Below are 71812 nucleotides of genomic sequence, written 5' to 3' on the forward strand. Positions count from 1 at the left end.
GAACAGGAAAGAATGTCGTATTTTTCATTTGTGGTAGCATTTATTGGGTGAAACTAAATGATCGTTAAGAAGCTACACCGTTCTAAATGTTGACAACCAACATGTTTTTATTATTGCTGTCATAACCATAAATACTACAAAGATTATACTATCCCCCAAAAAAATCTATCCCGATGGCATATGTTGCCTGTATCGTGATTTCTACTACTGGAATCAGAACCACAAATACTATATCTTTGATGATGCTGACCCCAGTGGTGTATATATATCAACTTATGACATGTGTTCAACATAGTTTGTTTGCTAAAGGGGTGTTTGATGTGTTATCCTAGTGTGTCCGCAGGATACACAGCGTGCATACCTCTATGAACCCTCAAAATTTCAAAACTAAAAATATAGGGTATTTCAAAAAAATCCAAAAATAATATGAGAGAGAGGTGAGCCCCAGTGATCAGCTATTCTATAAACTTCAAAATCATTGTTGGATGGGCTTTAGCTTGCAAGTGATCCTACCTCATACGCAAGTCTTAAAAAAATGTGAGTTTGATGGTGTGAAACTACTACCAAAGCTCAAAAATAATACAAAAGCACAAGTTAATGATAGAAAAAATTAAATTTTTAATAATAAATAAATACAAAAAAAACTTAATCTCACAAGCATGATGAGAATCCGACAGTAGCTTTGCAGGACTTGAGCTCATGGAGATTAAGGTCCAATAAGGTGAAACCCAAGTTCACCCAAGACTGAACCTAAAATTAGGATAGTTGTCTAGTAGGCTTAGCAACATAGGGTTGACACAGGCTAGGTCCCTACTCTTGTTCTAGATGATTATAATGGAAGGGATAACATTTATTTATAGTTTTCTAAGTAAGTTTAGATATGGATCTTAAGATATTTTGATATGAATATTTAAATTTGTCTTCTGTTGATGTGGCACGATCATATAAGACACTGAAATTAAAGGATTGATAGGATATGTATTATGTGATTTCAAAATAAGGGTTAGGTTTAATGAGCACAGTTTTTTAGAGTTTAATGTGATTTCAAAAGAAGGTTCATCCTTACTATAAGTGTAAATCTAGATCAAATGCATCAAATGAAGTGCTAAAGACACATAATGCTAACTATATATTGGGTTTCTTAACGATAATTCATGATTTTTGAACCCTCTTAACATGGCATGAGATAACTACTGACAACAATTCAAGACATACTAACGATAATCTAATTGTCATTAACACTTTTTATCAATAATTTAGAATTGTCGTTAGTGACAAACTTAGACAAACCTAGTAAGCCACCTTGTGTTTGGTCATAACTTATTATTCAAATGTCAAATTGATGTTTGGTTTATTGCTTTGAAAATCTGAAATTCTATGCTTTAATTTATCTTTTAAATAAAAATTAAATTTTTATTTTTGTTTTGTGATAAAAAACGCACTCAATGTGAAACCTACTTAAAAAATAAATTTTTTACTTAAGTCACTTTGTTTTTGTTTTGATCATAACCAGTCTTGTCAGGAACATCTTGCTTCTTGTATCGTCTTCTCGTATCAATTTGGTACAGCTTTTGATTCGCCGTCCCGTCGAAAACGTACCCGACGTCCCAATCCTTTTTTAAACGTGGAGGGTACGTTAGGCATTATAAAAGATAAGCAGGGGTTTTACGTTATTTCGTACCAGACTAGGGCGACTCAACCGCTCGTTCACCTAACCCAAGGCCAAGAACGTGCAAACCGTTGGATCCTTCTTTGTACTGGATAGATTTCTCCGTCGCTTCTCTTTTGATTCTCTCACAGTGGGTGAAGGGAACCCGTCGATGGCGGAAGCGGAGCAGAAGAGTCCCGAGAACCAGGTACACCCTCGCCCCTCTCGATCTAGAAAATTCTAGATGCTTCCTTCTCCCCCCCCCCTTCGATCCCGCTCTTATTCAAGAAAAGAATGAGAATTTAGAGTTCTCTATCTTTTGCCTCATTTGTTGATGCATAAGGCTTTCATAAACAGCGAAGAAACTAGGGTTTTGTCTTTAATCCAACTTTCGTTCGTATATAGGATTTTGCTGCCCCATTGCCTGCGATCGCCTTTTCTCGTGTTCTGAGTATTGATCTTGCGTCTCGGTTTTTTTTTGTTGTTGTTAAGATCGATTGCCCGGAATGCGCTGTTTTTTTGGGGTTGATGTGAAGTTTATTCTTGTTTCTCATTTGATCAGCCGATGAATTTCTGTTTTGGTGATCGTTTTTCTCTTTCTGAGATAGTGAATTCCTGATTGATTCGTTGGAATAGCTTTGTGTAGATTCCGCCCGAAGCTTGGGTCTTTGATGTTTAGGATGATGAGGTTAATCTGTACTTTATAGAAAAAATGTCAGGTGGAGAAGTTTGTGAGGGCGATTTAGTGATATGATAGTGAAAGAGGCGTTCTTCTCGTTTTTTTCGTGTTCATAGCACGCTAGGTGATGTATTTTAAAGCTTGAATTACATAGAGATCTAGAATCAGTTCTTAACTCGGTGCCAACAAATCAAAGATTATGGCTGAGTTTGGTAAAATAACGACATTTTTCACTGACGTCTGTCTGGTACTCGAACTGCGATTGAATGATTAACTCGAACTGCGATTGAGAGTCTGAAAGTCAGTTTGGAATTTAACTTTCTTGCTTAACATTAGTGTTTGGTAGAATGCAGAAAAATATAGAACTTTAAATCATAATAAGATCTGCAAGTATTATAAACGGAAGCGAATTTCTAAAACTTCAACTGGCCTGGGAATTAGGTGGCTCCAACTGAAAGAAAAGATGGCTTGTCTGCTACTTGCTTGACAGAAGGTCGATGGCCATTCTTGTAGCACATTTGGCTTGAGGAAGGTAAGGGTTCACAACTGGTTTCTGCTTGGTGCAATGCAACTCCAGTACATAAGTCCTGAGGGGCCTACGTCATTTCTGTTCTTTTGCCAACATTACATGTTCCAAACTTATTAGGCGTGTGTCTTGGTGACTCCAAACCTGTTGTTTCCCCGCAAAACAGTTTCAACAGGCATTTCAAAAGGCTAGTCTGCTGGAGAATGGAAATAGACAGCTATGAAATCAGAGTCCCTGGCTTAAAAACTCCAAGGAACTGATGTTCTATTTTTCCTTGGATTTCAATTCTCCGCCTAATTGGGCAAGGAAAGGGAACGATGTGGTTCAAAATGCATCTTTGGTGGATGAGTCATGGGGATTCCCGATCATGGTAAATCTTCTTACATCAGCATTTAAGCTATTCATGGGCCATTACATCTAATTATTGAAGCGTTGAGACTCCTTGCTCTGCAGGCATAGAAATTGGCATTGAAAAAGCTAGATTTCTGGAAAATAAAAAAACATAAAATTGAGAACCCTTTCTCCTGCAGTTGTGATTTTTTTTTCTGGATAGAATTTTTTTGTATGTCTTCTCCACAACCAAAATCCCCAGCCCACTTGTTTATTTCAAAAACGAAAAGTTAGTACTCCTGTCCAAGAGTATGTTGGAGATATAGGTGTTCATGAACTATTGGGTTGCTAATGCTGCACCTTTAGTCTCCACCTTTTGGGATTGCTGATGCCCTTTATGGCTTACATCTTAACATATGCTTTGTGGTGCATGCTATCAATTTTAAGGGTGTAATTTAATTGAATAAGAAAAAGTCCTATTTATGCGAGTTTTTTTTCATCATGGAGCATTTCCATTTTCTTGAGTTTTGAATAAATTGTCCTCTTATTTTTTTATATCCATCCATCTATTTATGCAGTAGTAACCTTTCCTTTGTACCTTTGCATTTGATTTAGTCGAATAGTTGTGAATGTCTTCTCCAACATCAGCACCTGAGTACTGGTTGTCTTTTTTGTTTTTGTTTCTTTTCTCCGTCTTTTGCTGTGCAGCAGCCAGTCCTTGAAGCTTATCACATGGTACAAGAGCCACCTAGTGCGGCTGTTGATTCCGGCATTGACACAGTGAAAACATTCCAGGTATTCTTTCTGTTATGATACTTCTGAACCAAAGCTTATATGCAAGGTTTATTCCAGTGGAGATTTTTTTAAGAAAATTTATGACTGTTTGTCTTTCTTTGCCTTAACAACATAGTCCATTCACCTTTTTTGCCTTTTCCTCTTTATCCTTTTTCCATCACATGTTATTGTCACTTCACCTTCAGTTGTTTCTAGAAGAACAGTCTGACATGAAATTTTCACCTCAGGCCTCCTCTCTCTCTCTCTCTCAATACTATGCTGATTTGTGAATCAAATTATGTGTCAGGTGTCACCTCTCTTTTCTTCTAACACTTTTCCCTTAATGCCACTTGTTCTTTCTTTGCCAAATAAGATCTGTTTTCTCCTCCTCATTGACGGCAATACATACTCTCTGCTGATCTTCCTCCTCCTGTCATTCTGTATGTTCCCAGCTGCTCATAAATGTTTCCCAATGAATCTGAGTCATCATTATTCAGTTTTTGCTGTCTATGTTGACTTCACCGTATCAACAGTTAATCAGAAATTTCTTCCTTGGAATAATAAGGCTGAGTCCTTCATTAACGGATTGCAAGTCATGAATCTTGATAGAACTAAACCAGTAGTTAGGAATGCACAATGAGCCAAGCTAGCTCGGGCTTGGCTTGTTTAAGCTCGACTCGAGCTCATTTGTGAAAATAAATAAGCCAAGCTTGAACACAATCCAGCCTCGGTCTAGATAAATTAGCCGAGCTCGAACACAAGTCCAGGATTGGTCTAGATAAACGAGCCAAGCTTGATCCAGTGGCTGAACTCGATTAAGCTCGAAAAGCTTGATTAGGCTCGCTTAAATAATATGTATAAACATATTCTCCAAGATAAAATAAAAGTTAATGTTTCTTTAATGGGTAGGGCATTGGTCTCTTTCCCAAAAGGTGGTGGGGTCGAATCTTGCTCCTTTAAATTTTCACATTTTACGATAATCGAGCTGCTTTATTTAATATGTGCATTATTTTTTGCGCCAATGTATGCAAAAACAATAGCTTGGCCTAACGATGAGGCTTTTGTGCACCTTTTGAAGGGGTGAGGGATCAAATCCTGCCGTTTCAAAATGTAAAAAAATTGGAACTACAATCAAACTCGGCTTGGCTTGGCTCGAGCCGAGTCTGCACAAGGATGTTGAAGCTCGGCTCTGAGCTCGAACCGAGCTTGAACAGAATCATTTTTATGTGAGCCGAGTTCGAACAGCCTAGGCTCGGCTGATGTGCATCCCTACCGGTAGTAGCACTTTAAGTGGTAGTGCCATCAATGTTAAGAGCTAATCAGGTTATTGTTGTAACCACTCCCTCTAACAGTATTGTGTAGGTGATTCGTCTTAAACATGTCAAGGAAACACACTCTCCACGTTTTGTGCACATCTTCAAATGTAAATATCTGCATGCAAAACAAAGTGGTAATAGTAAATGATCTTTAATAAATTCAACATCAAATATGATGAGTTAGCAATCAATTGCAAAGGCATGAAGCCTCATGTTTGCTTTAAAATTTGAGGGGAATATGTTGTTTTGGTAGTTTCTATAATGAAAGCACATAGGAATGCTGATCACTACGTTCTATTGTAAGAAAGTGAGCTTCCACGATCATAACCTATCTCATTTTGCAAAGTTCCATGTTACATTACATTATGATGACCTGGTCAAGAGAGTATTATACATAGCTGTAAAGGATTGAATGAGATCAATGAGGTCAAATGTTCATTCAATAACCACCCAAGACCTGGCTGAGAAAATCTATCCTTTTGTAGGTTCAATCCAGCAAGAGGTTGCCTTTCTGAAACCAGGATAGTAGTTAGGTCATGAATGACACGTGAAGGAAACAAACAAGCCGTGGGGGGATCTCTTCCCCCTATTGATTGCCTTCCTTTTCATTGCCATGCATGCTAAGCTGGAATTCATGAATACTAAACCCGAGAAAATCATGCAAGAGTGGATACCAAAGCACAAGAGTGAATGAAGGCAACTGCTAGAGCAGTAGCAAGACAACCTTCTGTCTTGGCTTCTACTTTAACTGGATCATGAAGGAAAAGCTATGAATTATCAACCACTCTCTCAACTTTGGTAGTAATCTACTACTTCTCCTTCCTATTCCCATTGCAGATTTACCCTCTTATTTTGACTATAAGAGCTTGTCCTCCCCTTGGTACCTTGTTATTTTCATATGTGGTCAATGTTCACCCTTGGCTTGATTAGAAGAAAGCAACTGCTTTTGTTACCTCTCCTCCTATCTTCTGATATGTCACAAGGAAAATGTAAGCATTAGTGGTTTGGGCAACCTAATAAAGGTGTGTTTTTCCTACTGCTCAAACCTTTTTCTGGTTTGACTCAAAGGTCTTGACGAAGTTTGCTGTTGTTAGGCAATGTATACACCATAAATGAGTTTCCATCCACTCACGGGGATCAGCAACTAGAAAGAGCCGCAATGTATCTAGAGAATTCCTGCTCTCAATTATTGAGATAGAATGCTTAGGAAAACATTAAGAAACAAGTAGGGCTTTTAAACCCTTTATATAGGCATTACAAGAACCATTATAGTCGTTGGGATGCTCCCAACCGCTATAAATATAGCGGTTGGGGAGATCCCAATGACAATATTGGACTTTGTCCAATATACTCTCATACTAGAGGGCAAAGACAAAAGATAAAAAAAAACTATGCAAAGACAAAACTGCCCCTAATGGGCAGTACCTATTACAGATGTGAAAAGACTAGAATGCCCCTATAAGGGGCAAAAACCTATTACAATAAAAAACAGTTTAAAATTATATAATATATACATATACACTCACATATATATATATATATATATATATATATATGAATGAATCAGTACATTTTAACACTAATATTTGCTTCATCCTCATATTTGGGAAATCTCTAACAATCAATATTTGAACAAATACCACATAATTTTGTCTGAAAAAGAACAAAGAGTGGTTTAGCAGTTTCCTTCAACTTTCATAAGAACCTTGAGGCCATTGAATTTAAGAGTCAAACAGGAAAATTCAATTCCTTATCGTGCAGATTTTGGATGGTGGCAGTAGCTGGTTTTAGATTTTGCTGTGGTTCCCATTGTCCCATTGCGCTGCTCAGAAGGATTGGTTGCATTTCTTTATCCCCTCTTTTTTGTTGATGGATAATCACCTAATCATCATGCAGTGACCATTCACAAATATGCAGTGAATCTGTACAGAACTTATTTTCTTATATTCTGTTTTTATTTTAGCCTGACTAAATATTTTGGCTTCAACTTTTTGTGTTGTGCTAGAGATTGGTTTTTGCCTCCTGCTTGTACAATTTATTTTAAGCTAGGACTGTTTGTACCAGTCAAGAAGTTTTATACCATGAAATCTTTCTGGACCTTCACCATTGAAGTTTCAGTTTCTCAGCCAAATCACATGACAATTTGGGTTTCTTGGGATGAGACTTATGTCACATGGGTGCAAGTATAGTGATGCAGCGAGGAGGATTGGCTTCCACGTTCTTGACGTCGGCTGAAGGCACGACCCTCACGGTCGTGCGTTGTGCAGAAAAAAAAGAAAAGAATACCCACCGTAAATGATGGGGCTTAAGTTTTATTTTATTATTAACTTCAATGAAACGAATGTAAATGACAAGAAACGAGCAATGAACAGGAATAAAGTAGAAACGGAACACGGCTGGAAGAAAACAATTCAGAAACAATAAAAAAACGGCTGTTGCTACTCTTCTCTTCTTCACGAAACCCTAGGCAGGGTATTAATAATGCCTTGCTGGATCTGGGTCTCGGGTCCAGTCCTTGGACCCGAGACGAACTCTGATTGCTACTGGATCTGGGGCGTCCCGGCTCATGCCCTTTGTGCTTGCCTGGAGTAGGTACGAAAGGACCTCTTCTTCGCGCCTCGGTTCAGTGATTCGGATCAGATCCACCACATGGATCCGATCACAGATCCCATAGTGCAAATCCAGTCCACCGCCTGGGTCAGGCTGTATGGACCTGGGTCCATCCTGCTCTGCATCATTTTCCCCTAGTTGGGAAGAAGTCGGCTGCGATGACTTGTTGTCTCCACAGTAAGTATATAGATCAGACACATTGAAGATAGGCGAAATGTGTCAATCTTCAAGCAGTTCAAGGAGGTAGGCATTCAGACCTAAGCGCTGAAGGATCTGGAAAGATCCATATTCTTTAGGACTCAATTTACTATAAGTACCTACTAGGAAACACCCAGGACGCAGGTAAACCCATACTAGTTGACCGACTTGAAACTAGACATCACGACGACCTTGGTCTACAAAGGCGTCGTAGGCTTCGCGGTTCTCAATGAGTTTGACACAGGCTTTTCTATGTATGTCACACATGTGCTCGACAACATCAAACGAGAAAGACCGGTAAAATAGGCTTGCGAGCGGGGGAAACCCGGTCTCCTTGGTGGGAAGAAGAATTATCTTATGACCCTTAAAGATAAATGTGTACGTGTTCCTACGACCATCATGGATGGTTTTACGGTCAAACTGCCAAGGACGTCCCAAAAGGATGTGACAAACACTCATAGGGGCCACATCACACCACACTTCATCGTGGTAATGCTCCCCCATGGAAAACCGAACTAGACAACGCAGAGTGATAGGTACCTCGTTTCCTTTCTTGAACCATGTCATCTTATAAGGTTGGGACAATTTTTTCGTTTTTAGGTTCAAGGTGGACACGACACTCTCGGACACTATATTTTCGCATGCCCCGGTATCAATGATAACATCATACGCACGCCCCTCACAGTTGCATCAGGTTCTAAAAATATTATTTCGCAACCATTTTGTAGGGGCCGACTCTGGGGATGTGGTCAAAACATGACGGAGGGTTAATAAAATTTTTATGCTGCCATCGAACTCAACGACTTTCAGCTCGTCATCTCCCTCAACAAGTGACTCACCCTCGCTCTCACTATCGGACGCTGACTCAACAATGCCCTCCGCCAGATGGGTGTTCTTACTCATGGTGGGACACTTGGACGCAATATGACCTAGTTCTTGACACCTAAAACAACGAACGGTAGACTCACTGGGCTTAGCTTTGGATCTGGTGTGGTACGCAGGTCCAGACTGATCGGGTTTGCTAGGGTCGACTCTAGGAGTGGACTTTGAGTCTTCTTTCCCAGGGGAGCTCGCTCTCCTGGTTGGGAAACTCGACTTGGGTTGACTGGACTGATCACTACGGGATGTCCTATGTTCGTGCCTCCTTTTCAATTTTTCCTCCACATTCATGGCATAATTGCTTGCCTGATCTAATGATTCGACTGTGATACAACTGAAGTCATCAGAAATAGGAGGACGGAGACCAAAAATATATCTCGTGACCTGCTGACGGGCGGTCTCCTCGATCTGCACTCGCAGGGATAGGCGATGGAACTCAGCAATGTACTCCGCCACAGTATTGGTCCCTTGACGTAAGGTAATGTACTCCTTGTAGGCTCTCTCAGCGTGATCTGACGACACAAACTTAAACTGTATCAACCGCTGCATTTCCTCCCAAGTCTATACGCGCTCTAGTCCCTGCCGCTCCCTTGACCTTTGCAGCTCAAGCCACCATGTCTACGCTAAGCCTCTTAACCTAGTAGAGGCCAGGGAGACATGGCAGTGTTCAACGACAGTGTGGTAGTCGAAGAAGAACTGGACAACATAAGACCAGTCGAAAAACTGCTCTACATCGAACCGACTTACAAACTCTAGAAGATCCAGCTTCACCCCTTATGTGGAGGCGTGCTTTGGTGCTCTCTGCTGACGGGCCTCCACCATGCCTGTGGGGTATTCGTTCCAAAAAACTTCATTGTTGAGAATAGGTGGTTTTAAGTTTAAGTCTTTTTATATTAGAGGTTAATTGAAATTTTGTTTTAATAATGGGCTTAGATGTAATTTATTCTTTTTAGCCTCTCTATTTAACATAGAGAGAAGCCCTAATAATATGAGTTAACGAGTTCCTTTTGTGCAGCCGTCTCTCTCTCTCTCTCTCTCTCTCTACCCAGGTAACTGCGCATCACACCTTCCTCCTACATGGTATCAGAGCACCTTCGATCTGGGGAGCGTAATCAATAGGGATTGATCTTCACCAACGAGAAAACTTCCCTGTTAATCAGGTTTGTTGTTCTTTCTGTCGTGGAAGATCTGATAATAGATCTGGGATGTGACCCAGATCTGTCATCAGATCTAAGGGAGCAGATGTGGAGCCGTAACCCTTGAGCTCCTACCGTGATATTTTTTTTTTGTGATTTCTGCCGTGATTTCCTGCTGATTGGGAGCAACAAAAATTTCAATCTCCTGTGTTGTTGCGTGCTGTCGTGATTCCTTTCCTTTCCTGCTGTGACATTACTGGCTGTGATTTGTTTGGAGTAGCAATGGTGTTGTTGAGCCTTATATGTTTGGAGAGCAGTTGTTGCCGTGATTCCTTCTCTGTGTTTGCATATTATCGGTGGTTGTGATTTGTTTGGGAGTAGCAATGGTCGTGATTCCCTGGATTTTAGTTGGTTGTTTTATTTTAGAATATGGATTTCAGAAGTCGTGATTACCTGTTGTGTCATTTTTTTTTTTCATGCGTGCTGTGAAAGAAGCATGGTAGTTTCAGTTATCCTTCTGTCGTGGAAACAGCAGGCGTGATTCCCTGCTGTGTTGGAAAATTTCCTGTTTGTGGGCTGCTGTTTTTTTTTTGTTGTCATAAACAGCAGGCGTGATTCCATGTTGTGGCTGTGTTGAGGAAAAAAATTCCATGTTTGTGGGCTGCTGTTTTCTGTCGTGGAAACAGCAGGTGTGATTCCCTGTTGTGTTGGAAAACTCTTTCTGTTCGTGGGCTGATGCTCTTTACTGGTTGTCACATTGCCTGACGCGTGATTATAACACTTGTTGTTCAAGTGAGGTAATTTGATTTTTTTTATTTGAATTACATCTTCAGTATGGCTGAAACTTCAAAATGTGATTCCAAAATTGAACATATTGGTGAGTATAAGGCTTTTGCCAATCCCTTCTCGTACGACTCTTCTGTAAGGTTGAATGAAACCAACTATGCCAGATGGTCCAGAACTTTTATGATGTCGGTATCTGGACATCGTCGAAAACACATTTTGTTGGAAGACAAACCCACTGAAAAATTGGGAAAATATGTTACTTGGGATGAAGATAATGACATAGTTATGTCATGGATCATGAATAGTGTCGAACCCCATATTGCAGATGGATTGATCTACTATAATACAACCAAACTGATGTGGGACAATCTTCGTGATACATACTCACAAGAAACTAATGCGAGTCGTATCCTGCAAGTCGAACAAGAGATATAGAATTTGCAGCAGGGAGATCGGACCTTGGCCCAGTACTATGCCTCTGTCAAAGCTGCGTTTGAAAGACTTAATGCTCACAGGCCTCTTTGTTGCTCGAAGCAAAAGGATCATCAAGAACAAACCATGGTTGCTCGCTTTCTTACAGGTCTCTCTTCAGAATTTTCTGTTGCAAAAGTTCAAATGTTGACTGAATCAGATGTTCCTACTCTTGCTGATGCATATAATCGTCTGAGTAGACTTGCGATCTCTCTTCCACAATCTCAGCCTGTGACTTAGTCATCTGCTTTTGTTGTCTCATCTGATTATGGGCGTGGAAATATTCAGAATATCAGAGGACGAGGTCGTGGACGTGGTATGGGAGGCAGAGGAAAGCTTCAATGTACATTCTGTGGAAAATCTGGACATTTAGAAGATCGTTGTTGGGATAAGCATGGTCGGCCAACCTCTTCTTCATCAAAGTCATATGCTCCTAAAACAAATGTTACTACTATCGAGACAACAAATGTACAGGATAATATCTCTGCAAGTGACCGTAGTATCACCCTCAGTCGTGCTGAATATGATGAGTTGATAGCTCTTCGTCCTTTAAGTTCCACTCCTCCTGTAGCTGGTGTTGCCTACTCAACAATAAATCATCTTCATTCGACTGACAGTAAGTGGATTATTGACTCTGGTGCATCCAGACACTTGTGTGGAAATTCACTTGTTTTTTCAGATCTAAAGGATATTACTGTTCATCGAGGAGTCTCATTAGCCGATGGGAGTTCCTCTCCAGTTGTTGGTCAGGGAAATATTTCTATATCCTCCTCCTTACAGTTGAAAAATGGTCTTCATGCTCCAAATTTTCTTCAAAGTTTACTATATGTCAGTTGCCTTACAAAAGAACAAAATTGTAGAGTAATATTTGATTCGATGGGTTGTCATTTTCAGGATTTGCTGACGGGGAAGAAGATTGGTGGAGGCTATGAAGAAAATGGAGTCTAGTACCTACATCATCCAGTGGGTAATGTTCATGCTGCAGTGGAACACTCATTCAGTCCTGTTCAGTGGCATCGTCGTCTTGGTCATCCTTCATTGTCAAAGCTTCGGTCTGTCTTTCCTCAAATTCCTTCCACTACATCCTTTCAGTGTGAAGCATGTCAGCTGGGCAAGCATCATCGAAGTTCATTTCCTTGAGTCTGAGTCAGTCTAGTAATAAAGTTTTTGAACTTCTTCATGCAGATGTATGGGGTCCTAGTAAGATTCCTACTAGGACTCAGTGTCGATATTATCTTGTTATTGTTGATGATTTCTCTAAGTTGTCATGGGTGTTTTTAATAAAAGAACGATATGAAGTTCCAAGTATTATCAAATCCTTAATTCTTGAAATAAAAACTCAATTTGAATCTATTGTCAAGATTGTTCACACTGATAATGCTCTTGAGTTTAAATCAAAAGTTCTGTTACAATTTTACCAAGATTATGGCATCCAACCCCAAACTTCCTGTGCCTATTCATCTCAACAAAATGGGGTGGCTGAGCGAAAACAGCGGTACCTGTTTGATGTTGCCCGGACCATTATGATTCAATCCAATGTTCCTGCGTTATACTGGGGTGATGTGATTACCACTGCTTGCTATCTGATCAACCGCATGCCTTCGTCTTCTGTGGGTGATCAAATTCCATTATATATCCTAAAACCTAATGCCCCACTCTTTTCTTTCTCACCAAAAATATTTGGATGTATTTGTTTTGTACACAAACTCGGCCCTGACCGTGATAAATTAGTTGCTCAAGCTATAAAATGCATGTTTATAGGTTATCCCAAAAATCAAAAGGGATATCGATGTTATGATCTTATTTCTCGTCGAGAGTATGTCAGTGTGGATGTATCTTTCTTGGAATCCACCCCATATTACTCTAGTACCGGTTCCTCGCTGCAGGTTGATCCAGTTGAGTCTTTTCCATTACCTATACCTCCTTTTCCTTTGGAATCTGTGCCCTCATTATCGAACCAAACTTCATCCTCTTCCAGATTCAATAATCCTCCATTGGTATATGTGCGTAGAGCTCCACCTCCACAAGTGCCTTCATCTTCTTCTTCCCCTAAGGTAAGTTCTACTGACAATAGTGATCTTCATGATGATGATAACAGGCCTATTGCTCTACGCAAGGGGACACAACAATGTACCTTATATCCCATATCTCATTTTGTCTCCGATGCCAGAATTGGAAATCAGATGAAAACTTTTATTTCAGCCTTATCTGCTGAAACTATTTCTCTGAACTATCAACAGGCAGAGCGTGATAACCGCTGAAAGCTGGCCATGCAAGAAGAAATGGATGCTTTAGTATCTCAGCATACATGGGATCTAGTTGATTCCCCAGCAGATGCTGACATTGTTGGATGTAAATGGGTATATACAATAAAGTACAAATCTGATGGTTCTATTGAAAGGTACAAGGCCAGATTAGTAGCAAAAGGGTATACTCAGACATATGGTATCGATTTCTTTGAAACCTTTTCTCCTGTTGAGCGGATGGGTACCATTCGCCTTGTTCTCTCAGTAGTTGTTCAGCATAGTTGGAGCTTGTACCAATTAGATGTGAAAAATGCATTTCTATGTGGGGATCTATTTGAGACCGTTTACATGCAACAACCTCCAGGATTCGAGGTTGAGGGGGAGTGTCAGAAGGTGTGTAGATTGAGAAAGGCGATTTATGGCTTGAAACAAAGTCATCGTGCATGGTTTCAAAAGTTGTTTGAAGTGATGTCACACTTTGGCTTTAATAGGTCAGCAGCAGATCATACCCTATTTATCAAGAAAACTATCTCTGGCATAGTTGTTATGGTGGTATATGTGGATGACATCATTCTTACACGAGATGATGTGAAAGCTATTGAAGCCATAAAGGCTCATCTTCAAAAACACTTTGTTACAAAAGACCTTAGTTCACTTAGATATTTTCTGGGTATAGAAGTTGCCAGGAGCCGTGAAAGGATGTTTTTGTCTCAACGGAAGTATGTTCTTGACTTATTAAAGGAAACGTGAATGTTGGGAGCTAAACCAGCTAATATTCTCATGGACCATAAAGTTCAGTTGTTTGAAGAAGGGTCAAAACCTATTGATAGCAAAAGCTATCGCTCCCTAGTAGGGAAGCTACTGTATGTAACTCTGACCAGGCCGGATATTGCTTTAGCAGTAAGCAAAGTTAGTCAGTTTATGGACAAATCAACTGAGATACATTGGAATGTAGCTATAATGATTCTTAGATATCTAAAATCTTCTCCTGAAAAGGGGTTATTGTTCAGGAAAGGTGGAACTCTGGAGATAGTGGCCTATTCTGATGCTGACTATGCAGGATGTGTAGTGGATAGAAAATCTACCACAAGATTTTGTGTATTTCTGGGAGACAACTTGATATCTTGGAGAAGTAAGAAACAAAATATGGTTTCTAGGTCGAGTGCCGAAACAGAATATCGGGCTATGACCCAAACAACTGCTGAATTGATGTGGGTTCGTACCAGAGTTACCGGAAGCGCCTAGGCAAAAGGGGAAGCGCGCTTCCCCGAAGCGCGCTTCCCCGAAGCGCACTTCGGAAGCGCGAAACGTCGCGCTTCCGAAGCGTGAGGGGAAGCGTCCCTTTTTTGGGAAGCGCGCTTCCCTTTTATGGGAAGCGCGTCCCCCTTTTATGGGAAACGCGCTTCCCCCACGTTTCCCCCACGCTTCCCCCTCGCTTCCCCATTTTTTTCATTTTTTTCGCTTCCTCTCGCTTCCGGTTCGCTTCCTAGGTCGTTTCCGAGATGGTTCGGAATTTTCTTCTAAGTGGTCCCACGCTTCCCCGCTTCCTAAATTTTTGAAAGTGCCTCGCTTCCCGCTCCCGCTTCCCCGACTGGTAACTCTGGTTCGTACTGTTCTTCATGATCTTCAGGTGAAGGTTTTCTCTCCTATGACCATGATGTGTGATAACAAGACTGCAACATATATAGCGAACAATCCTGTCTTTCATGAGAGAACAAAGCACATTGAGGTTGATTGCCACTATGTAAGAGATATGGTTCAAGCTGGTCATATCACTACCAAATATCTAAAGTCGGAAGACCAAGTTGCAGATATGTTTACAAAGCCTCTTGCTAGACCAAATTTCTCAAAATGTTGTGACAAGCTGAGCATGATTGATATCTATGCTCCAGCTTGAGGGGGAGTGTTGAGAATAGGTGGTTTTAAGTTTAAGTCTTTTTATATTAGAGGTTAATTGAAATTTTGTTTTAATAATGGGCTTAGATGTAATTTATTCTTTTTAGCCTCTCTCTATTTAACATAAAGAGAAGCCCTAATAATATGAGTTAACGAGTTCCTTTTATGCAGTCGTATCTCTCTCTCTCTCTACCCAGTTAACTGCACATCACACCTTCCTCCTACAATCATCACCCATCACGGTCTCATCTCCTTCGCCACGATATTGTTCTCTTGGTAGCTGATGAATGTCGACGACCTGTGGACGGCGCTCTGGTAGCGCCGATCCCTGTTGAATCTGCATAGGAATCTGTCTCTGTCTGGCTTTCCCGTGAGTGGGAACCATCTGCGGTCGGCGTTGTGGCACCGGTATGACAGGTGGTCCTACTGTAGGTGGAAGGGTCAGTCGGGTCTCGGGCTCTAGGTGGGTAGGGATGGGATAATACGGGTTTGGGTTATGGGTCGGGCTAGGGTAGTGGTATTGGGTCGGGTATGGTATTGGGTTTTGGATCGGGGATGGGTTAATGGGTTGGTTCATGTATGGGTGTTGGTAAGGGTATTGGGTCTGGTTTGGGTAGTATTGAGATGATTCACCCTATTGGATCTGGATCGGGTCAAGTCCTAAACTATTCGTCAGACCCAGAATGGGGTGGGTATGATCATGGATCGAGTTATGGTGTGAGAGGGCCTAGTCTGAACTCGATCCTTGATCCACAACAAAATGAGTCTGGTTTTGGCCCGGTTCAAATTCAAACTGGAGCTTCGTTCGGGTCCGATATGGGTTTGGGTCGGCATTGGATCCATTTTAGGGTTCAAAAGTAATAGGTTGGATCTGGTTTGGGGCGATCCGCGAACCAGATCCAATTGGGTAGGTCGGGTAAGGGGTTTCGAGGCCCGGACCTTCTCGGGTTTGGCCCAATTCAAAGGGGCCCATCTACTCCCCCTCGCGGGTGTGCTGCCACGGGGCCTCCACGCGCGGGGTTAGGGGGGAAAAATGAGTCCTTCCTGGGTCGGGCTGACGAACCTGGGCCTACGGTAGGACCCAGCGTGACACTAGGGCCCTGCCGATCCGGCTCGGCCTGTGGCGCAGCCCTCGTAGACCGATGCCAAGAGCCCTGGCTTGCGGGTGGACCCAGCATAACGTTGGGGTCCTGCTTGTTCGGTTTGGCCTGCGACACAGTCGCAGGGGCTCGCTGCCACGAACCCAGACCTGTGGGTGGACCCAGCGTAACGCTGGGCCCTGCAGGCTCGGTCTGACCTGCGATGCAATCGCAGGGGCTCGCTGCCTGGGATGTGGTACACCCACACGAGGGGGTTTCCTGCCGTGATCCCCTGGTGCAGTTGGAGAGTACCCTGATCGGATGGGAGCTGGGGAACCGAAGGTGAGACAGCGACATGGCCAGACTGTGAAAGCGTCGGCTGACTGATTTCTGCGAAGATGGGATTCACGCGTGACGCTGCACCGTCAACCGGATCTACTCTCAGCGTGGATATTGAAACCGCGCGTTGTTCCATGGGTGACTTAAGGGCGACAAGCCGATCTTCAAATCCATCCATACGCTTCGACATACCGGCCACATCTTTACTTACGTGCAATAGGTTTTCCTGGATTTTTGTCAACACGTCTATCATCCGCAACATCGGATCTTCACTGCCGATTTCCTCCTGCTCTTTTTCGCTTGTAGGATCGTTTCCCGCCTCTTGAGCCATGCCGCTGATGAAGAAGGAAACCCTGCGCTCTGATACCAATTTGATGCAGCGAGGAGGATTGACTTCAAAAAAAAAAAAGAATGCCCACTGTAAATGATGGGGCTTAAGTTTTATTTTATTATAAACTTCAATGAACAATTAAACGAATGTAAATGACAAGAAACGAGCAATGAAGAGGAATAAAGTAGAAAAGGAACACGTCTGGAAGAAAACAATTCAGAAACAATAAAAAACGGCTGCTGCTCTTCTCTGTTCTTCACGAAACCCTAGGCAGGGTATTAATAATGCCTGGCTGGATCTGGGTCTCGGGTTCAGTCCTTGGACCCGAGACGAACTCTGATTGCTACTGGATCTGGGGTGTCCCGGCTCGTGCCCTTTGTGCTCGCCTGGAGTAGGTACGAAAGGCCCTCTTCTCCACGCCTCGGTTCAGTGATCCGGATCGGATCCACCACATGGATCCGGTCACCGATCCCATGGTGCAAATCCAGTCCACCGTATGGACCTGGGTCCATCCTGCTCTGCATCATATAGGTACATGGTAAGACATTGGTACAGCTGATATGGAACATGTTCTTTAAAAGAATCATGAGGGGTTATGTGTGTGCATGCGTGTGTATAGGATTTGGATGACAATGAAGAAAACAACAACAACAACTACGCCGTCATCCCAAAACAATTGGGGTCGGCGATATGAACCAAAAAAAGAAAATCATTCTGGGTCTTTGATAGTGTAAGCGAAAGCATGCAGTGGTGGTCATCTCCTACACCCTGAAGTACCAGGAAATAAGCATGCTAGGCATTTTGAAGTGCACATGTTACATATCATGGAACCTAGCTGTCCAAATTCTGGGTTTAGTATCTGGCGTTGTGAAGTGCCATCCTATGTCTCATTGCTCCTTTTTTCTTCATGTTGGTATGTTATTCACTTGGTGGTAGCAACATGGTTGACCTTCTTATGGTCTTTGATAGTTCTGAACATTTACTGTAGGAGAATGAGCCACAGGAAAACCGAGTAGAAGCTGCCGTGGAATCAACGGAGGGAGAACATAAAACTGAAACCCCACAAGTAGCTACAGATAAACCTGCTCCTGTTGCTGCTGATTTTACTTCAGAAGCAGCTACAGAGGAACCTGCTCCTGTTGCTGCTGATGCTACTCCAGAAGTAGCTACAGAAATATCTGATCCTGTTGCTGCTGATGAAAGTAATGGTGATTCTGAGCCACAAGAACCGGAAGTGCAAGAAATTGCTGATCCAGCACCAGTGATCAAGGTAATATAATCATTAATACTATGATCATGCTGTGTACTTAAGTCAGTAAGTTGCATATAGTGCACCTAGTTATTCCTTTGAATTTCAGGTTGAGACTGCACCAGCAGACTTCCGGTTCCCTACAACAAATCAAACAAGACACTGCTTTACACGCTATGTTGAGTATCATAAGTAAGCTAGTTTTGCAGACAAATTGTTCTTTTCTCTTCATCTGATTTCAATTTTCTGAATCTACATCATTAATTAATCACTAAACTACTGGGATTGTGTTGACTTGCCTGAAAATAAGGCTTTTTACAATTGTATATTGCAGGTGCATAGCTGCAAAAGGAGAGGGTGCTACTGAATGTGATAAGTTCGCAAAGTATTATCGTGCCCTTTGCCCTGGTGAATGGGTATGTTAGCATCTTCAATGCTTTTCTTTTCCCTGGTGGTTTACGCATCTTTATATGTGGTGGCCATACTTCATACTGTACATTATCTTACATAACCTTATTAAATTTTGTGTTAAGTATCTTGGTCTACTGAAATAATTTGGGCAGTTTATGGCCTGAGTTAATGAGTCTGAGACCCAAATTTTGGGTTCAAGCATGGCTCATCCTGTGCCAGGTACATGAAGCCTATAAGGCACATGGCAGTTTGCACAAATACTGAAAGGAAGCGAGAAAATGATAGGAAAAATGTAAATATGAAAAAAAAAATGGCAATTTTTCCTTCCGTTCCAAACACGAGAATATTCTGAAAGGAAATTTTTTCTAAAATCTCAGATTTTTTATAGGAAAAATTCCTCCACCTTAGGGTGGGTGGAAGAATTTTTCAAGTCAAAAGTTTTCTTTTTGCATTAGAGCAACCCTTCACCTTCAAAGTATTTCATTCCATCAGCGGCCACTTTGTTGCCTTCCTCCAGTGCACCTCCAACTTCAGGTCTCTCTCTCTCTCTCAGTGAATCCCTTCTCCCTAATTTTCTTATTACACACAAACAAGTGAATTTTTTTTATTTGGAAAAGTTCTCATATCAAAACTTCTCATAGGCAATTTTTTATGAGATTTTTTCTTGCTTCCGAACGTGGCCCAAAGTAGGTGCTCTTGCACCAAGTTGGAATCAGCTCTTTATCTCCTCTGGTGGCTTTTGCATTTTTCAATGTCAACCATAGGTTACTAGGACAAAATTTCCACATGTCAGTGCCTGGACTCTTGAACATGCTACTACTTGCATTACTCCACCTGAACTTTGGTCTCTGGGTATGGGCTACAACCTTGTTAGTGCTGGATTGCGAACTAATGCATATTTGTGCATCTTCAAATTTATCTTGCCTCTGGGCTAACTGTATCTACAACCTTAGTTGTCAAAGGCAGCGCCTAGACGACCTAGGTGCAGCCCCACCGCTTGGGCAACCAGGTATGGGCGGTGGGGCCCTATATTACTGTCTAGGCTTTTTTTTTGAAGATTTTTTTCTTAAGACATCATTGGTTTTCTTCTTCGAGAAAGAGAAGAAGAAGAAGAAGAAATGTTATTTGTCCATTACTTGTATTATGTCTATTGTTGAGAAGAAGAAGAAGATGACATATTATTTGTGTATTACTTGTATTATGTCTATTGTTGAGAAGAAGACATTATTTGTCTATTGCTTGTATTATGTCTATTGTTGTTAATTTTTTTGTATACATGGTGCCTCTATATAAGAATAAGGGTGATATACAAGATTGCACAAACTGTCATGGTATAAAACTCATGCGTTATACTATGAAACTTTGGGAGAGGGTGATTGAGTCTAGGTTGAGGAAGGTTGTCATGATATCGGAGAATCAATTTGGTTTTATACTTGGAAGATCAACTATGGACGCTATACATCTTCTTAGACAACTTATTGAGAGATATAGAGAGAGGAACACAGATTTGCATATGGTTTTTATTGATTTGGAGAAGGCATACGATAGAATACCTAGGGACGTTCTCTGGTGGACAATGATGAAGAAAGGTGTTTCTCTCAAGTACATTAGTATAATTAAAGATATGTATGGAGTAGTAACCAATGTCCGCACTTGTGGAGGGGTGACAACCAATTTTCCTATAACGGTTGGGTTACATCAAGGATTTGCTTTAAGCCCTTTCCTATTTGCTATAATGATGGATGAGCTTACGAGATCAATTCAAGAAAATGTGTCGTGGTGTATGTTGTTTGCTGATGATATTGTTTTGATTGATGAGTTTAGAGCTGGGGTTAATGCTAAGTTACAATTATGGAGGACATTGGAAGCTAGAGGTTTTAAGTTGAGTAAGAGTAAGACAGAATATATGGAATGTTGGTTTAGTAAGCAACAAAATAGTGATGGGAGTGTAGTGAAGCTTGGTGAGCAAGAAATACCGGTGGATGACTATTTCAAATATTTGGGATCTATTATTCAAAAGTATGGAGAAATTGATGGAGATGTAAATCATAGGATAAAGGTTGGGTGGATGAACTGGAAAAGTGCAACTGGAGTGTTGTGCGATCGTAGAATGCCATTGCGGTTGAAGGGAAAGTTTTATAGGATGACTATTAGGCCCATTTTACTATATGGTACGGAATGTTGGGCTGCCAAGAGACATCATATTCAAAAAATGAGTGTAGCTGAGATGCGTATGCTTAGATGGATGTGTGGAAATACAATAAAAAATAAGATTCAGAACGAGGAGATACGTAAGAAGGTAGGCGTTGCACCCATTAAAAATAAGATGAGAGAGAATCGTTTACGGTGGTTTGGACATATTCGACGAAGGCCTAATGATGCTCCAGTTAGAGGGATGGAGAAATGGGAAAATATATTAGTTAAAAGAGGTCAGGGTAGGCCTAGGAAGACTTGGATGGAGATGATAGGAAAGGATATGAATGCTTTGAACCTCACCAAGGACATGGCATTGGATAGAAATGATTGGAGGAGAAGGATTCATGTGGAAGACCCAAAATGATTTTCTTTTTTGGTTCATATCGCCGACCCCAATTGTTTTGGGATGAAGGCGTAGTTGTTGTTGTATGATTTAATTTTTTGTATATTGTTCTTTAGATTGTTAGTTGTATGGTTTGTTTATTCAATTGTTAATTTAGCCTTAATTTGTTTAAGTTAAGGTTATGTAATATAATTGCTTTAGAGTATTCAACAACATATTATTTGTCTATTGCTTATTGTTGATTGATTTTATGTTGTATACATGTTTCTTATTATGTTTTTTTTTGTTTTCTATAATTTTTTTTTATCTGGGGTACCGCCTAGGCCCTGCTTAGACCTTTTTAGGGGTTCACCACCTAGGCCCTGCCTAGACCTTTTTAGGGGTTCACCACCTAGGCTCCGCCTAGCACCTATGACAACTAAGTCTACAACTCACTCAAATTGTAGTTTGCCACATGGACAGTCCACTTGGCATGTTTGTGCCATGATGCCACACCAGAGTTACTGGAAATGCTTAGGCAAGTGGGGAAGCGCGCTTCCCCGAAGCACATTTCGGAAGCACGAAACGTTGCACTTTCGAAATGCATTGAGAATCGCCAAATTTTTTTGGAAAGCGCACTTTCCCCTCTTTTCATTTTCTTTTGTATTTTTATTTTTTTCTCTTTTTTCGCTTTCCCCTCGCTTCTTAGGTCACTTCTGGTTCGCTTCCGAGACGATTCCTGATTCGCTTCTAAGTCGTCCCACGTTTCTTACTTCCTAAAATTTTGAAAGTGCCTCGCTTCCCGTATCGCTTTTCGCTCCCGCTTCCTCGACTGGCAACCATGTGCCACACACACCATGCACTTCATGGACAGTCAAACGTCATAGACAATGGAGCTCTCTATGAAGAAAACTTCAACAAAGCATAACATCTTCGTTACATTTGAATGGTTACATTAGAGCAAATAAGGACATAGATAAGAAATAAAAGAATAAAAGGCATTCTTACCTTTAAGCAGCCCTAGGCTAAAGGATGTGAAAAAATAAAAAATAACTAGAATGTCTAAGTGCACAGTGTAATGAAACAAGGAACAGTGAAACAAACACAATGCCAACAAAGGGCTTTAATAAACTTACTTAAGGTTGGTCACTAATGGACCAAATACAATCTCAAAAGAGATAAAAATAGCAAACGGCACAAGAGGCATACAAGCCTATAAGATGGGAAAAAACTCTAGAGAAAACCCTCAAATACTTCTAAGAGCATTAAGGAATAACAAGGGAGTGAGACTCTATTTATAGAGCCCCACTCTAGCACATGGGAGGCAGTCTAGCTCTTTGGACTGCCTTCCAACGTCTAGTTGGACTGCCTCCCAACAGTCATAATATAACTCTTGGGCAGGTTATTTATTACAATGCTAAATTACATTTCGGTCACCAGTGGATTGTACTATATAATAAAAGATAGAAATACCCTTATCTAGTATGTGAATACAATTTTATTTTTAACACTCCTCAAACTTATGGGGAAATCACCGAAAGTTTGCTAAGAAACAAAAATTGAAGCAGTAGAAGAGCTTTGGTGAAAAAGTCTGCAATCTGAAATTCGGACTGGACATGCAATGTAATATCTCTTTCAAATATTCTTCGTGAACATAGTGACAATCCATCTTAATGTGTTTTGTTCGTTCTGTGAAATGTGTGATTGTTGGCTATATAGATGGTAGACATCAACACCCATATTGGAAAGTAGTGCTCTTATTTACACAACTTCAGTGGTTCTGGTAGTCATTGCCCTGAACTCAGCTTTCGCAGAGGATAAAGACACTTTCTGTTGTTTTTTCCATCGTCAAGAAATAAGAGAATAACTTAAAAACACACAAAAACCAGTAGTTGAGTGACAATTATTGGGATCTCCTCCCTAGTCAGAATCAGTGTAAGTAATAAGACTTAAGGATGATGAAGAGGATAAAAATAGTCCTTTAGATATAGTTTTCTTGATGTATCGAACTATTCTTAATACTGCACTCATGTGGACGGTCCTGGGCGCATGTTGAAATTGACTTGCAGAATATACAACATGCGCAATATCTGGCCTTGTAATGGACAGGTACATCAACGATCCAATAAGTTGTCGATAACGGGTTGGATCATCTAATAATACTCCATCTTCAGCTCGCATTTTCGCATCTATTACTTCAGGAGTATCAACATATTTTGTGTCAGTGATTCCTGAACGCTCAACAATATCAGTTGCAAACTTGATTTGAGATAAAATGTATCCTCTTGGTGAGTAGGCTACTTCAATTCCTAAAAAGTATCTCGAAAAACCATGATTAGTCATATCAAAAGATTTTCAAAACAAGCAGTGTCAATGTAACAAGATTTAAATCCAAGTTTTAATATTGTACCACTGAACCGATCATACCATGCTTTAGGAGCTTGTTTAAGCCCGTATAGGTTTTTTTTAAGACGATGGACCATGCCTTTTTCAATAGACAGACCAGGGGAAGGATCCATGTATACTTCTTCATTTAAGTTTTCATTCAAGAATGCATTTTTAATATCTAACTGATATATCGACCATTTTTTAATGGATGCTATAGCAACTAGAGTTCTAACTGTAGTCATACGAGCTACTGGGGCAAAGGTTTCTTCATAATCTACACCATATTCTTGAGAATATCCTTTTATCTCTCAAGAGACCCATCACTTTTTGTTTTAATTTTAAACACCCATCAACACCCTATTGTCTTCTTTCCGATAGGAAGAGGCTGAATTGCCGAAGTGTGAGCCTTGTGTAATGCATCTAATTCAATTTTCATGGCTTCAACCCATTCGTTTATATTTTTGGCCTCATTATAGTTGAATGGTTCATGATAGGAATGAATGGCTAGAAGACATTCCCTGTAGTTTGGTAAGAAGGATTCGTATGAGACAGACCTACTTGGAGGCTTATGTGTTCGTTTTGACCTTCTAACACTAGTTTCTTCAGTATTTGTTAATTGATTATATCTGGCAAGGGCACATGGATGCTCTCCAGTATTTCGTCTAGAGTATTGAACAAGATCTTGAGATGGTTCGCTACTTGAGTCATTAATAGACTCGAAGGTTTCAATATCATTACTAATATCTTTATTGGGTAACAAATCAAATAAGAAAGCATACTCGGATTCTTCCTTAGGAACTTCAAAATCAAATCCATTGTCATTTTCTAGAAAGGTAACATTTCTAGAAACATAGAGTTTATCATTTGTTTTATCATAACATCGATACCCTTTTTTATTATCAGCATAACCAAGAAAGACACATTTTATGGCTTTAAGAGAGAATTTGCTATATTTTTCAAGAAGCATGAAGCATTTATAACCAAATACCCTTAACATTTTTAAATCAGGAGAAATTTTAAAGAGTTTTCAATAGGAGACTTGTTTTCCAAAGTTTGAGAAAGCATTTTATTTATTAGATAGACTGCGGTTAGGGCAGCTTCAACCCGAAATTGCTTTAGAATTTCTTTTGAAATAAGTAAGGTTCTACTAGTTTCAATGACGTGATGATGTTTTCTTTCAGAAATCTCATTTTGTTGAGGTATCCTAGGGCATGATTTTTTAGATATAATTGAAATTCATTTGAAAGAAACTTTCCCCTAGAGTCGGAGCGTAAGACTTTAATGTTTGTTTTAAATTGATTTTTAACTAGATTATGAAAGTTTTTAAAACATAAAAAACTTCAGATTTGAGTTTTAGAAAGTAAATCCAAGTATGTCTATAAAATCATCTATAAATGTAATATAGTACGAATAACAACCTTTTGACATAATAGGAGCGGGGCCCCACACATCCGAATGCACTAATTCAAAAAAATTATGTGTCACGGAAGTTCTAGACCCAAAAGGTATCATTTGCATTTTTCCAAGTATACAATCTTCACATACAAAATTTTATACAACAACTACGCCTTCATCCCAAAATAATTCAAAAATTTTATCTTTACAAAAAAAATTCAAAAAATGGGAAAAGAGATAATTTGGATATACTTGAGTGTCCTAATCTTTTATGCCAAAGATGTATATTAATGTCTTTGACATGATTACAAAACAAGCATTTTGGTAAACACAGGAAATCCATGTAGTAAAGGTCTCATCGTCTATGGCATTGCCCAATTAGCTTCTCTGACTGGAGATCCTGCACCCAACATGCCTTAGATGAGAAGAATACTTTACAACCATAGTCAACAATTTAAGAGACCAAAAAAAGATTTAAATCCAGTTTGGGAATGGCTCTCACTTTTGGAACAAAGAATTTTTTTGAAATATCATCAAGATTTCCTAAGCTTTTAACTTTTAAAGAGGTACCATCGGCAGTTGACACACATGAGAAATATAATTTAGTGCAATCGGATAATAGAGACTTATTATGAGTCATGTGGAAAGAAGTACCCGACTCTATAATCCAAGAGGTATTACCTGGAGGAGAAGAGGAAGAGATGGCATCCCTGGATGTAGGTGTAGCCTTGAGAAGTTGTGAGACAACTTCTGCTATTTGAGCAAGATTTAATTCATTGAAGTTGCTCCATTGTCTTGATTCTTGAGATTCTTCACTTAAGGCAACCACCTTTTTAAAGTTGAGACATTCCGGTCTTATATGTCTAAGTTCCTTACAATGATGACAAATAATTTTACCTTTGTATCCTCCTCCATTATGTTATTTCCCATTGAACTTCTTCTCAAAGTGAGGTGGTTTATATGTTTTCACAAAATTTCTGGGTTTTGCCATGGCAAGGACCTCATCATTAGATTTGTGCATTCCAAGTCTTGTCTCTTCTTGACAAATTTGAGCAAGGGCCTCACTTATAGAAGGATAAGTGGTGCTATGAAATAAGGAAGATCTTACTTGCTCAAATTCCGATTGAAGGCCATAAAGAAAGGAGAAAATATTTTCTCTTTCGATTTGGGTCCTTCTCATATCAATAGCCAAACCTTTTTATTTTGGTTTCAACATGGCTAATCTATCCCAAATAAGAGATAAAATACCATAAAAATCTCTTACACTTTTATTTCATTGTTTTGAATTATGTACCTTGTCTTGGAGATAATAAAGTCTAGCCATATTCTTTTGGATAAAGGTACTTCTTAGAAAGCTCCATGCGTCCCATGCCTTCTTGAATTTGATGATATTGGTGGCGATCTTGAACCCCATGGTATTCATAAACCATGAGAGTATTTGTGCATTGCTTGCCTCCCAATTGTAATGAAATGGTAGGCTCCATGAATGCACTTGAATCTACTCAAAAGGAAGTATCTAAAAGATACTTTAGACAAGACCCATAAAAGGGTATAAATGGAAAAGCATAAAAATAAATAACACTTTATTTATGAGAGCAAAATGCTTAAAAAGCATTTAGAGGAATAATTTACACAGGGGATGCACCCCTATTTATACAAGAGTATTAAGGAGAGCTCATAAGGAGCTCTCCCTTTCTAGTTGTTGGAACTTCCAACATCTAGAATTCTAGCCGTTAGACTAGTTCCAACAGCTAGAAAGTTGGTCAAGTTCCAATCGGAACTTAACTAAACTAGATGGATACCAAAAAACAAAAAGAAAAATTACAAAAAAATAAAAAAGTATACAACAACAACAACAACTACGCCTTCATCCCAAAACAATTGGGGTCAGCGATATGAACCAAAAAAGAAATTCATTTCGGGTCTTCCACATGAATCCTTTTCCTCCAATCATTTCTATCCAATGCCATGTCCTCGGTGAGGTTCAAAGCATTCATATCCTTTCCTATCATCTCCATCCAAGTCTTCCTAGGCCTACCCCGACCTCTTTTAACTAATATATTTTCCCATTTCTCCAACCTTCTAACTGGAGCATCATTAGGCCTTCGCCGAATATGTCCAAACCACCGTAAACGATTCTCTCGCATCTTATTTTCAATGGGTGCAACACCTACCTTCTTACGTATCTCCTCAAACTTATATAATAATAAAAAAGTATAAATACAAAAATATATAATAATAATATAATAATAATATTATTATTATATATGTGTTATTTACATTTTAACACTCCCCCTCAAACTTACGGTACAATGAACGAAAGTTTGTCTAAGAGGAAGTGAAATCTGGGAGCCGCGAGAGGCTTGGTGAAGAAGTCTACTAATTGGTATTTTGACGTCACATATGACAGATCAATGGTTCCATGCAAGTACTCATCTCTGACATAATGACAATCCATCTCAATGTGTTTGGTGCGCTCATGGAAAGTCTGGTTGCTTGCGATGTAGATTGCACTCTTGTTGTCACAATACATTCGTGAGGCCTGTGTTGTTTCAGCTCCCATATCAGCTAGCAGTCGTCTGAGCCAAACAACTTCCATTGTGGTGGTTGCCATGACTCTATATTCAGCTTCAGTGGAGGAAAAATAAACCTTTTGCTGCTTCTTACACTTCCAAGATATTAGAGATTCACCTAAAAATACACAGAAACGAGTGGTTGAGTGCATATTATTAGGATCACATCTCTAGTCAGCATCAATATAAGCAATTAAATCTAATGGTGACGATGCAGACAAGAAGAGTCCTCATGAGAGAGAACTCTTTAAATATCTAATAATACGTAAAACCGCTCCCATGTGAACAGAAGTGGGAGCATGTTGAAACTGGCTAAGTGTGTATACAACATGTGCTATGTCTGGCCGAGTGATGGAGCGATATGAAAGTGCTCCAACAAGTTGTCTAAATGGAGTGGGATCATCAAGACGCTCTCCATCATCAATTTTCATTTTTAACATTGACCACTTCTGGAGTGTCCACCTTTTTATTATCTGTAATGCCAGACTTGGAAACAATATCAAAAGCAAATTTAGATTGAGATATCAAATACCCACGAGGGGAATAAGCAACTTCTATTCCTAAAAAGTATCTCAATAATCCTAAACCAGACATTTCAAAATGAGTTTTAAGAAGAGTTTTGATATTGGTAACTCCCTGTTTGTCACCTCCAGTGATGATCATATCATTCACATAAAGAAGAAGGATGATGATACCTGCATCAGATTGCTTAATAAATAAGGCAGTGTCAGTCAAACAAGAATGAAATCCAATACCATTAATAACATGACTAAATCTATCATATCAGGCTTTTGGTGCCTGTTTGAGGCCATAAAGGGCCTTCTCAAGACGAAGTGTTTACCCTTAGGAATACTAATACCAGGCAGAGTTTCCATGCAGATTTTTTCAACAAGACTCTCATTTAAGAAAGCATTTTTGACATCCATTTGAAATATAGGTCATTTTTTGATAGAAGCCAAAGCAATTAAAGTTCTAACAGTGGTCATACGGGCCACAGGGGTAAAGGTTTTTTCGTAGTCAATGCCATACTCTTGAGCGTAACCTTTGGCTATGAGTCGTGCCTTATATCTTTCTAGGGTCCCATCACTTTTGGTTTTGACTTTATAGACCCATCTACAACCTATAGATTTCTTTTTGAGAGGAAGGTCTTGAATGGATCAAGTGTTGGCCTTCTCTAATGCATCCAATTTTGTTTTCATAGGTTCAACCCATTCTTCATGGTTTTTTGCTTCAGAATAGGAGGAAGGTTCAACATAGGATTGGATTAATGCAAAGGCTGCCCTATACGAAGATGAAAAAAATTCGTAAGAGACAAATTTTTTAGGAGGTCGTGAAATTCTAGATGTCCTACGAAGGGGAACTTCAGAAAACCTTTCTAATGCACATGGTGGGTGTTGCTCTCCAACTCTTCGTCTTGAATATTACATACCAACATCCCTACTGGTTTGGTCTTCGCTGTCATTTTCAAAAATAATAGGACTTTGATCATTGTCAAAGTTATATTCAAAATCCTCTTCATTGAATTTTGAAGTTAATTCGATTAAAAAAGAATATTCAGTAATATCTTTGGATTTTTCACTTTCAAAAGAACTTTCTTTTTCTAGAAAAGACACATTTCTTGATACATATAATTTGTCATTTTGAAGATCATAGCACCTGTAGCCTTTTTTATTTTCAGCATATCCTAAAAAGGCACATGGGATTGCACGAGGGAAGAATTTATCATTTTTGTTTGTAAATACAAAACATTTGCAACCAAAAACTCTTAATCTAGAGTAGTCTGGAGTTAAATCATAAAGTTTTTCAATTAGAGATATATTTTTTAATGAAGAAGATGGCATTCTATTGATGAGATAGGTAGCAGTTAGAGCGGCTTGAGCCCAAAAACCTTTTGGAACTTGACTTGCAATTAACAAAGTCTGAGTGGTTTCCATAATGTAGCGATGCTTGCGTTCTGCAAGACCATTTTGTTGAGGGGTTTGTGGGCATGATCGTTGATGAGTAATGCCATATAGATTAAGATAGTTTTTAAATTCTCCAGACATAAATTTTCCCCCTGAATCAGTGCAAAAAATGGAAGTATTACTTTGAAATTTGTTTGTAACAATTTTATGAAATATTTGAAAGTGAGCAAAAACTTTGGATTTATGTTTAAGAAAATAAATCCAAGTGTGTCTAGAAAAGTCATCAACAAAGATGATATAATACGCATAACCACCTTTAGAGACAACTGGTGCGGGTCCCCAAACGTCCGAATGTATTAACTTAAGAGGTTTTGTAGAGACAAAGGTTCTACTAGAAAAAGTTTATCTTTTCATTTTACCAAGAATGCAGTCTTTACAAGCAAAATTTTCAGATTTACAAAATTTTTTCAAACTTGGGAAGTATTGGATTTTTGACATATGAGGATGGCCAAGTCTTTTGTGCCATAATTCTGTTTCTAATTTCTGAACATTTAAACAAAATACATTGTTTGGTAGTTCCAAAAAGTCCATGTAATATAGTCCTCCTCTATGGCCTTCCCCAATCAGCTTTCCTGACTGGCAATCCTGTATCCAACAACCAGCAGAAGAGAAGGATATATTATATCAATAATCATAAATTTGTGAAACAGATAAAAGGTTCAAATTTAATTTTGGAATATTTCTAACTTTTGGAATACAAAAAGTTTTGGATTTTTGAAAACTTTCAAAACATTTTATTCCTTTTATTTTAAGAGATGTTTCATCTGTTGTAAAAACTTTTGATATACTTGAGTTATTTTTAAGACATTCGGATAAACATTTAGCATTTGGGGTCATATGAAATGAAGCACCAGAATCTAAGAGCCAAGGGAAGTTACTTGAACCGGATACAGATGCAACTGCCGCTCCAGTTGAGACTTCAGTCGAAGAGGATACCCCTTTGAGAAGAGGTTGAAGAATCTTCATCAGTTGAGCCATGGAAACAGGTGCATCTTGATCTTTTGGCTCAGTTTCAACATATGCAACCCTATTTTCGTCTCTCCTTTTTAGCTTCGAACATTGAGGCCTATAGTGCCTCGGTTCATGACAGTGGTGACAAATAACTTTTCTTTTGTCAAACTCACCACTCTGTCTCCCAAAATGAGGCGGCCTATAAGTGCGAGTATGATTCCGTGGTCTGGACATAGCTAGAACTGAATCATCAACTTTTGGAGTACTCTTTCTAAGACGATTTTTCTCCATAGTTAGTTCTTCAATAGTATCCACAATAGTAGGGATTTTACAACGATGAAGTAGAGTCGATTTGGTGGATTCAAATTTCAGCCTTAATCCATTCACAAATTGGTAAAAGTGTTCCATATCGAGTTGTTTTTTACGAAACTCGATATCTTCGGTGCAATGCCATTTTGGCTCTAGAATAGCCAACTTTTCCCAAAGTTCGGACAACTCATTATAATATTCATGAATAGTTTTGTCATTTTGAGTTAATGTTCAAACTTTTTCTTGAAGATTGCACACATGGGCAATATCTTTATGGGAATACATATTTTTGAGGTGTTCCCATGCCTTATCAGCATGTTCAAATTTGGCGAAGCTAGAACATTTTTTAATGTCTACGCTGTTAATAACCATGACATTATCTTTGCATGCCCCATCCTCCACTCTTTCCATTTCTTTTCATAAGAGGCTAGAGCCTTAGTCTTCTCCTCTTCCATTAGAGGGACTTCCTTATCACCCTCTCTTTTGGTGAGAGATAGTTTAGGTTCCGAATCAAAACCATCCACTATTCCCCATAAGCCTTTTTCTCATATGTGGCGCTTCATAATTGAAGCCCACATCACATAATTAGTATCATTCAACTTCATAGGTATGATGGTGACCTTATCATGGTCATCCATCGTTTACAAGGGTGTGAAGAAGATAGTAAGGAGAACAAAAAAAAGGAAAATAGAAAAAAAGGGAGAAAGGGATACAATACAATGTTGTTGCTCAAGTCCTTTTCTCCAAATGGATCCTCTTGTAGTCGATAGAAGAGTGATAAAACACTCTTTTGGCAAGTGATGAAACACTCCTTTGCAAGTGACGAAACACTTTTTGTAAGAACAATGTAATAACACATCTTTATACAAGAGGCACGAAAATCGAGGTGAAAGTTTTCCAAGATCTAAGAGTTTTGTAGCTTTGATACCATGTAATGAAATGGTAAGCTCCACGAATGCACTTGAATCTACTCAAAAGGAAGTATCTAAAAGATACTTTAGACAAGACCCATAAAAGAGTATAATTGGAAAAGAATAAAAATAAATAACACTTTATTTATGAGAGCAAATTGCTTAAAAAGCATTTAGAGGAATAATTTACACTGGGGATGCACCCCTATTTATAGAAGAGTATTAAGGAGAGCTCGTAAGGAGCTCTCCCTTTCTAGCTGTTGGAACTTCTGACGGCTAGAATTTTAGCCGTTGGACTAGTTCCAACAGCTAGAAAGTTGGTCAAGTTTCAACCAAAACTTGACCAAACTAGATGTATCTAATTCTAATAGAACTAGATACCAAAAAACAAAAAGAAAAATTACAAAAAAAATAAAAAAGTATAAATATAAAAATATATAATAATATTATTATAATATTATTATTATATATGTGTTGTTTACATTTTAACACCAATCTTCCAATTTATTTTGGTATTCTTTCAAGGCTTTTTCTTTTTCCTTTTGAGACAAGGCTTTGACTTGATCTCTTTCTCTTCTAGTCAATTTGAGTTGTGGTTTACTAGTAGAACCACTAACAAAACCCCACAATTTTTTTTCCTTTGATATGATTCTCCATAGCCGTCGGCCACATTAAGTAGTTGTTTTCATTTAGTTTGTAGGTGATGACGGTGGCAGATTCTCTTTCTCCCATAATGAATACTTGAGTTTAGAATAGAGGAGATAGGTAATGATCAATGATCGAAGAACACTTCCTTCACGAGATTCTCTTTCCTTTAAGAGCCTAGCTTTGATACCATGTAATGAAATAAGGTACAATGAAACAATAGTAAAACAAACACAATGCCAACAAAGGGCTTTAATAAACTCACTTAAGGTTGGACCAAATACAATCTCAAAAGAGATAAAAATAGCAAACAGCACAAGAGGCATACATGACTGTTGGGTGGCAGTCCAAGACCTATCTCTATTGTCAGAAACAGTCAACATTTTGTTCTTGATTTCATCCTTTTACAATCTCGATCCTTTATATTGTAGTAGTAATTTTCTTCATCTTAAATTGTTACCTATTACATGCATTGCTTTTTTTAACTTAGATTTATTGTAATGTCTACTAATCATGGGGCTCAGGTTTTCAATGAAGAATCTGCACTTAAGACAATATTCGTGCTTCATTCTTTTGGATTAACAATTAGAATGCACATAATCATGCGTGCATGTGTGAAACACCCACATGCACACAGAGCCATTTACTGCACATTTCAATAGCTGCCACTGCTATCTATCCAGCAGTAGACACACACACATACCAGAGGAAAAGGAAAAGATGTAACGTATTGTATGTGGATCATCTATGGCCATAGTTATCAGATCCCCATTTAGCACACATCCTTTTCAATAAAACTTTGAAAACCAACTAGAGGAAAGTTAGTAGTTTTCAAAATCTTGAGAGAAACATTTAGAACATGAACAATATTATTTATAAAATTACTTTTACCAAAACTTAAGTGTGGATCCAGTTTTATCAGATCTCAGGCTCGAATTGCATTGAGTTTTGAATTTGAATCTCATAGTTCCTCTGCCCTTAATTTGATTTTCAAAGAAAATTACATATGTATATCCAATTCCTTTTTACCTTGTTTTATAAAACCAAAAGAAAATTGTACAAAAAAACTGCCTAGCTTTTGATCTAATTACACAAAGACCCTCCTAGAAAAACAATTAATGGCCATGGTTATCAAAACCCCATTTAGCACACATCCTTTTCAATAAAACTTTGAAAACCAACTAGAGGAAACTTGGTAGTTTTCAAAATCTTGAGAGAAACATTTATAACATGAACAATATTATTTATAAAATTACTTTTACCAAAAACTTAAGTGTGGATCCAGTTTTATCAGATCTCAGGCTCGAATTGCATTGGGTTTTGAATTTGAATCTCATAGTTCCTCTGCCTCTAATTTGATTTTCAAAGAAAATTACATATGTACATCCAATTCCTTTTTACCTTGCTTTATAAAACCCAAAGAAAAATGTACAAAAAACCCGCCTAGATTTTGATCTAATTACACAGACCCGCCTAGCTTTTGATCTCATTACCCAAGGACTCACCTAATGTTTCAGATTTTGCAAATAAGCGTTGAATTAACAAAATAATTTTCAAACTGACTCCCGGCTTAACCTTAAAATGTTAACCTTAGTCAAACCATGATTGGCCTATGTTAAAAGACCTTTTTGCCCTTATCTTGTCCCTACTAATCTTCTTTACCACAACCGCCCCTGGTAGAATGCTGGAATTTCTCCATTCCGGAGACTAGTTGCTCACTGGAATATGAGATGGAAATGTCTTACCCTCTCTCGTAGAAAGCCCCAAACTCCTTTTTAAGGTTTTTTTTTATCTTTATGGAGACATTGAACACAGGTGAGAGGATTAGGGCTTCGGTGACATTGAAGCCCTTGAGGAGGTTGATGGGCCAGCAAAGGACATGGTCGTAGGAGCAGTAGCAACTTTGGTGGAAGAGCTTCTTGTAGTGTCAAGTATTCTTCAATAGGAAGACCCTGTATAGATCATCTCCGGCACTTGAGTGATTGAGGAATAGAGCACTTATCAGAGTTGAACTATCCATCATCCAACACGGTGATGAAGGGTTGAGCTCTGGTTTAGTGGTGGTCCATTGGAGGCTAGCCACTAATTTGAAGTGGTGAACAGAGGAACCAGGGAGAAATATTAGACATACCAAAATCCTAAGGCTTAACCCTAAGTTGAAGCCCTCTTGATTATTTAGAGATTTTTTTTTTGATAGTGCTTGAAAAGAAGGGGAAAAGAAACCTTAGAGCATGGGAGATCCTATGGTAGAGAGAGGAAGAGCACAAGGAAAAATCCTATGGTGTGGAACTAAGGGAATATGGTGGAGGAAATGAGGGAGAGAGAGAGGAGGCGATATGTGGAATGGAATCATGGTGGTCATGGTGGAGAAAAAAATCAGATATATATAGATAGATTGATAGAGAGCGAGAGGAGGTAAGTACAGGTCGGGCTTTCCAGCTACCGGAATCCGGTGCAGTTCCGGCAGGGAACAAGGTCAACAGCACCGTTTTAGTATCCTATAAGGGTAAAATGTTCTTTTGACATGAATCAATCATTTGACCATGGTCAATCCTCTAAGCACCTGATTGAGAATTATTTTGTTAACTCAGCACTTATTTCACAATTTTTGTCTTTTCACGTTTGACTGACTGGTATTGTTTTCCCTGTTCAATCATATCTAAATGAATGGCCCAAGACATATCTGAATCCTTTCTCATACATGTGACTTATATGTGTTATACATGGAGTTTACCCAACTTTGAACCATTTATATTGATAGTAAAAGTGTTCAACTAATCGAAATGACCATGTCAAGCGGTGACATTTTTTAAGGTATGAAGTTTTTTTTTGGTCAAAGTGTTACTTTTAACTTGAAATATATCAAAATAACAGTTATTACTTTTAAGAACTGTGTTCAGCTTTTTCTTTTCTCTAAAATGATGACAATCTATCTGTAAAAAGTAGACTTTTCATATTTATCATTGTTTTTAAGGGGTTTCAGTCATTTCAATCAGTTGAATGCTGCTAATATTAATTTAAGGGGCTTAAAGTTCGATTAACCCATATATATTGCTGTGTTCGCATGTCTTCAGTTTTAGAACACTTGTTTGTTGCCCGAGCATGCCTTTGTCATGTCCCATCTCCCATACCGCGTCTATGTCTATGTAAAATAACCTGTTGTTCTTTTCTCATGGTCAGGATAACTGCTTATGCATTTGACAAGCACTATTCATTCTCTTATAGATCTGGTCATTCTGTATGCAGATTGAGAGGTGGAATGAGCAAAGAGAAAATGGCACATTCCCTGGCCCCTTGTAATCAGAAGCTGCCAAGGCATGCAGTGATTACTTTGTACCTCCTGCTATCAGGAAAGGTCACTAAAATGAGGGGATTACTATAGAATCTTGTTCTAAATAAATAATTTAATAAGGACTTGCCCATTTTGCTGTTGCACATCTACAGTTTTTCGGGTTAACTACCAGGAACTGTCAAATATAAAGAAGAGCTATAGGCGTGGTGCCTAGACTCATTCTTGTTTCTTCCATGATATTTTTTTATGGATAGAAATCCTTGCTGGGTTCAACGCTTCAGACGCTGTCTTCTGCTCAGCACCAGTTTTTTTTTTCTTTTTTCGTGTGTACGTTCTCCCAAAATATCCTTGTTTTAAATAAAATTTCTGTGACTTTACGTGATATAGTGATCTCAGCTCCTTGAGGCTATTATGGTTTGGCTGATGGAAATTTTTGGGGCTATTGTTTGCAATGACCATTTGCTTATAATTCCTTTGCATAACCAGCAACTAGAGATGAACAGTGGTTGATTTTAAGTTCTAATGTCATTCCAATGATTCGTTTCATGGATTCACTAATTAAGCTTATCCGGGTCAGTTTAATTTCAGAATTTGGCTAATAGATATTCCGGGGGAAAGGGAGGTGAAACTACACAATCGCGACCGGGGCTTGTTCTGGAAGCTTCACAAGTAACTCCTAAGTTTTGTTTTTCCTCTTTGTTCTAGGCCAAGGGAAAACCCCCTCATCACCAACCAAGCATTTGTCTAGCCTTTTAGTTGGTAAAACTATTGAGCTCCCTCCTGCCCATTTGGAAGTACACCCAGCTTAACTTGTGACGGGCTTTGAACTTGGTAAACATTCACAAGTCACCCCTACTAGATAGACTAGGATGGACCCTAAGATAGTTTTTCAAAATACAGATCCTTGAAACATTGCACAAGAAAAAATAAATTGTTTTTCAAAAACAGATCCGTACAACATTGCACAAGAAAAATAATAAATGGTTATCACAGATTAACACCATGCTTTGGACTAGAACTTACTCATGGATGGGTTTAACAATTGAACTAAACGATTGGTTACCAAGTATTTCTGATACAGAGACAGTTGTAGTTCATCAGTTGAATTGGAAGACATTTTTCAAGCACCCATCTTTTTTTTATATTTAAATTTTAAACCGAGAAACCACGTTGACTTTGACTGCCGGGAGCTTACCCCTTGAAACAGTTTAAATTGTAAAAATCACCACCCACTAAATGCACTTAGGATGTTTCTAAGATATAACCATCTTCTACCCGTCCTGAGTCAACTGACAGAGAGCCAACCACTCAAGATCCACAGAGAGAGAGAGAGTATATGCACATCAATACAAGAACCAACGGTTTAATGCACATAGGCACGCGGACAAAAGTGTTTGTCACCATAAAACCATAAGGTGTTTCCCCTACAATAAGACGGTTATGTACAAAACATTCTAATCACCATTATCCTTCTATTTCGACGCACCAAAAGTCCGAATTGAAAAGGCAAACAAACTACAAACTGGTTACGCGCTTGGCATGGATGGCACTACACTAAAAGAGTCATTGATAGAATCAAAAGAGGCCTCCCACCCACTTCAAATCAGCTCAAGCCCTCTCGCCACGGATCCTTCGAGCCAGCTGAATGTCTTTCGGCATGATGGTTACGCGCTTGGCATGGATGGCACACAAGTTGGTGTCCTCAAAGAGACCCACAAGATAGGCTTCTGCAGCCTCTTGCAAGGCCAGAACAGCATGGCTCTGAAAACGCAGATCCGTCTGCACAACATTCATACCATACGTGCAAACGTAAGAACAAACATGCCAACTCGAGAGCACAGCCAAGAGAGAAGAGGAAGACCACTCGGGCAAGCTCACTCACCTTGAAATCCTGGGCAATTTCACGAACAAGCCTCTGGAACGGCAACTTCCTGATCAGGAGCTCCGTGCTCTTCTGGTACTTGCGGATTTCACTTCCCAAGTGACAAAGCACACCAAGAAAAAGTGACAAAGCAAACCAAGAAAAAAATCAATGTCTGCTAATAAATAAATAAACACAGCAATGCAACAACGCAAATAGTGAAACTTCAACGTACCGAAGAGCAACAGTTCCGGGACGATAGCGGTGGGGCTTCTTCACTCCTCCAGTTGTAGGAGCAGACTTCCGAGCAGCCTAAAGAAAATTTTGAAAAGGGTTTTCAGATTTCGCACAAGAGGGATGTAAGGGAGAAAAGATCAACATTCCTTGTAGACTAAAGAGCAACACCTTGGTTGCAAGCTGCTTCCTGGGAGCCTTTCCTCCAGTAGACTTACGAGCTGTTTGCTTGGTACGAGCCATCTACAAGCACAAGCACAAGCACAGATCGATTACCACACAATTTTGTGTTTCTTTCGTCATAAAATTTACCATAGCATCAGACACAACTAATCATACCATCAATCGAGATAAGCTAACCATAACACCACTTGGTCCACTTGATATGAGAGAAAATTAAAACCCTGAAGCCCAAAACCTTAGGGGATGTTTGCTTTAGTCAGGAGTGGGATGAACAATCACAGCTGAGAAAGTTCAAGCTGTGATTGTTGGTCATAAGGACCAACTTTCATATGATTCAATCACAGATGGCAATCAAAATCAGAACTTGTACTTTCTCATGCTCACTAAATTTGAGAAAGGGTTGTGATTGTGATTTACAATGGCGGGACCTTGAGAAAATCCAAGAATCACACGGTATTGCAAGGTGAATCAGAAAAAGGTGGAAAAAGGAACTTGCTATGTATGCTCTCACATCCATGACAGTATTTAATATCAAGTGATCGTACACCATTCTGATTATCTAGACTAATCAACCATCCGTAGGTTACGACTCGAGCAACAGAGCAAAAATGACTATCAGAAACATGAAAAAGCACAAACGAGGAATCGATAGATCAATATAATTGGAAGGGAGAAGTAGAAAGAAAGAAAGAATAAAAAAAATAAAAGAAAAGAACTAGTGACCAGGCTTGGTTGAAGAGAACCTAAAGTTCCATAACACAAACGATGACCATGTCCGTGATAGCAGAGAAAGAGTTATCTCCAATTCTGAATACAGCATGTGTAGGAGCTACAATCATACACAACTTAAAATGAGAAGCAATCTACGATTCTACGAACAATTTACGAACTTGAGGATGGAAAATAAAAACTAACAAGAACATATCAAAGCAGAAACACGACCCACACCGCAAAAAACTAAGAAACCACATCCATATTTTGGTAAGATAACATCATCCACCTATCAATCAGAACCTTAAATTGATACAAAACACCAAACTTCACCACAACACACCCCCTCCCCCAAACCCTCTCAAAAAAATGGAAATCACAATGAATCAAACCCTAAACTCCGAGCTAACCCACACGAACAAAAGGACAGAGAAATACGAAGACGAATAAACCACATGACAAAAGAAGAAAGACTTCAGAAACCTAAGAAAACGAGGTATAAAACCAACAAACGGATAGAATCCCCCACGAGATCCACACCTTAACCTCGCCCACGAAGAAATATCTTGCAAAATTAACATATATCACGCAAATCAAACAAAAAAACACGAAAATAAAACCCTAGAAACCCAAAGCTCCAAAAAAATTTCCTAAAAAACTTGTTAGAAAACAAAAAAACATAAAAGAAAAACCAAGAACCTCACAAACAACGAACCATCCTCTCTCTCACGCGCGCGCGCGCGCACTAGAGATGGGAGGGGGTGGTTCGAAACTCAAGACAAAACCCTGATCAATCCCTCCATCCAAAAGAAGCGACAACAATCAACGAAAGAAATCAAGAAAGAGAGAGAGAGAGTTCAAAACGCAAGGAAAAACCCCGATCGACCCCTCCATCCAAAAGAAGAGAAAAAAATCATTGAAACAATCAGAGACAACGAGAGAGAAGAAGAACCAGAAGCCGTACCTCAAAGACGAGTGTCCTCTCTCTCCAGACGAAGCAAGCAAAGACGAATCCCCTTGCGCAGAGACGGACGAAGAATTTGGGAGAACTCTACTTGACATCATATTTATAGGCGCCGCACGCCCGTTACGGGTCTTCTCCCTGCTCTGGACACTGTGAGGTTCAAACTGACGGTCGAGATCGGAGATTGGGTGTGATCCGAAACTCCCACACCAACGGCCAGGATCCGCTCGGATTGTGCTTTCTCTTCCCCATAATCCACCATCGGATCTCGCTTCCGATGGACAATCAGACACTGCGACGACTATCTCCAGAATCTCCACCGTCCCTTTTGCTGGTTACATGATCATGATTAAACCAGCAAATACACAGAAAACCGCCAAGGTTACTATTTATTCTCATAAAGGCTCCGATTTTTTCGGTTATTACATTTACCGACAACCTTCCCTTTTTTCTTTTAGATTTATGTGTTCCTGTTTCCAAAAGGGGCACTTTACAATATACAGACGTCTAACATATGAAAAATTTACAAAATAACCATCTTAGTTCTCAAATATTTCAGATAAACGATTGAATTTTTTAAGAAATTATTTAAATGGCTGCTTGAGTTACTTTTTATATAAAAATTATGGTTAGCTTTTTTAGCTCACATTTTAAACCTTTCACTTTCTTTAAATGGTTGCATGTCACTTTTCTAGCTCCCGGTATTGGTAGCTACAACTAAGTTCAAATGAGTAATTTCAATTGATAAAAAGACAAAGAGAAGGAGAAATTAATGACAGCAAAAAGGAAAAAAAAAGCATATTTAATGAATATAAAACTCATATAGTTTTAATTTTCTTAAGAAACATATATAGAATTATAGTTAAAGGGAAATTAGTTATCATAAGTATGAACTTGAATAACTGAAGTTAAATCTATGTATGACTTTGATATAAGCTTTCTAGGTATGGAAAGACTTTTGGTATTTTAATTTGTTGATGAAATCATACTCGATGTTAAATGAGCCATGGCTAGGATTCTACTCATACCAATTTTGATGCATGCATTTGCATGTACATAAAAGCAAGATTAAAGTATAAAATAATTGAATGGATCTGGATATTACCTTTTATTGAATAATGAATCTGATTAATCTTTTAAGCTCTAAATTGCCCTCCTCATGTAGTGAGTAGGCAATCTAAGAGTTCGCTTCTCTGCATTTTGGCAGTGCTTCTGCATTGGTATGATGTAATACTTGTGAATTTTTTTAATTATTCAATAAATAAAAAGAAATTTTATATCTCAATTGGAGGTTGAATTTTTATTTGAATTAGAATTTAAATTCCAATGTGAATCTCAAGTTAATTTGGATTTCAATTTAATTTGAATTTTATTTAAAATTTTATTTCAATTTAGAGTGAATTTCATTTGAGATTTAATTCCAATTTGAATTTCAATATAATTTAGGTCCTCTCTCTCTCTCTCTCTCTCTCTCTCTCTCTCTCTCTCTCTCTCTCTATATATATATATATATATATATATATATCACATGTCCTTCCTTTGAAGAAAGTGTTATAGTTGGTGTGACTGCATCTTAGAAGTGCTCATATGTAAGAGAGGATTCAGTCGGCATTTGTGATTAAGAGAAAGCCTTTTTTTGGTTATTTTTTTGAATTGGAGGTAGGTGCACTTTAACTATGGGTGTACGTATAATGTTAAAGAATATTAACATGCTGATATAAGATTCACACACATATATATATGTGTGTGTTTGTGTGTGTGTTGTAGTTGATGTAGGGACTAATGTTAAACTTCGATGAACATTATTGTCAAAATAACTATGCTCCTCAAGTATCAATGACTCGGCGTTCTCAATCATCAATGTTAGGGGGGAAAGGTCTACCAAAAATTATCCTAGATAGTAGATCTAACTACTTATGTAGAAGTATAAGATGCATCCAAACGAGTGGTCACTGGGTAATTTTTATTTGATTATTACATCGTCACGGATTAAGATAGTTATTCAATGTATCAACATACATAAGATAATAAACCCTCGAATGATATCAGTATGTCTCTACGTATTCGTCTTGTGAATACTCGCAAGCAGGGTAATAACAAAATAAAATCCTGATATTCACATTATGAATTGGAATGAAAATAATGATTTGCTTATACAAATTAGTAGGTCATTCAAGTTGCATGTGTTATGATATTATTGATGTGACTAGTATCTATACGCACAACTAGTCATCATACATATATTAGTTCTTTACAGCTACCAAGCTGGATGTAGTATGAACCTTTTTATGTGATCCAGGTGATGAGTAGACAACTGCTACAAGTGATGGCGCGATGATGCAGTGATGTCAAGAATTCACTCTCTTTATCTTGACACATTTTGGGGTTTTGTATATAGACTCTTTGCATAAAACTATTTGGATCTAACTCTTTGGTTTGAACCATTATGAGTCTAAATGATTATGTGGAATTACGGTCCCAAATTTGAGACATTTGGGGACCCAATTCATTTGCTAGATATTTCTCCTGTAATTCACCCAGGGTTCGCTAACTTGATCTTTTCAAACAATTATTTCATTGTACGATCATTTTAACTCTAAAAAAGGATTAACTATAAATTTTTTAAATTTATCTTAATTTTTATAAGTTAAAAATTTTGGGGTGCTCAAGGTCATTATATTACCCTTAGTGAAAACTCACTTCAGTAATTCACTCACAAGAATTAAAATACATTGCATAATAATTGTCATGTGCATGTCCTCATGAGTGCTAAAAAGATAAACAAAAACCTGACACTTGAACACATTTATTTTGTAAAAACTTATGCAAAAATATGACCTAATAATTTAGATGAATATTCATGTATTTGTTCTTATTTTGTGGCATATTGCATAAAAGCATTGGTTATGCATGTTCAATTAAATGTATTGTAATGATTATGTGTCGTATATATGCTAATCATGGTTGGTGTCAGGTATTCTTAATTTTCATATATGCATGCATGGTTATTATGTTTCTACTGAGACTTGATGAGTCTGACCCCTATATTACAATTTTTAGGTAATGAATGAATAGTCAGAGCGATGATGGAATGTTGTAGGTAGTCGCCAAGAACCAACAATTTTGGATTTAGGATTAGTCTTGATTCATAAGTACTTGTTAATTATTCAAACAATTGTTTAAAGATAATTTACTTAATTTGATGAATGATGTTAAATTTATTTATGAATTATATGCATCTTTTATGTTTTAGATTCAGATTCTTGAGTTGGAACTGAATTAGGAGTTGGATTTGGACCTAAGTTCCAATATGGGACTTGGATCCAGTCTCATGCCGTGGTAACATACATGTACTAAAAAATTTTAACCAAAATCAAATGATTCTTTTTTTTTTTGTGTTTTCAGTATTTATTTGATAAAGGGTTCTTATCCTTGGATGTCTTTTTCTCGAACTGAGTTCTAGTGGGTTATTAAATGTTAATGCTTGTGCATAAGCTGACTCCCTAGAGCTTAATCCAAATAGAGGAATGCCATAAATAAGGCCTTATAAACAAAAAAATCACGTATTTTTGAGTTATAAATTTTGGAGCATTATACAAAATGACTTAAGTAAATCCAACAACACCTCTACGTAACGGATCTGAATTGAGGCAAGGAGAGGCAGAGTGAGGACAAGGTTTGGTTATTCTCTAGAGGATTAAGGTTTAGATAGGAATCTCTTAGATGGATCAGGTTTTAGGGAACACTCCCTACTTATTGGCCTCAAGTGTGCATTATAGATAATAGGAGTTTTGGATTTGGATCCACTTCAAATAGATCTAATCTCATTCATATCGATTGCACATATTTTATCTTAAAGCCTTCTACAGAGAAATTTGTACTTAAAATGCACATAGAAGGTTAGGACACAAGATAAGGATAAGACCTAAGGCCTATTCAAATCTTCGAGGTAGAAAATGACAATTTTTTGCCATCCCATGGTAGACATAAAAAATTCAGGCCAAAATTAGGCAAGATTGAAGGGGGTAGCAAAAACTTTTGTTGTTGGCTTGCATACGAGAAAAAGTTTTTCACACCTGGTAGCAAACATTATGAACTTTTGTTTTCCCCACATAAAGGAGGCAAAATGAATAATAAAAGCCTTTTGCCATCCATGGTATACAACAAAAACATTGGTCATTCGCGGATCAGACAAACAACAAAAGGTTTTTGCCGTATGCAAAGAAAGATTGAGAAAAAGTTAAGGAAATTCTATTATTTTGGGTATTGTGGACAATTTTAGGGGTTTTTATAAGCTAGGGTGTGGAATGGTCTAAGTTTTTGTGACTTTCGTCAGATAACCTATGAAAACACTTTAAAAATATTAGTACTTGGGTATCATAAAAAATTGGGTGTTTATAGATGCCTCTTTTTGTCATTAATCAAATATAATTTGATTAATGACAAAGAAATGAACACCCTCAAATGATATGAATATGTTGCAAAATCTTGCCAAGATGGATTGTCTAAGTTTTTGAAAAGGAAAACTAGGTTGTGAAAACTATTTGGGTCTTGCCAAATGAGGTCGGGCTAGCTTTTGAAAAAAAAAATTGGGTTATGGAGACTATTTAGGTCTCGCTGAATGAGGTTTGATCGGTTTTGAAAAGAAAAAACTAGGTTATGGACATTGTTTAGGTATCGTCAAACGACATTTGACCCATTTTGAAAAGAAAAAACTGGGTTATAGAGATTGTCTGGGTCTCGATGAATGAAGTCAGGCAAGCTTTTGAAAAAGATGAAGGTCGTGAAGATCGTTTGGGACATTGAACGAGGTCGAGCTAGCTTTTGAAAAATGAACAACTAGGTTATGGAGACCATTTGGGTTTTATCGAATGAGGTCTTGTTAGGTTTTGAAAAATGAAAACTAGGTTATGTAAATTATTTAGGTCTTGTTGAACGATGTTAGGCCAATTTTGAAAGAAAAAAATTAGGTTGTGAAAGCCATTTAGGTCTCGCCAAACGAGGTTGAACCAAATTTGAAAAGGAAAAACTCGGTTGTGGAGACCATCTAGGTCTCGGCAAACAAGGTCAGACCAGTTTTGAAAAGAGAAAACTGAATTATAAAGACTATTTGGGTATCCCTAAACGAGGTTGAGACAATTTTGAAAAGGAAAAACTGAATTATGGAGACCATTTAGGTCTTGTTGAATGAGGTCAAACTAATTTTAAAAAGGAAAAACTAGGTTATGAAGACCATTTAAGTCTCACCAAACAAGATTAGGCTAGTTTTGAAAATAAAAAAATTGGGTTGTGGAGATTGTTTTGGTCTTACCAAAACAAGGTCAGGCCAATTTGAAAAGGAAAACTGGGTTGTTGAGATCATTTGGATCTCGTCAAACGAGGTCAGGTCAATTCTAAAAATGGATTGATTTTTTGAGGCTAAAGATAAGAGAGTTGCTCAATGCCCCTTTGCAAAACTGTTTTGAAACATGGTATTCAAAGTTTTGTAAAAGTTTGTGTTTTAAAACTAATAATAAATAAAAAGGGAGTGATTGCAAGATGGGATCAAGTATCCACAATTTGGATAAACTCATGAAAAATTGCCCACAAAAATAGCTATGTTCTATAGGCCTTGATAAAAACTAGGTGCTTGATAGACTAATAAGGGAATCATGCATAAAGGATATCAAGATGCAATGACAACAAACTATGGCATCTAAAAAATACCCCTTGTTTTGTTTTTTAAACAATATGCAGAAAAACCAAAAAATTTATCGGTCATCAATGAGTTTTGCCTTTGAAAAGTTGCATTGTGAGTGTGTGCCCTTTCCAAGACATAGTTTTGGTAGAGTTTTTGCCAAGATTATTTATACTATTCTTGATAGTTTCTTATATTGGATTTGATGACTTCAAAGGGTAGAACATGTGTAGGCTCATTACCCATGGTTGGCAGTTTGATCTTACAAAGAATGAGACCAAACATTTTTAAACATACTAGGTTTTTTGGCCAAATAGGCCCAGAAAATAGAGTTCCAAGCCTAAGATTTTTCAATTTGATGTACTTGAATTTCTTTGTTTCACCCTTGCATCAAATATATCCTTTGTTGAATATTTCTTAGTGATCAATTCTCTTCAAAAAACAAGGTTCAAATTGAAATAAAGTAGTGGAATTTTTTCAGAAATTCTTTTTTTATTTCTAGGACAAAAATACCCTAATCTTTATTAGTAATACCAAGCATGTCCCTTGCCTAAAAGCCCATCATATTTTTCAAAAATGATGATGATGCCCTTCATTCCAAAGAGGCTGATCCAAACCCGAATTTGATCTGTTTGAGACCCAAATCTATGAAAAATGAATATTTATCAATAATAAAAACATTTATAACTAAAAAATGCACACACACACACACACACACACACACACACACACACACACACACACACACACATATATATATATATATATATATATATATATATATATATATATATATATATATATATATATATATATATATATATATATATATATATAAAACTGGAATTCATCATTTATAAGATTTGAAAAAGTCAAGATATTACATTATAAGTCACTATTCCCTTATACATAGATATTTCTTAAAGGGGTACTTTTTAAAAATCTTGAATAATAAATTTTTTTGTTAAATTTGATGTGTTATGATATTATCGATTTCGCTACGAATATCATGCACTTATTCAAATATCTATTCATTTAGATGGCTTGGTGAGGCAGATGTGATGATATCATGGACACCCTGAATAATCTAGTGGGTGTTGTAGCTTAGTAGGCAAAAGCCATGCAAGTTATGGGAAGTAACATGGAGCAGGTTGCTCAGAACTGACAGAATCCAGAGAATATAGTAACGTATAAGTAGTTCATAGATATGAACCCTCCTACTTTAAGTTGAAAGGTCAACCCAGAAGTCGTCGAGCTTTGGGTTTGGGAGAGCTAGAAGATCTTTCGAGTGTTGAAGGTTCATGACAATCAGAAAGTCGACTTCAGAATATATAGGTTAAATGACCACTTAGAACGATGGTGGGCAATGGTTTTTGAAGTCAAAATCCAGAGCAGACTTGTCTCTTGGGCACAATTCTTGGAAGTCTTCTACGTGACTTACTTCCCGCAACATGAAAAGAACCAAAAAATGCAAGAATTTTTTTATTTGCAATAGTGAAGATCTACCCTAGCTAAGTACACCACCAGGCTCTGGAGCTTAGAGAGATATCGCCCCAACATATACACGATCCAAGTTGAGTGGACAATGAAATTTGCTCGAGGACTAAGCTAGCATTGAGAACGAAGGTTTACACTCATGGACCCAAAGTCATTAGACGAGGCAATCAAAGCAACAACCCTATTGGACGGTGAGTACATAGAAGAATTAGTCCACCAGATTCAGACAACAATCTCAAGACCAAAAGAGCTGGCCTAAAAAGAACCAAGGGGGATATAAGTTCATTCTCCCTACTACGAGGAAGAAGTTTCATAAAGATGCCAAGCAACAACAATTGAAACAAGAATGCACAAAGTGCAAGCGATCCCATCTGAGATGCTTGTGCCCCGTGATACAAGAGTCCATTTATACTATCATAAGATGAGTCATTTCATTAGTGAGTGCCGAAAGAAGAAGTACAATGAATGGAAGCAAGGCGCTGGAGCATCTCAGTCTCAGCAACAACCCCAATGACAACAGTCTCAACAACAAAGAATAAACTATAACTGAGTGGATCTTTCTTTGTATGAGAATATAATCATGTTTTTTCCTTTCAAGAATATTTAAAGTAAGATTTGAAGAAAGAGACATCTATGCATAAACTTGTGATGGTTGGTAGGAGTTGTTAGTGCACATCATCTTGTGGTAGGATGCTACAGGTTTTAAACCCCCGGTGGTATGATTAAATAATAACCGGTGGGGTATGCCTAACTCCAACTTGCCTTTCAAAAAAAAAAAGTTAAAACCCTGCTCTTTTGTAATAAACACAAAGGTAATAAGTAAAAAAAGCCCTAGACAATTGTTACCTATAAAATTTAGAAAGTGTTTTAATCCAAAATCTACTCTCTCCCCCTCCCCCCCCCCCCCCCAAAAAAAAAAAAAAAGATTTCTTTTTTGTCAAGCTGGCAACATAATCGTACAAGACTTTTTTCTCAGGTGTTTCTCGTGTCCTTTTTTTAAGAGTGAAATAAAAATGGTGTTTCTCATGTCAGCCCTAAACCCTAAACTCTTAGCATGGTCGACTCTTTTAAAAAAGAGTCAACTCTCTAAACACAAAAGTCGACTCTAGGTTGACTTTACATAATCAACAACAAAGGGGCTAACTCTCTGAACACAAGGGTCAACTCCTTTGGTATAAACAAACCAATCAAATGTGAGAAATAATAGGGGTCAACTCCTACATTAGGACAAAGTTGAAAACAGTCTGAAAAAATGGTTCAAGCATGGATTCATGCTCATATTCCATTTTTTTATACATGAAATCGAAACTACACAATGTAAAGCTTCAAAAATACATGCCAAACATATTTCAAGTCATATATTAAGCAACAACATGAAATTTCTCAGAAATCTCTTCTTTTCTAACATGGTTCCAAAAAAAAATGCATGCATACAACACATTTACATGATGCATACTTCCTATAAATCACAGGAGTAGGGCACTGTACCTTCCTAAAACATGAAAGAACACCCAAAAATAGAAATCTAGAAACTATACAAGTTCAACAACAAATTCACAGAACCCCCCCAAGGCACTATTGCTTTTTCAAAAAGGATTTCAACTAGCTCACCCCCTCCTCTTTGCAACAATCTTAACAAGGTTTGGAAAGAGGAAAATAGAGGTGAGTGAGAGGGAGTAAGGGTGAATGAGTTTGTAGTTTGGTGGTGAAGGTAGAGGGAAGAAAGGTTTATGTGTAATCCATTATACAATTAATATTAATGAATCACTTATAGTTTAAAACACCCTTAGTTGGCTAGGGCTGAGCCGTCCCTCTTTAATGACAGTTGATCTGACTAAAATTACCCATTTTCCCTTCATAACTTTTCTATACATGTTTTGTCCCTTTTTGCAAAACTAATGACAAGGTTGCCATTACCTTTAAAACCAAAAATCTATTTCAGAAATTCTTTCTTTATCCCTAAGACATAGATACCCTAATCTTTAACAATAATATCAGTCATGTCCCGAATTCCAAATAGGGCCTATCCAAACCCGAATTCGATCGGTTTGAGACCCAAATCCGTGAGAAATGAATATTTATCAATAATAAAATATTTATAACTAAAAAATCCACATATATAACTGAAATTCATCATTTATAAGATTTAAAAAAGTCAAGATGTTATATTATGAGTCATTATTTTTTTATGCATAGATATTTCTTAAAGGGATACTTTTTAAATATCTTGAATAATAAGTTTTTTTTTTAATTCGATATGCGTTGTGATATTATCGATTTTACTACGAATATCACACACTTATTTGAATTTTGTTGGTTTAGATGACTTAATGAAGCAAATGTGATGACATCATGGACACCCTGAATAATCTTGTGGGTGTCATGGCTCAGCAGGCAAAAACCATGTGAGCCATGAGAAGTAACCTAGAGCAGGTTGCTTAGAATGGACAGAATCCAGAGAATATAGTAACATATAAGCAATTCATAGATATGAACCCTTCTGCTTTTGTTGGAAAGGTCAACATAGAAGTCACAGAGCATTGGGTTTAGAAGATCCAAAAGATCTTTCAAGTGTTGAAGGTTTTTGACAATAAAAAAGTAGACTTTGGGACATATAGGTTAAAGGACCACATGGAACAATGGTGGGCAATGATTTTCGAAGTCAAGTTCCATATCAGACTTGTCTCTTGGGAACAATTCTTGTAAGTCTTCTACGCAACTTACTTCCTGCAACATGAAAAGAACCACGAAATGCAATTTTTTTTTTATTTGCATTGAGATATTGTCCCAATGTATACATGACCGAAGTTGAATGAACAATGGAATTTGTCCGAAAACAAAAGTTTACACCCATGGATGCAAGTCACTTGACAAGGCAATCGAAGCAACAACCCTATTGAAGGGTGAGTGGATAGAGTCACAGAAGAATTAGTCCACTAAATTCAGACAACAATCTTAAGGCCAAAAGAGCTGGGCTAAAAAGAACAAGGAGGAGATAAGTCTGTTCTCCCTGCCAAGAGAAGAAAGTTTCAGAAAGATGCCAAGCAGCAAAACAACAGTTAGAAACAACATGAAGGGCAAGCGATCCCATCTAAGACACTCATGTTCCTGCGATACCAGAGTCTGTTTATACTGTCTTAAGATGAGCTATTTCATTAATGCATGTCAAAAGAAGTACTATGAATGAAAGCATGGCGTTGAAGCATATCAGTCTCAGCAACTGCAGCAGCAACAGTCTCAATAGCAAAAAAGAATAAACTGACTGAGCGGATCTTGTTTTGTATGAAAATATAATCACCTTTTTTTCCTTTCAAGAACATTTGAAGTAAGATTTGAAGAAAGAGACATCTATGCATAAATAAAATTGTGATGGTTGGCAGGAGTTGTCAGTTTACATGTATGCTGTAGGTTCAAACCCCCGGTGGTATGATTCAATAATAACAGGTGGGGGTATGACTAACTCCAACTTGCCTTTAAAAGAAAAGGGTAAAAATCGTGCTCTTTTCTAATAAACACAAAGGTCGTAAGTGAAACAAGCCCTAAACAGCTGTCAGCTCTAAAATTTAAAAAGATTTTCAATCCAAAATCAGATCTCTTCCCATTCCCAAATGACTTTTTTTGTCAAGCTGGCAGCATAACCTTACGGGACTTGTTTCTCAGGTGTTTCCCTTGTCTTTTTTTTTTAATAAATAAAAATCAGGTGTTTATCATGTCAACTTCATTAATCGCATCGTCTTCTGTGATTTCACCGTGCAAATTTTTAGTTTTTGGCACTTGAAGAAAAAAATAAAACAAAGAAAAAATTTATTTTCAAAACCGCCGACAGGCATTCCTCCTCTTGATTTTCAATTTAAAGGTTAAAAGCCAGTTTAAAACTGCACACTATATGAGCGTGACGAGAGAGAGAGAGCCGCAGCGTTCGGCCCCAGATCTGCACGAACCGTAGTGCAAATTCTCTCCTTTATCAGGTAAATTCCTTCTTCTTAGTTCTGTATTTACTTTCGCTCTTCGATTCATCGTCTCTGATGAGTTCTTGGGTTCTTTCTTTTCTTTTCTCCCGGCGATAGTCTGCAGTTCGGGGATTTTAGTCTTGAAAATGCTCGATTTAGAAAGCGTCTTCCTCGGCGGATCCTGTTCTCGTTCGTTAGGGTCGTTTTCACGATTTTGATGCGAACTCGGTCGCAGATCTGAGAATTTGGAAGAGATCTCTGGGTTCCGTGGTAGCGACTGTGAATTTCTTGTCATTTTCTGTGAAAAGTAATTTTTTGCGCAATGGAAATTCTATGATCTATTTTTTTCTCGCAAATTCCTTTTTTTACTATTTAGTTGATTTGCAAAACAATTCTTTTTCAGTTTCGCTCTTGGAGCAGTTAGGAATGATTTCAGCAGCAGTTTGTGTTTAGGATAGGGCTTTAGTCGCATTTGCGTCACTAGTTCAATTTCGTGGCTTTATTTAATGCTGAACATCGGTACGTTTGTTTAGCGCGATGCCTCACTCATTCTGTGTTTCTTATTGTTTCAAACATAATGTTTCAGATAGTAGAGGCTTTACAGATCGGGAATTATGTCGAGGAGGCAAGTGAATCCGAACTTGAGGCGCTTTGCGGAGAGCTCCACCGTGCCATTGACGAACGCCCTTCATCAGAAATCACGATCCACTTCTTTGTTACCGGTTGGATTGATTGTGCTGGTATGGTTTGTTTCCGTTACAGATCGGTAGTGTCCTCAGTGGTGACTATGTTATGTCTGAAAGTGGAATTGGCGTCTAACCTCATTCTTGTTGATTACTTGCAGGGCGCTTTGCTTCTCATTGCCTATTCTTACAGTGGCTCAGGTTTGGCTCGTCTCTCATGTCCTACATTTTCAACTTCATGTATGCGTTTCCATTAAGAGCTTTTTAATTTTCCTTCGAGTAGTTAATAAGAACTGCCCAAACTATGTCAAAATCATTGTCTTGTATGGATCTCTATTTGTTAGATGCCCTAACATTCAAAATGATTTCCTCCCATATTTTGTGGAAAATTCTGACTTTAGTTACCCCTGTTTGGGCTTGTAAAAACAAGAAAAAGAACTGATTGAAGAAAATACTCCTGTTTGGAACCTTCTAATTGCACGTGTGTATGTTTATCCAGCAGTAGTTATGACAAGTTTTTTCTGATGCTTGATGTACACAATCAAGGGCCCATTGCTACATAAATCTGTTTATAACTAATAGGATATAATTTTCTTATAGTGTCAACTTCCTATTTTATTTGTTCTAACATTCCTCTGTTTGTCTTGAGCAGGGGTTTTTGGCGGTGATAAAGAAGCTTTGATCAGGGTTGATGGTAGGCCTGCTCAGTTTGATCATGCATTCCCACCTTTATCGTCAGTGCACTTGTTTTTGTGTTTTTATTGCTCATAGTGGCAGCAGAAATGATTCATATGTAGAATTAGATGGTACTTTAGGGAAAAAAAATCATGTAAAATAATGTCAAGTAATTGTAAAATACTTTTGTTCTTCACCATCGCTTGTTGCAAACTTCAAAAAGTGAGATGTTCTTATCTTACTCCTTGAGAACTGCATGTGTCCTATTTTTTGGTTAATATTGACCCGTCATAAAAGCCTTAAAATAAGACAGAGAGCACACCTACTAATTATGAGCAAAGATGGAATTTATGAGCCTATTTGTTTATTTCCAATTTTTTTTGCTGGAGAAAGGAATTCCACTTGAACAGTGAAAAACAACATATATTCAAAATTTACTCTTGCATTCATTTCGTTCTATTCTTCCCATTTCCCATGCAAACTTTCATCTTGATTCATTGATGAAGTTTAACTTGTCCTTTCATTTCATTCTATCACTTCCCTGAAAACCTGCATCTTGGCTCATTAATGGATCCTTGTTTTCATGGTTGACATATATATATCCTGAGTAGAACATATGTTCCCTTTTTAGCTCTGAACTCATGTTCCATTGGGAGCTTAAACTAGATGCTGTTTGACATACAGGAACACTGTGAACATCTTGTCGCTTTTTGCTGCACTAGAATGTGGTGTATGATCAGTGCATTTTTGTATGCTTTATGCTCCATTTTCATGGACATCTTGGGATTGCTTTCTTTTTGTAATTTAATATTGACATGGATGTACAATTATGTCTTTATCCACCAGTGATCAATCATTGGCTGAGAGCATCCATCTCTCTGGCACAAAGAGAGGTTTTTTAAGATTTTAGAACTTTCATTGTGGAGTTAGTCTTTTTCTGTCTTTCTTTCTCTGGGAAAAGTTACATTATTTGCTTGTAAATAAAAGTGTTTCCCCTGAAATTCTTCAATTTGTGTTTTCCCCTTTTTGAGGTGACACGTTTCAAACGAAGTCTTCAATAAATGGTTCCAACTCGTTTGATTATTCAGTATGTAAACCCTTACCTTCTTATGGAAAACCCTTCCATCCACACGAATTTCTCTCTCTCTCTCTCTCTTTCTCTCTCTCTCTCTCCATATATATATATATATATATATATATATGTGTGTGTGTGTGTGTGTGTGTGTGTGTGTGTGTGTGTGTGTGTGTGTGTGTGTGTGTTATGCATGGCCATATATATACCCATACAAGTGGTTAGGGGTTGTAAAATCCCAGCTGCCCATGCCTTGGACCATGCATAAATCATGGCATGAAATTGTGGATTTTAGTTGCTTCGGGATTGTAATTCTATCAATATGTCACAAATTATTAGCCCTATCTTGGATTGATTGCCTCCGTTTACCATTCCTTAATGTGGTATTTTATTTTAAACATGTGAACCAAAACTGCATTGAGGGAACCCCACAACATGCTCATCATGAGATTAAATCAAGTATTGGCATGAAAAAAGTCTGCTTTTATAAATTACTGATGCATTCTTTCCCTTATCATGTATATATCAGCAGCCATAATGGTGAGTAACCAGTAGCCAGTAATTGCTATGCTTCCACATTGTCTATTACCCCCAATGTATATGGGCAGTAAAAGGTTTCTTCTCTTACAATTTTTATATATGAATGGATGTTAATCTAGCCCATGTCAAATCACCGAATAACAGTCTCCTAATAAGTGCCCCTCCAGAAAGTGGAAACCATCTGATAAATTCAGAATGCCTCTTCCTTCAGTAACTTAAACAACACACCCCACAATGGCTTGTGGCTTGGCAATCAAGGAACAGCCTCTTCAAAGACAGCTTATGGATTAATCATCCCCATAAGGATGCTTCCTAGTTCCTGCTGAAATAGGGGGTGTAGATAGGGTTAGTGGTTTGATGCCTGGATTTGGATGTATATAGTGATGAGGTGAGCCTTGGAACTATTGCTGCATAAAGGAAGGCTGGTTTGGAACTCCATATTTATGTTATTTTGTATGATCTTCTAGGTGATTGCAAGATGATGACAATGACATATTTCCTGCATTGATTTTTTAATTTGCCTGGATTCAAAACATGCTTTTATTGAGTCATTTAAGTTTCACTTTGTTGTTTAAATTAACAGTCAATTTTTAGAAAGAGGCTTCAGACAAACTAATGAACATTTCATGAAGTTAACATACATGAGGAAATGATGCAATTGCTCTAGTGACTTATCTTGCGGTTTCATTTAAAAAATCTGGCATCAATAAGACTTGCAAAGTAGCTCATATTTAGATGGATGACATTAATTTAATTGCCATAAGTATTAGGTTGAAGAGAGTCTGTCTGTGATAGTAAGCCCTGGTACTTAATGTGCTGCATAGTTGACTGTTGTTGCTATCTATATGCTGCCTGATTCATTTTCATTTGTCCTAGTGATCTTTCATCAGTTTGTATAAATAGATCCATATATGTTTTTGACTCTTCAGATGGATTTTTTTTTTGGTGAGCAGGTGATCACTCATGCACATTGGAAGTGTTTAGAGCATTGCCTCTTCTAAAAAAGGTATATGGTGATAGCATGCACAAAGTTTTGCACGTAGGCCCTGATGCATGTGCAGTTGTCTCAAAATTGCTGAAAGAAGATGACACAGAAGCTTGGGGCGTGGAACCATATGATTTGGAGGATGCGGACAGCAACTGCAAGGCCCTTGTGCGCAAGGGCATAGTCCGTGTAGCTGATATCAAGTTTCCTCTGCCTTACAAGCCAAAGTCATTTTCTGTTGTTATAGTCTCAGATGCACTGGACTATCTGTCCCCAAAGTACCTCAACAAGACACTTCCTGAACTTGCTAGAGTGTCCAAGGATGGACTTGTTTTATTTAATGGTCAGTTCCAGAAAGCTGTTTCAATCAACTGTTTTGAATATCTGAAGATTGAACTATTTTGCATTGTGTTGCTTTGCATTGGTTCCAAACTCCAAGGGCTGGTTGTTTGCACTGGTTCATTGGCATATTCAGCTTTTGTTTATTTTGTTCAACAGTAGTTATACTCCCATTCTTGTTCATTTATTTCATGAATGCTGTATAAATTCCTTCGTCCTTTCAATCACCAAGATTATTTATTTTTGAGGATGAGATATGGTACATGTAGGTTGTCCTCAATTTTATGAGTTTTGGGGAGATTGTTGCTGGTCGGGTGATCTTAAGAAAGGTTAGATGGTAATCATGTAAACATATTGAGGATGAATTTTTTCATCTCGACTGATACCTAGACTATGACACATGGATACAGGTGTGGGAATGGGACATGATGCAAATGGGCTTGGTACGACAAACAGTTCTAAAAAATTAGGACATGGAGGCACACACACACAGATGTATGTATATGAAACATGAATATCATCTCAAGTGCAAATTCTTGAACAACATTTCTAATTCAAATTGAAAACATTAAATAATAAAACTAAGTTGAAAGTGAAACGTGATGTAATTGAGGACAAATTTTAAAATAAAAAGAATTCAAGTGAATACAAAATAAGTAGACAAGGTCATAAAAGAACATAGATAAAGTTAATGACACATTGTTTACTGTGCCCGACTCTGATTTGACTGTATCTATGACGTGTCCTGGTATGTCTGAATATAGTGTTGTGTCGACACAGGATATGCAGGTTAAGTGAAGTGTTTGTGTGACATAGTACCTAGATCTCCAACATCCAAATAATTTGCAATTTTCTTAAGTGTTTTTTTATGCATCATGGAAGCAGTGGTGCTTGGCCACTTGCTCTAAATCTATTAATTAGGTGGTTTGGGCTTTGTCCATCTATGAGGGATTCTAACAGTATTTCATATTTTTTGCTGTTCCTACACAATTCTCTTGTAGTAACAACACTGCCATTCTTTTTTTTACCAAAATTGTGTTTAACAATTTGATCTGGAGATTAATCACTATATAACGTTCTGTTGCTTGTCACTAGAGCTAATTCTCTACCTCATATACCTACTGATAATTGCCTAGAGATGAAAATAATAGAGGACCTCTCACATTCTCATCCTTCCATGCTATATTGTGATACAAATGAACTTAGTTTCTTGAATCACTAGTATGCAGGACATGCGATTTTGTTCTGGCTATGAGCCACTAATGGTTCCAATTCATGAACAGTAAGCATAGAATGAGTGACCTAAGTTGTTCTGTGTATTGATAATGTTATTCGATCCAGTAAAGTGGAATATAATTTGTAGGCTAGTTTTCTTCCTAATGCTAAAATTTCTATTCATTGTTGAGGAGTATTGAGGGTTAAGATGATATCAACTCATGATGCAAGGAGCATCTTTCGTAGACTCTAAGCCTACAATTTCTCCTTCATGGGACAGATACATTGAATGAACTGCCTCTCTCAGCCAGGCAAGCAGTAAACCTATGGGAAGACCCTTAGTTATCATCAGAATTAACAAGTATATGATTTGATTGGACCATCATCTTTCTACATAAGTATGTGCTACATGAAATCCTGCACTTCCTAGAATTCTTGTATGTTACATAATGTTGCTTGACTTTTGGATTTTATCCAAATCCCCATTACATCTGCATGTGGATCCTCATTGCTGACGAAGATGCTTCAGTTTCCAGAATCTGCTTGGAGGAGCATCTAGGGTGGTACCATATGGCATGCTTGACAGCTTTTACCTTGCTTGCCTTTATAAAATTTCAATTGGTCTTGTTATGATTTATTTTTATCTGGTTTGTTTTTCATGTTCTGGACAGTCTTACACAGCTCTTTTGTCAGGTATGGTAGGAAAATGCAAGTTCCCTAGTGAATACATCTATATGCTTTTGTTCATGTCATTTTATGTGAAAAGATTAATAGGTCTTTGGCTCCCAACATCTCAGTGTAGCATTACTGCACTAGTTGGATAATGCATGTTCAGTTAAGGAGTCTAATTTAGCGCATAGACAAAATTATGGTTCACCTGAATTTCTTCTTTTATTTAATTTTTGCTTTGCATTTTTTATATGAAGGTTATCCTGGTCATCATAGAGCTAAAGGACCAGAAGTATCGAAATTTGGGAGACCTGTAAGTTCTTTTTTTTTAAAGGTTTCTCTATCTATTTATCTTGCTTCTTTTTTATTAAACTTGTCAAATTATGTGTCGTTAGTGGGAATCTATGTTACATGGACACTTCACCTAAGCTGAAGTGTTGGTGTCGGACACTTTCCGACACCAACACCAACACCAACACCAACACTCCTGGGCATGACACTGACACACCGATTTTAAAATTAGAAGTGTCCAAAAATTTGGACGAGTTGAGTGTCCGACACCTTAAATTGTGTTTGGGCGCATCGTGTCCAAGGAGTGCCCATACGAGTGTCCAGTTTCTTGCATAAAAGACAGGAGTGTCCGTCTTTATGGACACTTGTTAAACAAGGAAGTGTTAACTATTCTAGGGTGTGGAAGATACTTATCTGAGAAGTATCCATCACATATTGACACTCCTATTAGTCTTGATGATTTGTTTGTCTTTTTGTACTTACAATCTTACATGTTCATAAAACTGTAAATTATCAAAGATCAAATTACAAATGGGAAAGGAATGTTCATTTTATATTTTATGGTTTTGTTTGCATAATTCTTTAAATCTCTTATATATATATATATATAAGTTGTCATGTCCAAGTATGATTTTTAAGACCCACCGTGTTTGACACTTCTTCCCGTGTCCGACACCGACACCCATGTCAGTGTCCAAGTAATATAGGTGGGAATCCTTTGAGGAGTTCATTCTAATGACAAATAATTATCTTCTATTCTGACCACTGAGATGCAGCATCTATGCTGTTATACCTAATTACATTACCCTGTAGGATTTGCATCAGCCACCACTTGGTCTGTTGGGGGCTTTTCATTTTATGTTTGTGCTTATAATATGCATATATTGCTATTTTGTTGCATGGTATGGACTTTTATCATATGCTCATATTTCCAGTTTTTAAATGTTCAGTTCTCTATACATATATGGACTTGTAATGGAAGCAAAACAAAAAAAAAACATTATCTCAATGTAGTTCACATTGTTTAAGCATAAGAACAGAACAGAAACATCGTTCCTCAGTGTAGTTCACATTGTTCAAGTGTGTTGAATGTTCACTGCAAATCAGGTGCATTTACTTTGCCTTTTTTGGTAAATGACATGAGAAATTGAAATGCACATAAATAATTACAAATATCCTATTTTTCCTCGAGTATTTGATAATCTAAAGATTTGCTTCGCGCTAACCACAATTAATCATCCTCATCATTATCTAACTGTCTTTAATATTTGTTTCACACTAAATGTAATGTTGAAGACAAAGAGATGGAGGTTGTTGATAAGATGTCAACTGGCTACCAAGAGAAAGTTTCTAAATGATGCAACCACCAAAAGACTGCTAAAAAGTCGGGAACTTTGACTGCCACTAAAGTCTTAACGTTGTTCTGATCTTTCAAAAATATGATGAGAAAAAATAATTTCCTCTTTGATTTTCTCTGATACGGATGTTAGGCCTTCAAAAGAGTTGTAACCAGCCACCTCCTCCATGGATGCTTGCTTTGTTTCTCTAACCAAAACGTGGATGCTGAATTGGATTTAGTGGTGGAGATGCATCTCAGACAGGCAATCATGTTAAACCAGATTCCAAATGGACAAATTTAAACTCGAAAATGTCCTTTCTGATTCTTGAAGAATGAGGGGCAAGGGCATTGATCGAGAAAGATCTCTTATTATTATTATTATTATTATGAGATTATAAGATTGTGATTTGATCTGCATATGTTTGGTAAAAAGATAATTCTTCACCCTTGATCCTGATAAAAAATGGAAGTGACAATGTAGAGAGTCCTAGTAGGGTAAACATAGGCATAACATACACGTATGATGGTCATATCTATATCACATAACTAAAAATAGTGTTCCTCACTATTGTTCAGACACTCCAGGTCTTGAACTTTTGAATCACGCCACACCAGAGCTTGTTAATGTACCGAGTCCTTTTTATCTAATGCATTTCAAAACAGTCGATATTTGTCAAGTTTCTATTTCTGCTTTGCCAAGTGATTGGTGACAGTCCTCTTACTGTTGGGAAACAAGTCCCCAGTCCCTACAATGCATCAAGGTAAGGTGGAAAAAGGAAAGTGTTTTTTTGGTTAATTCTGATGTTGGTTTCTATTGCGAGTTGATGTGTCGGTAGTTATTTGTTTTGGGGGTTACTCATCAAGTTGCTTGTGTATATGAAAAAGTTGGCGCATGTCTGTGTTACAGAAATGATACGATATAGCCGATTCCAGTCCTGCTGCTAAATGTATGTCAGTTCGATTACCCTGTCTTATATGTTCTATCTGGCAGGCCAAACTCCGGAGCCAATCCTGGTGGATACGCTACTTTTTGCAGACAGGTTTGCAAGATAATGAAGCGATTGCCAAGAAATTTGAGCAGGCTTCCGCAAAGAGGTCATACAAACCTGGTTGCCAGATCTTTCACCTCACACCTTAGGCTCGACGGCAGGCGCTGGAACAAAGCTTCCACTTATCAAAAGAATTTTGTGAATTCTGCATTGATTCTTATGATGATATTCTTGATTCTATTGGATGAGGGAAGCCAGCCATCTAGCCATTCGACCGACCATTTTCATTTTGCGTTTGGCCTCCTCTGCTTTAGCGTTCAGTAAATATGTCTGCATTTAATTAGTGGTTGTATCAGTCCAAAGAGGAATGCCTGTATGAATTTGTTTTGTATGTGATTTTAGAGAACTATTAAAGACAGGATTTGTATTCATGTCCCGGTTGAGAATTTGTTCACGGGAGATCTAAAGACGGTATATGGCACGTCGCCTAAAAGATGCTGATTTTTTCAACAGTGCTGAGCGTTCCTTGTTAATTTGGCTTAACTTGCTTTGAGGTTGGAGAGTAGTCTCCAACCGGTGCTTGAGCGAATCAGTGTGCCTCCTTTGAAGCACATAACCACAAAAAAAAATGTAGTTTAGACCAGGGTTCCTGAGTTTCCGAAACAGGAAACATTGCATCTTCGAAACGTATGAAAAACACCAACAAATTTATGGGAAATGTGTTTCCCACTCTAAGGGAAACACATTTCCCATACTATTTCCTACATGTTTCTCAAGCATTTCCCTTTCATGAGAAGCATGTTTCTCATGTTTGGTTTCATTAATTTATTAAGTTATTAAGGCTTTTCTTTTTCTTAAGCTTTTCTCAGTCACTTCTTGGTTCATTTCCGATCTGTTTCCTGGTCGTTTCTCATTTCTCGTTTCCCGTTTGGCCACCTTGGTTTAGGCCAACTAAATAGTAGATGAAACATACAGGATCTGTGGGAGATAATTTATCTTCTCAACTGAAAGCTTCAAGGTGTTCAGATTGGAGAATTGTCCATGCTTGCCTTAAGCGGTAATTAATCACTTTCCTTATATTTTGCTTTGACAAGCCTGCAAACATATTCTTTATGGTTGGCCAAACAGAAGCCCTTCTATTCATGTTCTGCTGCAAGTTGGTAGTAGCGACACTGTTGATTTAAGATTTGAGCAACCGAATAATACGCGAGACTTCATCTTCTAAAATGGAAGCCACATAAAGCAAAAGGCTGCTGCCGGCACCACTTTTCGAGCTTATCGGTGCGACAGCCCAGCCCATCGGTTGTTGTCTGTTCAGCAATTGAAAAGAACTGGTGAAAATGACTGCCGGAAAAATAAAGGAAAATGGATATAAAAGGAATTCAGAGAAATCCTCTTGCTTGACAGTAACTTGAGAATCCTTCCATCGTAGGTCAAGATCATGTTGTTGCATTCATCCCCCAAGGAATGAATTGGCTGGTGTGGACCATTTTCATTCACAGTTCTCCCAATTGCTTTGCCACAAACTTAATAGGATTCAGAACCTTGATTCCTGTTCCTCGTATCCCTACTTCCCAAACAGACAATAAAGTGAAGATTGAAACGTCTTTGTTGTATTAAGGTTTGAAACTATATAAATAGGGATGACATTGGACAAGGGCGGGGGGACAAGGTCTTCACCCCCGCCCCATCTCAAAATTCTGCCCTCCATTCCCACATGGGTTTTGATTTTAACCTCCATCCCCGTTTCATGTCCTCCATCACCGGTCCAAACGGGGCAAGGCAGGGCGGGGCTTCATTTTTTCTCAGTCCACTGTCATCCCTAAAGAGTATTTTAGCATTTTACTAACAGGGATAGGGGATCACGGACGGGGCAGGGCAGGGCAAGGCAGGGCGGGAGAAAGTGTAAGTCCATCCCAGCATGGATTTTGATTTTAACTTCCATCCCCAGTGCAAACGGGGCAAAGCGGGGCAGGACCCCATTTTCCCCTGGTCCACTGCCATCCTAACCATAAATGCAAGAAAATTAATTCTCACAAGCATTCGTTATCTAGGAGTATTTCTCAGAGTCATCTCATAGGGCATCGTCACAGATTCAAGGATTTGCTCCCCCACAAATCAAACATCATCCTCAAGATCCATACCCTTCATTAAGAAATCAAGCTCCAGCCTCAGTCTGGCGAAAGATGTCAATTCTGGGTGACCGAAGGGCCATCCCCAAGATACCACCCGCTTTTTTTTATTACATGGAGAATCCTGAGCCCCAGTAGCAGGTGGATCTTAGATCGACCCTCCAGGGAGTAAAACTCCAGGGCTAGGATACTCGCCCCAGGGCCTATGCTGGGCTTCAGCTTATGCAAGAGGGTAGTGTGGAACCCTGACTGCCCGTCTGACAGCCTGAGACCTGCTCCAACTACACTAACCCCCATTGGGGCAAGTTACCACCTGCTTGATCAGTCCCAAACAAAATATCAGTCTAGACAAACTCATGTCTTCCATGTCATAGAACACTACTTTTACAAAGACATTACTTTTGGAAGAGCTCAAAATAACCGCAATCTAATTAAATGGCAGAACATGGAAGTTTAAAAACATCAATTTCAATAAGAAAAAGTAATAACAATCGATGGCAGAACCATGTCAAAGAATAAAACTGTTCAGTCTTTTAGAATGTGTAATAATCTAGAATAGTAAACTTTAGATGCTTTGATCCACCATTAACCGCCTACTGAGATGAACTGACTGGAGTCTGATCCTCAACGATACTGCAAAAACAAATAGTATCAGTTAGTAAACAAGCTTCAATACTCATTGTGTGCTGCAGGACTCACCCCCCAAGATCGTGCGGCTGTTTAAAATAAATGGAAATATCCAATATAAATTTGCGTAAGGCTTTCTTGATGCTGATGGCCTCCATAAAGCTTGACTTGACAAGCCTTAGGCCATGCATTTTAGTAGACATTCTAAATAATTCTTCAAAAAGGAGCATTGACAGAAGGATAATGCGATTTCGTGCCCTAATGAAATTACCCACACCAATTAAAAATAAAAATAAAAACTTACAAAAAGAGATTGAAACAACAGGGCTGCGAAGTTTGCAGCAATTTCAAACCAAATGAAGTCTTTTTCGACTTGTTTCGAGTCAGTTTCCCTATCGGGAAAAGGGTTGTTTCTAGAAGACAGATAAATAGTTAATGCATATAGAGAAGTTTCTAGCAAAATTCTCTGAGAAACAGGGATGGCAGTGGACCTGGGGGAAATGGGCCCAGACTCGCCCTGTTTGGACTGGGATGGAGGACATGAAACGAGGATGGAGGTTAAAATCAAAACCCATGCAGGGATGGACTTACGCTTTTTCCCGCCCTGCCCCCTCCCGATCCCCACCTTGCCCTGCCCCCGGCCTGTCCTGGATCTTTCTTTAGAGATGGCAGTGGACCAAGCGGAAACGGGGCCCTGTCCGCCTCACCCCAATTTGAACTGGGGATGGGGAAGCGGAGATGGTGGTTAAAATCAAAACCCGCGGGATGGGTGCAAGATGGAGGGTAGGATTTTGAGACGGGGCGGGGATGGAGACCTTGTGCCCCGCCACTGTCCACTGCCATCCCTAATGAGAAATTAACAACGCAGAGGAACTTATCTAGTTAAAAATAATTTGCAGTATAATACCAATAGCATTTGTACAAAAATACAACAAATCAACAGCATGAGGAGTCAAGTCAGCAGAGAGCAACACTGCATTAAGAAACTCATATAGTAGGAAATCCTACCTTGATAAAGCCAATTTCCTTGGCATTGCTATGAAAGCACTGCCTGCAGCACATGAGCCCATATTTCCTGATTAAAGCATGCGGGTTCCCACACACACGGCTGCAATGCCAAAGATAAATAAATGAGAATCAGCATAAAATGGAAAAAAAGGAGATGCATAACATGAACGGGAGATATAAACCAGAAAGACGTAAGCAGTGACAGCAAAACTGAAGCAGACTGTGTGCAAATTCTACCCCTATTATGATTCTTCAAATCATAGTAACAAATTGCAATCCGAACACGATAACAATAGTAATAATAACAACAACAACAAAGGTACCGACAACTCCGATCTGCTATGGGAATATAACATGATTCTGGAATCAGAAAAGCCAATGGCATGCAAAACAAAGCAATTCTGATTATACCGTCGTGCACACACAATCTTAGAACTATTTAAACCAAAAATGGCCTAATTTTCATGAGGGAAGAAAGTAGAAAATCAAGAGCCAATGCAGGAACTAAAGAAGGTAAAAAAAATCATGAGAAAAAAGGAATAGCTCAAGAAAGAAGAAAACGACGACGACAAAAAGAAAACCATGAAATCGAAGAAAAGAAAACGAAGAAGGGATCGAAGGAGAAAGCGGTACCAGGAGCGAGATCCCGGGCCGTAGTTCTTAGGGTGAGAATTCCAGACGGCCGAGTGCCCCATCTTTCCGTCTTCCTCTGAAACCCTAGTTTTTTAGGGTACCACGAGAGAGAGAGAGAGGTTTTGTTTCAGCGGGGCGTCGGAAAATAATGACGGAATCAGACAAGTTCTAGGGTTAAGGATTAAGGTTAGGGTCAGGGTTTATAAAGAGAAAATTTTCATTTATGACCAATATTTTACCCTGTCCAGTTATCATTCAACGTACCACTGGATTTTGAACCTGCAACGTCCCACCGCAAGTAGACGTGCACTCACAGCTCCTACCCTCCAGGCCCCAGTTGGTGTGAAATTTCAAAAATTAATGTGATTGATTCTTGTTTTTTAGGCTTTGTTAGGTAGCTGGAGTGCGGCAAACATCGCCAAAGTTAAGTTGGGATGGATGCAATTTAGGGATGGAAGTGGATCGGGGGACAATGGGGCCCCACCCTGCCTCGCCCCATTTGGACCGGGGATGAAGGACATGAAACGGAAATGAAGGTTAAAATCAAAACCCATCCGAGGATGAAGGTCTGGATTTTGAGACGGAGTGGGGATGGAGACCTTGTCCTCCGCCCCGATCCACTGCCATCGCTAATGAAATTGTAAGAAATGATGAAATTGTGGTGGTATCTGACATACATTTCATTCCTCACCAAATGCGGTGTAGTTACCAAATTCTACATCAGTTCCCACACTCAACATTTTCAATGCTATTTCAGTATTAATTTCAGCTTTTCAGCTGCATTCTAAACAGTTACATAAGGCTGCACAACGAGCCGAGTTAGCTCAAACTCGGTTTGGGCTCGACATGTTAAACGAGCCTAGCTTGATTAGTAGAGTAATATGGAAACTACTTTTTAGGATATGTAATATTTTTGTTGGCCAATATTCAAAAGTCAAGTGGGTAATGTCTTTGCGTGTTTGAGATCCTGGTTTAAATCTAGCCCTCTACACTATTGAATTCTTTTTTTTTTAATGTAATTTAATGCAGCTTGAACCGAGTTGAGCCAGGCTCGAGCTTCAACTCGAGCCGAGTTCATAAACAGATTTTCAAGCTCGGCTTAAATCAAGCCGAACTTTTTGAGCCTGAACTCACCTCGTGTGCACCCCTCTGCACAAGTGGAAGCCATAAATCTCCAATTAAACCATTCCACTGATCTCAAATTTTGAGAATTTACTAAAACAAGGTCGTATTGTCTTTTGAAAATTTTAAAAAACTCATTGATCCTAAAAAAATTAAAAAGTAAACAGTTTGAACTCTTAATGATGAAGGTTATTATTGTATTTTAACTTATGATTTGATTTTGAATTAAAGGACAATAACAAATGCAGGCCCTCGTTTGGCAGGTTCCCAATAAAACAGTGACAGCATATTTTTGGATTTCAGAAACGTGGGGCTCATTTTTTAAATTAAGGTCAAAAGGTTGGGCTAATTGAAATTTTCGTAAAGGGTAGAGTCAAAACGGATCGAGTTGGTTGGATTTCCCATCCGAATCCTTTTTATGGGTCTCGCGGATGTTAAATAAGATCCGATCAAATATTTGGACCGGGCCTATTGGACTTTTGGATTTAAATCAATATTTTACCCGAATGAAAAGTTTTCTGCCTCTTGATATATAAAACCTTTGTTTCCTTTTTCCGTGGATATGATATTGCTGTATAAGATCATGTTCCACTTGGTTCAAGATTCGGATTCAGATTTGGAGTTTGGACCATCTGCCCAAACTCGGGATTCTGATCAATCTGTGGCAGAGGGACACAACCCGATGCATGACAACGTCTCTCACACACAGACAATATATTTGCTTTTAGTATTTCTCGATAAATAAATGCATTTTATAATATTAAAATAAAATAAAATCTGCTAATCATTTATACACTTAAAGGAATTTGTTTCCTTATATCTTATTTTAAAAAAATCGAAAACTAGTCCCATGTTGTCAGTATTGTTGCAAACTGGCCTGAATCGGCCTATTGGAATCGTATCGACAGAAAATCGATATGAAAGTGAGCTGATTTGGCTTATTTTTAAATAATTTTTAAAAAATGTTTCGGATAGTTTTTAATATATTTATATTTTTTCCTCGCACATGTCATCTGCTGGTTAAAAATTGGTCGATTCAGCTTTATTTGGTTCAGAATCAGACATGGACGAATCTGTGAAGGGTCCGATACCATTGTGGCAACATTGCTCATGTCTTCAACTCATACTTGATCACTGTTCGTGTCCGTGTCAATGCTAGGGGTGTCAACGGGTTGGGTTTGGTTTGGACCCAGCTGGAACGAGACCTCGCCCTGATTTTCGGATATGGTGTAAAGTCCGGACCCGGGTATAATCGGACCCACCATAAGAGAAACCATACCCAGACCCAATAAGAACTGCATGAACTAGACCCAGACCATACCCGGTATATATATATATATATATATATATATATATATATATATATATATATATATATATATATATATATATATATACATTGAAAAATTGCACGTCTTAATCGGAACTGGGGTCGGGCCTGGGTCTGGTATAAAATTTTACAAACTATACCTGGGTCCATGTATTAATTGGACCTTCAGGTCTGGACCCAGGTCTTAATCGGGTTGTCTTATTTATCACTATACCATACCCTATAGGGTTTGGTATGCGCGGCCCAAATGCACCCATAGAGGCCTAGTAGCGAATGCAATTGATCAGCCATGAAACTCTTTGAGATTTTCAAAATTCGGGGTTGGCTGAACTTGGACCCAACTTGAGTCATGACACGGGCTGGCCAGTGGCCCGGCTCAGCCCGTATGTGTATTATATATATATATATATATATATATATATATATATATATATATATATATATAATATAATATAATATAATAGGCGTGGCCCGCGTAGATTAGGCCCATGGGCCTAACAGGAGGGTTGTGGCTGGGATTTTCCCAACCGGCCGGTCCCAACCGGTCCCAGTCGGCTGGCTCCATTAGCGGCCCGATGCCCACAAGCTCATATTTTTAAAGCACAACTAGTCGACTAGTTTCAAGATGACCTGACCCAAAACGTTGATGGGTTAACCACAACATGGATCTTTTTCATTCTTGTTGTCGGTTATTTTAACCTATTCCCAAAATTGAGAGATTTTCATTTAGCGAGCCATTTTTTAGCTTGATATTCCAAAGGGTCCCATGTTTTTTTGGAAGACATTTCATGACCCAACTTTTTACTGGAATTATCAAGTAGAGAACTGAGGTCAATTTCATGGTTAAGATTCCTATAATCATTTACAGTTATGGGGTTGAGACAGTTTGGTAATTTTATTATGCATAGCCAACTGAGGTCTTTATTTGACAATTTCAATGAAAATTTGAGTCCTAAGATGTCTTTTAAAAAAAAAGAGAGACTTTTTTAAATATCAAGCAAAAAAAGCGGGCTTTTATATGACTTTTATCCTTCAAGAATTTCAATATAAAATAGAATAATATTAAAAATAATGAGAAAATTCTGTTTAGGGTGGCCGCTAATTTCAAATATGGTTTATGAAATTTCAAATATGAGCCAAACTTTTCCTGAAAACTGTCAAATGGGGAACTCATCATATTCTAAAACGTGAGTACATTTTGGTTTCTTGTATTGTCCTTCGAAAACTGAAAGTAATTAGCCTCATAAAATAAAAAAGTAAACTTTGAACTTTTAAGAGTGAAGGTTACTATTGTAATTTGACATATGATTTAATTTAAATTAAAAGACAATAATAAATGCAGGCCCTTGTTTGACAGTTTTCAAGAAAAGTTTGACTTATATTTGGAATTTCAGAAATGTATGGCATCCTGGAGTTAAGGGCAAAAGGTTGGCCCATAAATTAAATTTTTCCTAAAAATAATACATAAAAGATTTTCGATATTATTATTTTTTTTTTGAAAGGCAAGCTGGGGTTAGGCAGACCCCAACCGATTATTATTCACCAAATCCTACCACAAGGAGACTGGCACTGACAGCTCCTATCAACAAAGCGGAGCCCGTTGGTTTTCCCATGTTATTTTAGTGAATGCTATTGTAGCAAATATAAAAACAAGGGAGAAAATCTTAAATAAGGTCGAGATATAAGGGGCCCCCTCATTATTTTCATCAATGAAAAAAAAAATGTGAGCCAAGGATATCACTCAATTGAATTTGGTCTATGGATCTAAGTAATTATGAGAACTCTTGATACAACAAACAACAACAACTACGCCTTCATCCCAAAACAATTGGGGTCAGCGATATGAACCAAAAAAGAAATTCATTTTGGGTCTTCCACATGAATCCTTTTCCTCCAATCATTTCTATCCAACGCCATGTCCTCGGTGAGGTTCAAAGCATTCATATCCTTTCCTATCATCTCCATCCAAGTCTTCCTAGGCCTACCCCGACCTCTTTTAACTAATATATTTTCCCATTTCTCCAACCTTTTAACTGGAGCATCATTAGGCCTTCGCCGAATATGTCCAAACCACCGTAAACGATTCTCTCGCATCTTATTTTCAATGGGTGCAACACCTACCTTCTTACGTATCTCTTCGTTCTGAATCTTATCTTTTATTGTATTTCCACACATCCATCTAAGCATCCGCATCTCAGCTACACTCATTTTTTGAATATGATGTCTCTTGGCAGCCCAACATTCCGTACCATATAGTAAAGTGGGTCTAATAGTCGTCCTATAAAACTTTCCCTTCAACCGCAATGGCATTCTACGATCGCACAACACTCCAGTAGCACTTTTCCATTTCATCCACCCAACCTTTATCCTATGATTTACATCTCCATCAATTTCTCCATACTTTTGAATGATGGATCCCAAATATTTGAAATAATCGTTCACCGGTATATCTTGCTCACCAAGCTTCACTACACTCCCATCACTACTTCGTTGCTTACTAAACCGACATTCCATATATTCAGTCTTACTCTTACTCAACTTAAAACCTCTAGCTTCCAATGTCTGTCTCCATAATTCTAACTTAGCATTAACCCCAGCTCTAGACTCATCAATCAAAACAATATCATCAGCAAACAACATACACCACGGTACATTTTCTTGAATTGATCTCGTAAGCTCATCCATCACTATCGCAAATAGGAAAGGGCTTAAAGCAGATCCTTGATGTAACCCAACCGTTATCGGAAAATTGGTTGTCACCCCTCCACAAGTGCGGACATTGGTTACTACTCCTTCATACATATCTTTAATTATACTAATGTACTTGAGAGAAACACCTTTCTTCATCATTGTCCACCAGAGAACGTCCCTAGGTACTCTATCGTATGCCTTCTCTAAATCAATAAAAACCATATGCAAATCTTTGTTCCTCTCTCTATATCTTTCAATAAGTTGTCTAAGAAGATGTATAGCTTCCATAGTTGATCTTCCAGGCATAAAACCAAATTGATTCTCCGATATCATGACAACCTTCCTCAACCTAGACTCAATCACCCTCTCCCAAAGTTTCATAGTATGACTCATGAGTTTTATACCACGATAGTTTGTGCAATCTTGTATATCACCCTTATTCTTATATAAAGGCACCAAAGTACTCTTCCTCCACTCATTAGGCATCTTATTTGTTCGCCAAATCAAGTTAAAAAGATTTGTCAACCATTCTAAACCTTTCTCTCCCAAGCATTTCCAAGCCTCGATAGGTATACCATCTGGGCCAACTGCCCTTCTTGATTTCATTTTCTTCAAAGCCTCTGCAATTTCTTTCTTTTGAATCTTGCGCATGAAGTCACGATTTATCTCATGAAAAGGAATGGAGAAGTCTCCAAGATCTTGAGCATGACTATCATTAAATAGCTTATCAAAATAATCTTTCCATCTCTCCTTAATCTCCTCATCTTTGACTAAAACCCTTTGCGTTTCATCTTTGATACATCTAACCATACCCAAATCCTTCGATTTCCTATCTCTCATCTTTGCAAGCCTATAAATATCCTTCTCGCCTTCTTTGGTATCCAACTTGTCATAAACCTCCTTATATACCTTAGCCCTCGCGTTTCGAACAACTTTTTTAGCTTCCTTCTTTGCTATCATATACTTCTCTAAATTCTCATTATCACGACTCTTACTTAGATTTCTATAACACTCTCTTTTAACCTTAATAGCTAATTTGACATCCTCGTTCCACCATGATGTATCCTTACTTAGTGGTGCACCGCCTTTAGACTCACCCAATACCTCCTTAGCTACTTTTCTCATACCACCCGCTATCTTATTCCACCATGAGAACTCTTGATCTCTCTCAAAAATAAAACCAACCTTATATACATATTATTACCGTCACATGGATACAACAATTTTTATGAAGTTTTCAATCTGATTAGTTTATAGGAAGACACTATAGAGGAGCCAAAATGGAGTATCCCCATGACATGTTATTATAAAATTACTTTTAGTTTATATTTTAACATCTATCAAGATATTTATGTATTCTTTTTTGATAAATACAAGAAATTTTCAAAATATTCTAACTTGTGCATTTGTCAAGAAATTTCCAAGAACAATTTGTGATATTGGTACTAAGTGGGCAATAGTGAAATGAAGGTGCTATGCTTAATATTTAACATTTTTCTTGATTTTTGTAATATTTGAAAATTTACAATATAGATGGATTTTTTATGTCATTGACGTGTTTAGTTGCATTCTTACAGATTTTTCAAGAAGAACGATCTTTATTTCATCAAAATCAAAGTTTAATAAATTCAGAGCATGCTTGACAAGTTTGATGGCATTGTGGTTGATTTCAGGTTGTTCTTAGGGCATTTTCATCTTGAAAGATACAGTCGTCCAACCCAAAGTTGACCCTGCATGAGAGACACATCCAAAATTCTTCAAATTGTTTGAGTGGCATTTGCATAGTTTTGGGTTTTAGAAAAAGATAGAAATCGGCTTATTTGGCTAAAGATTTCTTTTAAAAGGCATTTTGGTCTTTGCACTGTGACAACAAATACCGCCCAGCTCAACCAACCACAGCAGGTCAAACCTGCCATGGTCAGCTGGACTCATGCCAAGCAGCATACCCTTGTTTTGGCTATGTTCTTTTGGGGTTAGACCAACTAGGTTGAGACCTAATTAACCCAATTAGTGGGATAAGTAGGAACCTACACCCCTAGCTGGTTGGAATCTTGTTGGGACCCAACCAGATCTGGACCCACTGTACCCAGATCCATATCCATGTTGTGTGGAGTTCTATTTGAACTTCTGAAATCCACACCCATCTCTTTTCTCTCTCTTGACTAGCTTTCTCTTCTTCCTTCACTCCCACACTCGTTCTCTCTTTTTCCTTACACTCTCTCTCTTTCTCCTTACACTCGCACCCTCATCCTCCCCTTGGTGGATGACCCACCTACTCCTTCACTGTCTTGTGGTTGAGCTGCACCAACGTAGGAGTGTTGCTATAGCTGGAGCGGCGTGTGAAGGTATCCCAGTCCATGTGAGGGCGCCATTTTGGTGTAGGCATTTTCCTTAGCTTGTGGGTTGTAGTTGGAGGAAGCTCGTGTCGTGTGTTGTAGTTGCACATAGAGTATTAGTAGTTCGCGTCGTGCATTGTTGTGGCCCTATTCTTGTCGGATATAGCGTTGTAAGGTAGGTGCTCGATTCCCTGTCTCGTAGATAGTAA

At 38.2% G+C, this 71812-nt stretch overlaps 4 protein-coding genes across 9 annotated transcripts; 2 read left to right on the forward strand and 2 right to left on the reverse strand.

Annotated features, from left to right (window-relative positions):
- The first annotated feature begins 1721 nt into the window (after positions 1-1721).
- Positions 1722-42172, forward strand: LOC149846739 (uncharacterized). 5 transcript variants are annotated; one of them, XM_089996535.1, is made up of 7 exons: positions 1772-1856; positions 2769-2859; positions 3892-3978; positions 18233-18514; positions 18603-18685; positions 18828-18909; positions 35805-36232. In XM_089996535.1, exons 3-7 carry the CDS (start codon positions 3916-3918, stop codon positions 35856-35858), a joined length of 564 nt encoding a protein of 187 aa, XP_089852661.1. In that variant the 5' UTR covers positions 1772-1856; positions 2769-2859; positions 3892-3915; the 3' UTR covers positions 35859-36232. The 5 variants fall into 5 exon arrangements, with proteins under 5 accessions (XP_089852660.1, XP_089852658.1, XP_089852659.1 ...); XM_089996534.1 differs by lacking the exons at positions 2769-2859; positions 35805-36232 and adding an exon at positions 42103-42172 and having other exon boundaries at positions 1722-1856; XM_089996532.1 differs by lacking the exon at positions 2769-2859 and having other exon boundaries at positions 1722-1856.
- On the reverse strand, positions 37213-39875 carry LOC149846740 (histone H3.3). The gene is made up of 5 exons (XM_089998130.1): positions 39804-39875; positions 38117-38188; positions 37947-38023; positions 37733-37823; positions 37213-37629 (listed from the first exon to the last, which is right to left on the reverse strand). Exons 2-5 carry the CDS (start codon positions 38186-38188, stop codon positions 37459-37461), a joined length of 411 nt encoding a protein of 136 aa, XP_089854256.1. The 5' UTR covers positions 39804-39875; the 3' UTR covers positions 37213-37458.
- An 8692-nt stretch (positions 42173-50864) lies between the features above and the next one.
- On the forward strand, positions 50865-60236 carry LOC149846741 (putative pectin methylesterase CGR3). 2 transcript variants are annotated; one of them, XM_089996538.1, is made up of 8 exons: positions 50877-50945; positions 51045-51197; positions 51514-51667; positions 51772-51811; positions 52263-52304; positions 54851-55225; positions 57363-57418; positions 59727-60236. In XM_089996538.1, exons 3-8 carry the CDS (start codon positions 51542-51544, stop codon positions 59871-59873), a joined length of 786 nt encoding a protein of 261 aa, XP_089852664.1. In that variant the 5' UTR covers positions 50877-50945; positions 51045-51197; positions 51514-51541; the 3' UTR covers positions 59874-60236. The 2 variants fall into 2 exon arrangements, with proteins under 2 accessions (XP_089852663.1, XP_089852664.1); XM_089996537.1 differs by lacking the exon at positions 51045-51197 and having other exon boundaries at positions 50865-50945.
- A 2162-nt stretch (positions 60237-62398) lies between these two features.
- LOC149846742 (small ribosomal subunit protein uS14z/uS14y/uS14x) lies at positions 62399-64255 on the reverse strand. The gene is made up of 3 exons (XM_089998131.1): positions 64125-64255; positions 63492-63591; positions 62399-62489 (listed from the first exon to the last, which is right to left on the reverse strand). The coding sequence occupies exons 1-3, from the start codon at positions 64184-64186 to the stop codon at positions 62481-62483; spliced, it is 171 nt and encodes a 56-aa protein (XP_089854257.1). The 5' UTR covers positions 64187-64255; the 3' UTR covers positions 62399-62480.
- Positions 64256-71812: the final 7557 nt, after the last annotated feature.

Source organism: Nuphar pumila, chromosome 2, assembly GCF_984573655.1.
Source record: "Nuphar pumila chromosome 2, dmNupPumi1.hap1.1, whole genome shotgun sequence".
NCBI classification, from domain to species: domain Eukaryota; kingdom Viridiplantae; phylum Streptophyta; class Magnoliopsida; order Nymphaeales; family Nymphaeaceae; genus Nuphar; species Nuphar pumila.

What these genes read in the sequence shown, in the direction of transcription:
- LOC149846739 (XM_089996532.1), top strand. Translation starts at nt 1,821, where the DNA reads ATGGCGGAAGCGGAGCAGAAGAGTCCCGAGAACCAG. An exon ending in AGAAGAGTCCCGAGAACCAG is followed by an intron (nt 1,857 to 3,891) that starts GTACACCCTCGC and finishes TTTGCTGTGCAG; the next exon opens with CAGCCAGTCCTTGAAGCTTA. An exon ending in ATCCAGCACCAGTGATCAAG is followed by an intron (nt 18,515 to 18,602) that starts GTAATATAATCA and finishes TTTGAATTTCAG; the next exon opens with GTTGAGACTGCACCAGCAGA.
- LOC149846740 (XM_089998130.1), bottom strand. Translation starts at nt 38,188, where the DNA reads ATGGCTCGTACCAAGCAAACAGCTCGTAAGTCTACTGGAGGAAAGGCT. An exon ending in GGAAGCAGCTTGCAACCAAG is followed by an intron (nt 38,024 to 38,116) that starts GTGTTGCTCTTT and finishes AATTTTCTTTAG; the next exon opens with GCTGCTCGGAAGTCTGCTCC. An exon ending in AAATTGCCCAGGATTTCAAG is followed by an intron (nt 37,630 to 37,732) that starts GTGAGTGAGCTT and finishes AATGTTGTGCAG; the next exon opens with ACGGATCTGCGTTTTCAGAG.
- LOC149846741 (XM_089996537.1), top strand. Translation starts at nt 51,542, where the DNA reads ATGTCGAGGAGGCAAGTGAATCCGAACTTGAGGCGCTTTGCGGAGAGC. An exon ending in CGGTTGGATTGATTGTGCTG is followed by an intron (nt 51,668 to 51,771) that starts GTATGGTTTGTT and finishes GATTACTTGCAG; the next exon opens with GGCGCTTTGCTTCTCATTGC. An exon ending in AGCTTTGATCAGGGTTGATG is followed by an intron (nt 52,305 to 54,850) that starts GTAGGCCTGCTC and finishes TTTGGTGAGCAG; the next exon opens with GTGATCACTCATGCACATTG.
- LOC149846742 (XM_089998131.1), bottom strand. Translation starts at nt 64,186, where the DNA reads ATGGGGCACTCGGCCGTCTGGAATTCTCACCCTAAGAACTACGGCCCG. An exon ending in GGCCCGGGATCTCGCTCCTG is followed by an intron (nt 63,592 to 64,124) that starts GTACCGCTTTCT and finishes TTGGCATTGCAG; the next exon opens with CCGTGTGTGTGGGAACCCGC.